The sequence below is a fragment of the Urtica dioica genome, chromosome 2 (assembly GCF_054948205.1).
Source record: "Urtica dioica subsp. dioica isolate 48M chromosome 2, U.dioica_male_clone48M_v1_H2, whole genome shotgun sequence".
NCBI classification, from domain to species: Eukaryota; Viridiplantae; Streptophyta; class Magnoliopsida; order Rosales; family Urticaceae; genus Urtica; species Urtica dioica.
The window spans coordinates 19793998-19865608 of record NC_142757.1 but is presented as its reverse complement, the minus strand read 5'-3'; positions in this window follow the sequence as shown (position 1 = coordinate 19865608).

Genomic DNA, 71611 nt, shown 5'->3' with positions numbered 1-71611 from the left:
CAAGGAGTGAACTCAACTGGAGGAGAAACGTAGGGTCGGCACGAGGAGTAGCTTGTCGACTCGTGGGCTCGGTACTCGACTCGGGGAGTGAACTCAACTCGAGGAGAAACGTAGAATCGGCACGAGGAGTAGCTTGTCGACTCGTGGGCTCGGTACTCGACTCGGGGAGTGAACTCAACCAGAGGAGAAACATAGAGTCGGCAAGAGGAGTTGCTTGTTGACTCGTGGACTCGGTACTCGACTCGAGGAGTGAACTCAACTCGAGGAGAAACGTAGAGTCGGCACGAGGAGTAGCTTGTCGACTCGTGGACTCGGTTCTCGACTCGAGGAGTGAACTCAACTCGAGGAGAAACGTAGAGTCGGCTAGAGGAGTAGCTTGTCGACTCGTGGGCTCGGTACTCGACTCGAGGAGTGAGCTCAACTCGAGGAGAAATGTAGAGTCGGCACGAGGAGTAGCTTGTCGAATCGTGGACTCGGTACTCGACTCGAGGAGTGAACTCAACTCGAGGAGAAACGTAGAGTCGGCACGAGGAGTAGCTTGTCGACTCGTGGACTCGATACTCGACTCGAGGAGTGAACTCCACTCGAGGAGAAACGGAGAGTCGGCACGAGGAGTAGCTTATCGACTCGTGGACTCGGTTCTTGACTCGAGGAGTGAACTCAACTCGAGGAGAAACGTAGAGTCGGCACGAGGAGTAGCTTGTTGACTCGTGGGCTCGTTACTCGACTCGAGGAGTGAACTCAACTCGAGGAGAAACGTAGAGTCGGCGCGAGGAGTAGCTTATCGACTCGTGGACTCGGTTCTCGACTCGAGGAGTGAACTCAACTCGAGGAGAAACGTAGAGTCGGCACGAGGCGTTGCTTGTTGACTCGTGGACTCGGTACTCGACTCGAGGAGTGAACTCCACTCGAGGAGAAACGTAGAGTCGGCACGAGTAGTAGCTTTTTGACTCGTGGACTCGGTACTCGACTCGAGGAGTGAACTCAACTCGAGGAGAAACGTAGAGTCGGCACGAGGAGTAGCTTATCGACCCGTGGACTCGGTACTCGACTCAAGGAGTGAACTCAACTGGAGGAGAAACGTAGGGTCGGCACGAGAAGTAGCTTGTTGACTCGTGGGCTCGGTACTCGACTCGGGGAGTGAACTCAACTCGAGGAGAAACGTAGAGTCCGCACGAGGAGTAGCTTGTCGACTCGTGGACTCGGTACTCGACTCGAGGAGTGAACTGAACTCGAGGAGAAACGTAGAGTCGGCACGAGGAGTAGCTTATCGACCAGTGGCCTCGGTACTCGACTCGAGGAGTGAACTCAACTTGAGGAGAAATGTAGGGTCGGCAGGAGGAGTAGCTTGTCGACTTGTGGGCTCGGTACTCGACTCGAGGAGTGAACTCAACTCGAGGAGAAACGTAGAGTCGGCACGATGAGTTGCTTATGGACTCGTGGACTCGGTACTCGACTCGAGGAGTGAACTACACTCGAGGAGAAACGTAGAGTCGGCACGAGGAGTAGCTTCTCGACTCGTGGACTCGGTTCTCGACTCGAGGAGTGAACTCAACTCGAGGAGAAACGTAGAGTCGGCACGAGGAGTAGCTTGTTGACTCGTGGGCTCGTTACTCGACTCGAGGAGTGAACTCAACTCGAGGAGAAACGTAGAGTCGGCGCGAGGAGTAGCTTATCGACTCGTGGACTCGGTTCTCGACTCGAGGAGTGAACTCAACTCGAGGAGAAACGTAGAGTCGGCACGAGGCGTTGCTTGTTGACTCGTGGACTCAGTACTCGACTCGAGGAGTGAACTCCACTCGAGGAGAAACGTAGAGTCGGCACGAGTAGTAGCTTGTTGACTCGTGGACTCGGTACTCGACTCGAGGAGTGAACTCAAGTCGAGGAGAAACGTAGAGTCGGCACGAGGAGTAGCTTATCAACCCGTGGACTCGGTACTCGACTCAAGGAGTGAACTCAACTGGAGGAGAAACGTAGGGTCGGCACGAGGAGTAGCTTGTCGACTCGTGGGCTCGGTACTCGACTCGGGGAGTGAACTCAACTCGAGGAGAAACGTAGAGTCCCCACGAGGAGTAGCTTGTCGACTCGTGGACTCGGTACTCGACTCGAGGAGTGAACTCAACTCGAGGAGAAACGTAGAGTCGGCACGAGGAGTAGCTTATCGACCAGTGGCCTCGGTACTCGACTCGAGGAGTGAACTCAACTCGAGGAGAAATGTAGGGTCGGCAGGAGGAGTAGCTTGTCGACTTGTGGGCTCGGTACTCGACTCGAGGAGTGAACTCAACTCGAGGAGAAACGTAGAGTCGGCACGAGGAGTTGCTTATGGACTCGTGGACTCGGTACTCGACTCGAGGAGTGAACTACACTCGAGGAGAAACGTAGAGTCGGCACGAGGAGTAGCTTCTCGACTCGTGGACTCGGTTCTCGACTCGAGGAGTGAACTCAACTCGAGGAGAAACGTAGAGTCGGCACGAGGAGTAGCTTGTTGACTCGTGGGCTCGTTACTCGACTCGAGGAGTGAACTCAACTCGAGGAGAAACGTAGAGTCGGCACGAGGAGTAGCTTGTCGACTCGTGGACTCGGTTCTCGACTCGAGGAGTGAACTCAACTCGAGGAGAAACGTAGAGTCGGCTAGAGGAGTAGCTTGTCGACTCGTGGGCTGGTTACTCGACTCGAGGAGTGAGCTCAACTCGAGGAGAAATGTAGAGTCGGCACGAAGAGTAGCTTGTCGAATCGTGGACTTGGTACTCGACTCGAGGAGTGAACTCAACTCGAGGAGAAACGTAGAGTCGGCACGAGGAGTAGCTTGTCGACTCGTGGACTAGGTACTCGACTCGAGGAGTGAACTCCACTCGAGGAGAAACGGAGAGTCGGCACGAGGAGTAGCTTATCGACTCGTGCACTCGGTTCTCGACTCGAGGAGTGAACTCAACTCGAGGAGAAACGTAGAGTCGGCACGAGGAGTAGCTTGTTGACTCGTGGGCTCGTTACTCGACTCGAGGAGTGAACTCAACTCGAGGAGAAACGTAGAGTCGGCGCGAGGAGTAGCTTATCGACTCGTGCACTCGGTTCTCGACTCGAGGAGTGAACTCAACTCGAGGAGAAACGTAGAGTCGGCACGAGGAGTAGCTTGTTGACTCGTGGGCTCGTTACTCGACTCGAGGAGTGAACTCAACTCGAGGAGAAACGTAGAGTCGGCACGAGGAGTTGCTTGTTGACTCGTGGACTCGGTACTCGACTCGAGGAGTGAACTCCACTCGAGGAGAAACGTAGAGTCGGCACGAGTAGTAGCTTATCGACCCGTGGCCTCGGTACTCGACTCGAGGAGTGAACTCAACTCGAGGAGAAATGTAGGGTCGGCAGGAGGAGTAGCTTGTTGACTCGTGGGCTCGTTACTCGACTCGAGAAGTGAACTCAACTCGAGGAGAAACGTAGAGTCGGCACGAGGAGTAGCTTGTCGACTCGTGGACTTGGTTCTCGACTCGAGGAGTGAACTCAACTCGAGGAGAAACGTAGAGTCGGCACGAGGAGTTGCTTATGGACTCGTGGACTCGGTACTCGACTCGAGGAGTGAACTACACTCGAGGAGAAACGTAGAGTCGGCACGAGGAGTTGCTTGTTGACTCGTGGACTCGGTACTCGACTCGAGGAGTGAACTCCACTCGAGGAGAAACGTAGAGTCGGCACGAGTAGTAGCTTGTCGATTCGTGGACTCGGTACTCGACTCGAGGAGTGAACTCAACTCGAGGAGAAACGTAGAGTCGGCACGAGGAGTAGCTTAACGACCCGTGGACTCGGTACTCGACTCGAGGAGTGAACTCAACTCGAGGAGAAACATAGGGTCGGCACGAGGAGTAGCTTGTCGACTCGTGGGCTCGGTACTCGACTCGAGGAGTGAACTCAACTCGAGGAGAAACGTAGAGTCCGCACGAGGAGTAGCTTGTCGACTCGTGGACTCGGTACTCGACTCGAGGAGTGAACTCAACTCGAGGAGAAACGTAGAGTCGGCACGAGGAGTAGCTTATCGACCAGTGGACTCGGTACTCGACTCGAGGAGTGAACTCAACTCGAGGAGAAATGTAGGGTCGGCAGGAGGAGTAGCTTGTCGACTTGTGGGCTCGGTACTCGACTCGAGGAGTGAACTCAACTCGAGGAGAAACGTAGAGTCGGCACAAGGAGTTGCTTATGGACTCGTGGACTCGGTACTCGACTCGAGGAGTTAACTACACTCGAGGAGAAACGTAGAGTCGGCACGAGGAGTAGCTTCTCGACTCGTGGACTCGGTCCTCGACTCGAGGAGTGAACTCAACACGAGGAGAAACGTAGAGTCGGCACGAGGAGTAGCTTGTTGACTCGTGGGCTCGTTACTCGACTCGAGGAGTGAACTCAACTCGAATAGAAACGTAGAGTCGGCACGAGGAGTAGCTTGTCGACTCGTGGACTCGGTTCTCGACTCGAGGAGTGAACTCAACTCGAGGAGAAACGTAGAGTCGGCTAGAGGAGTAGCTTGTCGACTCGTGGGCTCGGTACTCGACTCGAGGAGTGAGCTCAACTCGAGGAGAAATGTAGAGTCGGCACGAAGAGTAGCTTGTCGAATCGTGGACTTGGTACTCGACTCGAGGAGTGAACTCAACTCGAGGAGAAACGTAGAGTAGGCACGAGGAGTAGCTTATCGACTCGTGGACTAGGTACTCGACTCGAGGAGTGAACTCCACTCGAGGAGAAACGGAGAGTCGGCACGAGGAGTAGCTTATCGACTCGTGGACTCGGTTCTCGACTCGAGGAGTGAACTCAACTCGAGGAGAAACGTAGAGTCGGCACGAGGAGTAGCTTGTTGACTCGTGGGCTCGTTACTCAACTCGAGGAGTGAACTCAACTCGAGGAGAAACGTAGAGTCGGCACGAGGAGTTGCTTATGGACTCGTGGACTCGGTACTCGACTCGAGGAGTGAACTACACTCGAGGAGAAACGTAGAGTCGGCACGAGGAGTTGCTTATGGACTCGTGGACTCGGTACTCGACTCGAGGAGTGAACTACACTCGAGGAGAAATGTAGAGTCGGCACGAGGAGTTGCTTGTTGACTCGTGGACTCGGTACTCGACTCGAGGAGTGAACTCCACTCGAGGAGAAACGTAGAGTCGGCACGAGTAGTAGCTTGTCGATTCGTGGACTCGGTACTCGACTCGAGGAGTGAACTCAACTCGAGGAGAAACGTAGAGTCGGCACGAGGAGTAGCTTAACGACCCGTGGACTCGGTACTCGACTCGAGGAGTGAACTCAACTCGAGGAGAAACATAGGGTCGGCACGAGGAGTAGCTTGTCGACTCGTGGGCTCGGTACTCGACTCGAGGAGTGAACTCAACTCGAGGAGAAACGTAGAGTCCGCACGAGGAGTAGCTTGTCGACTCGTGGACTCGGTACTCGACTCGAGGAGTGAACTCAACTCGAGGAGAAACGTAGAGTCGGCACGAGGAGTAGCTTATCGACCAGTGGACTCGGTACTCGACTCGAGGAGTGAACTCAACTCGAGGAGAAATGTAGGGTCGGCAGGAGGAGTAGCTTGTCGACTTGTGGGCTCGGTACTCGACTCGAGGAGTGAACTCAACTCGAGGAGAAACGTAGAGTCGGCACAAGGAGTTGCTTATGGACTCGTGGACTCGGTACTCGACTCGAGGAGTGAACTACACTCGAGGAGAAACGTAGAGTCGGCACGAGGAGTAGCTTCTCGACTCGTGGACTCGGTCCTCGACTCGAGGAGTGAACTCAACACGAGGAGAAACGTAGAGTCGGCACGAGGAGTAGCTTGTTGACTCGTGGGCTCGTTACTCGACTCGAGGAGTGAACTCAACTCGAATAGAAACGTAGAGTCGGCACGAGGAGTAGCTTGTCGACTCGTGGACTCGGTTCTCGACTCGAGGAGTGAACTCAACTCGAGGAGAAACGTAGAGTCGGCTAGAGGAGTAGCTTGTCGACTCGTGGGCTCGGTACTCGACTCGAGGAGTGAGCTCAACTCGAGGAGAAATGTAGAGTCGGCACGAAGAGTAGCTTGTCGAATCGTGGACTTGGTACTCGACTCGAGGAGTGAACTCAACTCGAGGAGAAACGTAGAGTAGGCACGAGGAGTAGCTTATCGACTCGTGGACTAGGTACTCGACTCGAGGAGTGAACTCCACTCGAGGAGAAACGGAGAGTCGGCACGAGGAGTAGCTTATCGACTCGTGGACTCGGTTCTCGACTCGAGGAGTGAACTCAACTCGAGGAGAAACGTAGAGTCGGCACGAGGAGTAGCTTGTTGACTCGTGGGCTCGTTACTCAACTCGAGGAGTGAACTCAACTCGAGGAGAAACGTAGAGTCGGCACGAGGAGTTGCTTATGGACTCGTGGACTCGGTACTCGACTCGAGGAGTGAACTACACTCGAGGAGAAACGTAGAGTCGGCACGAGGAATTGCTTGTTGACTCGTGGACTCGGTACTCGACTCGAGGAGTGAACTCCAATCGAGGAGAAACGTAGGGTCGGCAGGAGGAGTAGCTTGTCGACTTGTGGGCTCGGTACTCGACTCGAGGAGTGAACTCAACTCGAGGAGAAACGTAGAGTCGGCACGAGGAGTTGCTTGTTGACTCGTGGACTCGGTACTCGACTCGAGGAGTGAACTCCACTCGAGGAGAAACGTAGAGTTGGCACGAGTAGTAGCTTATCGACCCGTGGCCTCGGTACTCGACTCGAGGAGTGAACTCAACTCGAGGAGAAATGTAGGGTCGGCAGGAGGAGTAGCTTGTCGACTTGTGGGCTCGGTACTCGACTCGAGGAGTGAACTCAACTCGAGGAGAAACGTAGAGTCGGCACGAGGAGTTGCTTATGGACTCGTGGACTCGGTACTCGACTCGAGGAGTGAACTACACTCGAGGAGAAACGTAGAGTCGGCACGAGGAGTTGCTTGTTGACTCGTGGACTCGGTACTCGACTCGAGGAGTGAACTCCACTCGAGGAGAAACGTAGAGTCGGCACGAGTATTAGCTTGTCGACTCGTGGACTCGGTACTCGACTCGAGGAGTGAACTCAACTCGAGGAGAAACGTAGAGTCGGCACGAGGAGTAGCTTAACGACCCGTGGACTCGGTACTCGACTCGAGGAGAGAACTCAACTCGAGGAGAAACGTAGGGTCGGCACGAGGAGTAGCTTGTCGACTCGTGGGCTCGGTACTCGACTCGGGGAGTGAACTCAACTCGAGGAGAAACGTAGAGTCCGCACGAGGAGTAGCTTGTCGACTCATGGACTCGGTACTCGACTCGAGGAGTGAACTCAACTCGAGGAGAAACGTAGAGTCGGCACGAGGAGTAGCTTATCGACTAGTGGCCTCGGTACTCGACTCGAGGAGTGAACTCAACTCGAGGAGAAATGTAGGGTCGGCAGGAGGAGTAGCTTGTCGACTTGTGGGCTCGGTACTCGACTCGAGGAGTGAACTCAACTCGAGGAGAAACGTAGAGTCGGCACGAGGAGTTGCTTATGGACTCGTGGACTCGGTACTCGACTTGAGGAGTGAACTACACTCGAGGAGAAACGTAGAGTCGGCACGAGGAGTAGCTTCTCGACTCGTGGACTCGGTTCTCGACTCGAGGAGTGAACTCAACACGAGGAGAAACGTAGAGTCGGCACGAGGAGTAGCTTGTTGACTCGTGGGCTCGTTACTCGACTCGAGGAGTGAACTCAACTCGAGGAGAAACGTAGAGTCGGCACGAGGAGTAGCTTGTCGACTCGTGGACTTGGTTCTCGACTCGAGGAGTGAACTCAACTCGAGGAGAAACGTAGAGTCGGCTAGAGGAGTAGCTTGTCGACTCGTGGGCTCGGTACTCGACTCGAGGAGTGAGCTCAACTCGAGGAGAAATGTAGAGTCGGCACGAGGAGTAGCTTGTCGAATCGTGGACTTGGTACTCGACTCGAGGAGTGAACTCAACTCGAGGAGAAACGTTGAGTCGGCACGAGGAGTAGCTTGTCGACTCGTGGACTAGGTACTCGACTCGAGGAGTGAACTCCACTCGAGGAGAAACGGAGAGTCGGCACGAGGAGTAGCTTATCGACTCGTGGACTCGGTTCTCGACTCGAGGAGTGAACTCAACTCGAGGAGAAACGTAGAGTCGGCACGAGGAGTAGCTTGTTGACTCGTGGGCTCGTTACTCAACTCGAGGAGTGAACTCAACTCGAGGAGAAACGTAGAGTCGGCTCGAGGAGTAGCTTATCGACTCGTGGACTCGGTTCTCGACTCGAGGAGTGAACTCAACTCGAGGAGAAACGTAGAGTCGGCACGAGGAGTTGCTTGTGGACTCGTGGACTCGGTACTCGACTCGAGGAGAAACGTAGAGTCGGCACGAGGAGTAGCTTGTCGACTCGTGGACTCGGTACTCGACTCGAGGAGTGAACTCAACTCGAGGAGAAACGTAGAGTCGGCACGAGGAGTTGCTTATGGACTCGTGGACTCAGTACTCGACTCGAGGAGTGAACTCCACTCGAGGAGAAACGTAGAGTCGGCACGAGGAGTAGCTTCTCGACTCGTGGACTCGGTTCTCGACTCGAGGAGTGAACTCAACTCGAGGAGAAACGTAGAGTCGGCACGAGGAGTAGCTTGTTGACTCGTGGGCTCGTTACTCGACTCGAGGAGTGAACTCAACTAGAGGAGAAACGTAGAGTCGGCACGAGGAGTAGCTTGTCGACTCGTGGACTCGGTTCTCGACTCGAGGAGTGAACTCAACTCGAGGAGAAACGTAGAGTCGGCACGAGGAGTAGCTTGTTGACTCGTGGGCTCGTTACTCGACTCGAGGAGTGAACTCAACTCGAGGAGAAACGTAGAGTCGGCGCGAGGAGTAGCTTATCGACTCGTGGACTCGGTTCTCGACTCAAGGAGTGAACTCAACTCGAGGAGAAACGTAGAGTCGGCACGAGGAGGTGCTTGTTGACTCGTGGACTCGGTACTCGACTCGAGGAGTGAACTCCACTCGAGGAGAAACGTAGAGTCGGCACGAGGAGTAGCTTGTCGACTCGTGGACTCGGTTCTCGACTCAAGGAGTGAACTCAACTCGAGGAGAAACGTAGAGTCGGCTAGAGGAGTAGCTTGTCGACTCGTGGGCTCGGTACTCGACTCGAGGAGTGAGCTCAACTCGAGGAGAAATGTAGAGTCGGCACGAAGAGTAGCTTGTCGAATCGTGGACTTGGTACTCGACTCGAGGAGTGAACTCAACTCGAGGAGAACCGTAGAGTCGGCACGAGGAGTAGCTTGTCGACTCGTGGACAAGGTACTCGACTCGAGGAGTGAACTCCACTCGAGGAGAAACGGAGAGTCGGCACGAGGAGTAGCTTATCGACTCGTGCACTCGGTTCTCGACTCGAGGAGTGAACTCAACTCGAGGAGAAACGTAGAGTCGGCACGAGGAGTAGCTTGTTGACTCGTGGGCTCGTTACTCGACTCGAGGAGTGAACTCAACTCGAGGAGAAACGTAGAGTCGGCGCGAGGAGTAGCTTATCGACTCGTGCACTCGGTTCTCGACTCGAGGAGTGAACTCAACTCGAGGAGAAACGTAGAGTCGGCACGAGGAGTAGCTTGTTGACTCGTGGGCTCGTTACTCGACTCGAGGAGTGAACTCAACTCGAGGAGAAACGTAGAGTCGGCACGAGGAGTTGCTTGTTGACTCGTGGACTCGGTACTCGACTCGAGGAGTGAACTCCACTCGAGGAGAAACGTAGAGTCGGCACGAGTAGTAGCTTATCGACCCGTGGCCTCGGTACTCGACTCGAGGAGTGAACTCAACTCGAGGAGAAATGTAGGGTCGGCAGGAGGAGTAGCTTGTCGACTTGTGGGCTCGGTACTCTACTCGAGGAGTGAACTCAACTCGAGGAGAAACGTAGAGTCGGCACGAGGAGTTGCTTATGGACTCGTGGACTCGGTACTCGACTCGAGGAGTGAACTACACTCGAGGAGAAACGTAGAGTCGGCACGAGGAGTTGCTTGTTGACTCGTGGACTCGGTACTCGACTCGAGGAGTGAACTCCACTCGAGGAGAAACGTAGAGTCGGCACGAGTAGTAGCTTGTCGACTCGTGGACTCGGTACTCGACTCGAGGAGTGAACTCAACTCGAGGAGAAACGTAGAGTCGGCACGAGGAGTAGCTTAACGACCCGTGGACTCGGTACTCGACTCGAGGAGTGAACTCAACTCGAGGAGAAACGTAGGGTCGGCACGAGGAGTAGCTTGTCGACTCGTGGGCTCGGTACTCGACTCGGGGAGTGAACTCAACTCGAGGAGAAACGTAGAGTCCGCACGAGGAGTAGCTTGTCGACTCGTGGACTCGGTACTCGACTCGAGGAGTGAACTCAACTCGAGGAGAAACGTAGAGTCGGCACGAGGAGTAGCTTATCGAGCAGTGGCCTCGGTACTCGACTCGAGGAGTGAACTCAACTCGAGGAGAAATGTAGGGTCGGCAGGAGGAGTAGCTTGTCGACTTGTGGGCTCGGTACTCGACTCGAGGAGTGAACTCAACTCGAGGAGAAACGTAGAGTCGGCACGAGGAGTTGCTTATGGACTCGTGGACTCGGTACTCGACTCGAGGAGTGAACTACACTCGAGGAGAAACGTAGAGTCGGCACGAGGAGTAGCTTCTCGACTCGAGGAGTGAACTCAACACGAGGAGAAACGTAGAGTCGGCACGAGGAGTAGCTTGTTGACTCGTGGGCTCGTTACTCGACTCGAGGAGTGAACTCAACTCGAGGAGAAACGTAGAGTCGGCACGAGGAGTAGCTTGTCGACTCGTGGACTCGGTTCTCGACTCGAGGAGTGAACTCAACTCGAGGAGAAACGTAGAGTCGGCTAGAGGAGTAGCTTGTCGACTCGTGGGCTCGGTACTCGACTCGAGGAGTGAGCTCAACTCGAGGAGAAATGTAGAGTCGGCACGAGGAGTAGCTTGTCGAATCGTGGACTTGGTACTCGACTCGAGGAGTGAACTCAACTCGAGGAGAAACGTAGAGTCGGCACGAGGAGTAGCTTGTCGACTCGTGGACTAGGTACTCGACTCGAGGAGTGAACTCCACTCGAGGAGAAACGGAGAATCGGCACGAGGAGTAGCTTATCGACTCGTGGACTCGGTTCTCGACTCGAGGAGTGAACTCAACTCGAGGAGAAACGTAGAGTCGGCACGAGGAGTAGCTTGTTGACTCGTGGGCTCGTTACTCAACTCGAGGAGTGAACTCACTCGAGGAGAAACGTAGAGTCGGCGCGAGGAGTAGCTTATCGACTCGTGGACTCGGTTCTCGACTCGAGGAGTGAACTCAACTCGAGGAGAAACGTAGAGTCGGCACGAGGAGTTGCTTGTTGACTCGTGGACTCGGTACTCGACTCGAGGAGTGAACTCCACTCGAGGAGAAACGTAGAGTCGGCACGAGTAGTAGCTTATCGACCCGTGGGCTCGGTACTCGACTCGAGGAGTGAACTCAACTCGAGGAGAAATGTAGGGTCGGCAGGAGGAGTAGCTTGTCGACTTGTGGGCTCGGTACTCGACTCGAGGAGTGAACTCAACTCGAGGAGAAACGTAGAGTCGGCACGAGGAGTTGCTTATGGACTCGTGGACTCGGTACTCGACTCGAGGAGTGAACTACACTCGAGGAGAAACGTAGAGTCAACACGAGGAGTAGCTTCTCGACTCGTGGACTCGGTTCTCGACTCGAGGAGTGAACTCAACTCGTGGAGAAACGTAGAGTCGGCACGAGGAGTAGCTTGTTGACTCGTGGGCTCGTTACTCGACTCGAGGAGTGAACTCAACTCGAGGAGAAACGTAGAGTCGGCACGAGGAGTAGCTTGTCGACTCGTGGACTCGGTTCTCGACTCGAGGAGTGAACTCAACTCGAGGAGAAACGTAGAGTCGGCACGAGGAGTAGCTTGTTGACTCGTGGGCTCGTTACTCGACTCGAGGAGTGAACTCAACTCGAGGAGAAACGTAGAGTCGGCGCGAGGAGTAGCTTATCGACTCGTGGACTCGGTTCTCGACTCGAGGAGTGAACTGAACTCGAGGAGAAACGTAGAGTCGGCACGAGGAGTTGCTTGTTGACTCGTGGACTCGGTACTCGACTCGAGGAGTGAACTACACTCGAGGAGAAACGTAGAGTCGGCACGAGTAGTAGCTTCTCGACTCGTGGACTCGGTTCTCGACTCGAGGAGTGAACTCAACTCGAGGAGAAACGTAGAGTCGGCACGAGGAGTAGCTTGTTGACTCGTGGGCTCGTTACTCGACTCGAGGAGTGAACTCCACTCGAGGAGAAACGTAGAGTCGGCATGAGGAGTTGCTTATGGATTCGTGGACTCGGTACTCGACTCGACGAGTGAACTACACTCGAGGAGAAACGTAGAGTCGGCACGAGGATTAGCTTCTCGACTCGTGGACTCGGTTCTCGACTCGAGGAGTGAACTCAACTCGAGGAGAAACGTAGAGTCGGCACGAGGAGTAGCTTGTTGACTCGTGGGCTCGTTACTCGACTCGAGGAGTGAACTCAACTTGAGGAGAAACGTAGAGTCGGCACGAGGAGTTGCTTATGGACTCGTGGACTCGGTACTCGACTCGAGGAGTGAACTACACTCGAGGAGAAACGTAGAGTCGGCACGAGGAGTAGCTTCTCGACTCGTGGACTCGGTTCTCGACTCGAGGAGTGAACTCAACTCGAGGAGAAACGTAGAGTTGGCACGAGGAGTAGCTTGTTGACTCGTGGGCTCGTTACTCGACTCGAGGAGTGAACTCAACTCGAGGAGAAACGTAGAGTCGGCACGAGGAGTAGCTTGTCGACTCGTGGACTCGGTTCTCGACTCGAGGAGTGAACTCAACTCGAGGAGAAACGTAGAGTCGGCACGAGGAGTAGCTTGTTGACTCGTGGGCTCGTTACTCGACTCGAGGAGTGAACTCAAGTCGAGGAGAAACGTAGAGTCGGCGCGAGGAGTAGCTTATCGACTCGTGGACTCGGTTCTCGACTCGAGGAGTGAACTCAACTCGAGGAGAAATGTAGAGTCGGCACGAGGAGTTGCTTGTTGACTCGTGGACTCGGTACTCGACTCGAGGACTGAACTACACTCGAGGAGAAACGTAGAGTCGGCACGAGTAGTAGCTTCTCGACTCGTGGACTCGGTTCTCGACTCGAGGAGTGAACTCAACTCGAGGAGAAACGTAGAGTCGGCACGAGGAGTAGCTTGTTGACTCGTGGGCTCGTTACTCGACTCGAGGAGTGAACTCAACTCGAGGAGAAACGTAGAGTCGGCGCGAGGAGTAGCTTATCGACTCGTGGACTCGGTTCTCGACTCGAGGAGTGAACTCAACTCGAGGAGAAACGTAGAGTCGGCACGAGGAGTTGCTTGTTGACTCGTGGACTCGGTACTCGACTCGAGGAGTGAACTCCACTCGAGGAGAAACGTAGAGTCGGCACGAGTAGTAGCTTATCGACCCGTGGCCTCGGTACTCGACTCGAGGAGTGAACTCAACTCGAGGAGAAATGTAGGGTCGGCAGGAGGAGTAGCTTGTCGACTTGTGGGCTCGGTACTCGACTCGAGGAGTGAACTCAACTCGAGGAGAAATGTAGAGTCGGCACGAGGAGTTGCTTATGGACTCGTGGACTCGGTACTCGACTCGAGGAGTGAACTACACTCGAGGAGAAACGTAGAGTCGGCACGAGGATTAGCTTCTCGACTCGTGGACTCGGTTCTCGACTCGAGGAGTGAACTCAACTCGAGGAGAAACGTAGAGTCGGCACGAGGAGTAGCTTGTTGACTCGTGGGCTCGTTACTCGACTCGAGGAGTGAACTCAACTCGAGGAGAAACGTAGAGTCGGCGCGAGGAGTAGCTTATCGACTCGTGGACTCGGTTCTCGACTCGAGGAGTGAACTGAACTCGAGGAGAAACGTAGAGTCGGCACGAGGAGTTGCTTGTTGACTCGTGGACTCGGTACTCGACTCGAGGAGTGAACTACACTCGAGGAGAAACGTAGAGTCGGCACGAGTAGTAGCTTCTCGACTCGTGGACTCGGTTCTCGACTCGAGGAGTCAACTCAACTCGAGGAGAAACGTAGAGTCGGCACGAGGAGTAGCTTGTTGACTCGTGGGCTCGTTACTCGACTCGAGGAGTGAACTCAACTCGAGGAGAAACGTAGAGTCGGCGCGAGGAGTAGCTTATCGACTCGTGGACTCGGTTCTCGACTCGAGGAGTGAACTCAACTCGAGGAGAAACGTAGAGTCGGCACGAGGAGTTGCTTGTTGACTCGTGGACTCGGTACTCGACTCGAGGAGTGAACTCCACTCGAGGAGAAACGTAGAGTCGGCATGAGGAGTTGCTTATGGATTCGTGGACTCGGTACTCGACTCGACGAGTGAACTACACTTGAGGAGAAACGTAGAGTCGGCACGAGGATTAGCTTCTCGACTCGTGGACTCGGTTCTCGACTCGAGGAGTGAACTCAACTCGAGGAGAAACGTAGAGTCGGCACGAGGAGTAGCTTGTTGACTCGTGGGCTCGTTACTCGACTCGAGGAGTGAACTCAACTTGAGGAGAAACGTAGAGTCGGCACGAGGAGTTGCTTATGGACTCGTGGACTCGGTACTCGACTCGAGGAGTGAACTACACTCGAGGAGAAACGTAGAGTCGGCACGAGGAGTAGCTTCTCGACTCGTGGACTCGGTTCTCGACTCGAGGAGTGAACTCAACTCGAGGAGAAACGTAGAGTCGGCACGAGGAGTAGCTTGTTGACTCGTGGGCTCGTTACTCGACTCGAGGAGTGAACTCAACTCGAGGAGAAACGTAGAGTCGGCACGAGGAGTAGCTTGTCGACTCGTGGACTCGGTTCTCGACTCGAGGAGTGAACTCAACTCGAGGAGAAACGTAGAGTCGGCACGAGGAGTAGCTTGTTGACTCGTGGGCTCGTTACTCGACTCGAGGAGTGAACTCAACTCGAGGAGAAACGTAGAGTCGGCGCGAGGAGTAGCTTATCGACTCGTGGACTCGGTTCTCGACTCGAGGAGTGAACTCAACTCGAGGAGAAATGTAGAGTCGGCACGAGGAGTTGCTTGTTGACTCGTGGACTCGGTACTCGACTCGAGGACTGAACTACACTCGAGGAGAAACGTAGAGTCGGCACGAGTAGTAGCTTCTCGACTCGTGGACTCGGTTCTCGACTCGAGGAGTGAACTCAACTCGAGGAGAAACGTAGAGTCGGCACGAGGAGTAGCTTGTTGACTCGTGGGCTCGTTACTCGACTCGAGGAGTGAACTCAACTCGAGGAGAAACGTAGAGTCGGCGCGAGGAGTAGCTTATCGACTCGTGGACTCGGTTCTCGACTCGAGGAGTGAACTCAACTCGAGGAGAAACGTAGAGTCGGCACGAGGAGTTGCTTGTTGACTCGTGGACTCGGTACTCGACTCGAGGAGTGAACTCCACTCGAGGAGAAACGTAGAGTCGGCACGAGTAGTAGCTTATCGACCCGTGGCCTCGGTACTCGACTCGAGGAGTGAACTCAACTCGAGGAGAAATGTAGGGTCGGCAGGAGGAGTAGCTTGTCGACTTGTGGGCTCGGTACTCGACTCGAGGAGTGAACTCAACTCGAGGAGAAATGTAGAGTCGGCACGAGGAGTTGCTTATGGACTCGTGGACTCGGTACTCGACTCGAGGAGTGAACTACACTCGAGGAGAAACGTAGAGTCGGCACGAGGATTAGCTTCTCGACTCGTGGACTCGGTTCTCGACTCGAGGAGTGAACTCAACTCGAGGAGAAACGTAGAGTCGGCACGAGGAGTAGCTTGTTGACTCGTGGGCTCGTTACTCGACTCGAGGAGTGAACTCAACTCGAGGAGAAACGTAGAGTCGGCACGAGGAGTAGCTTGTCGACTCGTGGACTCGGTTCTCGACTCGAGGAGTGAACTCAACTCGAGGAGAAACGTAGAGTCGGCTAGAGGAGTAGCTTGTCGACTCGTGGGCTCGGTACTCGACTCGAGGAGTGAGCTCAACTCGAGGAGAAATGTAGAGTCGGCACGAGTAGTAGCTTGTCGAATCGTGGACTTGGTACTCGACTCGAGGAGTGAACTCAACTCGAGGAGAAACGTAGAGTCGCCACGAGGAGTAGCTTATCGACTCGTGGACTCGGTACTCGACTCGAGGAGTGAACTCCACTCGAGGAGAAACGGAGAGTCGGCACGAGGAGTAGCTTCTCGACTCGTGGACTCGGTTCTCGACTCGAGGAGTGAACTCAACTCGAGGAGAAACGTAGAGTCGGCACGAGGAGTAGCTTGTTGACTCGTGGGCTCGTTACTCGACTCGAGGAGTGAACTCAACTCGAGGAGAAACGTAGAGTCGGCACGAGTAGTAGCTTATCGACTCGTGGACTCGGTACTCGACTCGAGGAGTGAACTCCACTCGAGGAGAAACGTAGAGTCGGCACGAGTAGTAGCTTATCGACCCGTGGCCTCGGTACTCGACTCGAGGAGTGAACTCAACTCGAGGAGAAATGTAGGGTCGGCAGGAGGAGTAGCTTGTCGACTTGTGGGCTCGGTACTCGACTCGAGGAGTGAACTCAACTCGAGGAGAAACGTAGAGTCGGCATGAGGAGTTGCTTATGGATTCGTGGACTCGGTACTCGACTCGACGAGTGAACTACACTCGAGGAGAAACGTAGAGTCGGCACGAGGATTAGCTTCTCGACTCGTGGACTCGGTTCTCGACTCGAGGAGTGAACTCAACTCGAGGAGAAACGTAGAGTCGGCACGAGGAGTAGCTTGTTGACTCGTGGGCTCGTTACTCGACTCGAGGAGTGAACTCAACTTGAGGAGAAACGTAGAGTCGGCACGAGGAGTTGCTTATGGACTCCTGGACTCGGTACTCGACTCGAGGAGTGAACTACACTCGAGGAGAAACGTAGAGTCGGCACGAGGAGTAGCTTCTCGACTCGTGGACTCGGTTCTCGACTCGAGGAGTGAACTCAACTCGAGGAGAAACGTAGAGTCGGCACGAGGAGTAGCTTGTTGACTCGTGGGCTCGTTACTCGACTCGAGGAGTGAACTCAACTCGAGAAGAAACGTAGAGTCGGCACGAGGAGTAGCTTGTCGACTCGTGGACTCGGTTCTCGACTCGAGGAGTGAACTCAACTCGAGGAGAAACGTAGAGTCGGCACGAGGAGTAGCTTGTTGACTCGTGGGCTCGTTACTCGACTCGAGGAGTGAACTCAACTCGAGGAGAAACGTAGAGTCGGCGCGAGGAGTAGCTTGTTGACTCGTGGACTCGGTACTCGACTCGAGGAGTGAACTCCACTCGAGGAGAAACGTAGAGTCGGCACGAGTAGTAGCTTATCGACCCGTGGCCTCGGTACTCGACTCGAGGAGTGAACTCAACTCGAGGAGAAATGTAGGGTCGGCAGGAGGAGTAGCTTGTCGACTTGTGGGCTCGGTACTCGACTCGAGGAGTGAACTCAACTCGAGGAGAAATGTAGAGTCGGCACGAGGAGTTGCTTATGGACTCGTGGACTCGGTACTCGACTCGAGGAGTGAACTACACTCGAGGAGAAACGTAGAGTCGGCACGAGGATTAGCTTCTCGACTCGTGGACTCGGTTCTCGACTCGAGGAGTGAACTCAACTCGAGGAGAAACGTAGAGTCGGCACGAGGAGTAGCTTGTTGACTCGTGGGCTCGTTACTCGACTCGAGGAGTGAACTCAACTCGAGGAGAAACGTAGAGTCGGCACGAGGAGTAGCTTGTCGACTCGTGGACTCGGTTCTCGACTCGAGGAGTGAACTCAACTCGAGGAGAAACGTAGAGTCGGCTAGAGGAGTAGCTTGTCGACTCGTGGGCTCGGTACTCGACTCGAGGAGTGAGCTCAACTCGAGGAGAAATGTAGAGTCGGCACGAGTAGTAGCTTGTCGAATCGTGGACTTGGTACTCGACTCGAGGAGTGAACTCAACTCGAGGAGAAACGTAGAGTCGCCACGAGGAGTAGCTTATCGACTCGTGGACTCGGTACTCGACTCGAGGAGTGAACTCCACTCGAGGAGAAACGGAGAGTCGGCACGAGGAGTAGCTTCTCGACTCGTGGACTCGGTTCTCGACTCGAGGAGTGAACTCAACTCGAGGAGAAACGTAGAGTCGGCACGAGGAGTAGCTTGTTGACTCGTGGGCTCGTTACTCGACTCGAGGAGTGAACTCAACTCGAGGAGAAACGTAGAGTCGGCACGAGGAGTAGCTTATCGACTCGTGGACTCGGTACTCGACTCGAGGAGTGAACTCCACTCGAGGAGAAACGTAGAGTCGGCACGAGTAGTAGCTTATCGACCCGTGGCCTCGGTACTCGACTCGAGGAGTGAACTCAACTCGAGGAGAAATGTAGGGTCGGCAGGAGGAGTAGCTTGTCGACTTGTGGGCTCGGTACTCGACTCGAGGAGTGAACTCAACTCGAGGAGAAACGTAGAGTCGGCATGAGGAGTTGCTTATGGATTCGTGGACTCGGTACTCGACTCGACGAGTGAACTACACTCGAGGAGAAACGTAGAGTCGGCACGAGGATTAGCTTCTCGACTCGTGGACTCGGTTCTCGACTCGAGGAGTGAACTCAACTCGAGGAGAAACGTAGAGTCGGCACGAGGAGTAGCTTGTTGACTCGTGGGCTCGTTACTCGACTCGAGGAGTGAACTCAACTTGAGGAGAAACGTAGAGTCGGCACGAGGAGTTGCTTATGGACTCCTGGACTCGGTACTCGACTCGAGGAGTGAACTACACTCGAGGAGAAACGTAGAGTCGGCACGAGGAGTAGCTTGTCGACTCGTGGACTCGGTTCTCGACTCGAGGAGTGAACTCAACTCGAGGAGAAACGTAGAGTCGGCACGAGGAGTAGCTTGTTGACTCGTGGGCTCGTTACTCGACTCGAGGAGTGAACTCAACTCGAGAAGAAACGTAGAGTCGGCACGAGGAGTAGCTTGTCGACTCGTGGACTCGGTTCTCGACTCGAGGAGTGAACTCAACTCGAGGAGAAACGTAGAGTCGGCACGAGGAGTAGCTTGTTGACTCGTGGGCTCGTTACTCGACTCGAGGAGTGAACTCAACTCGAGGAGAAACGTAGAGTCGGCGCGAGGAGTAGCTTATCGACTCGTGGACTCGGTTCTCGACTCGAGGAGTGAACTCAACTCGAGGAGAAATGTAGAGTCGGCACGAGGAGTTGCTTGTTGACTCGTGGACTCGGTACTCGACTCGAGGAGTGAACTACACTCGAGGAGAAACGTAGAGTCGGCACGAGTAGTAGCTTCTCGACTCGTGGACTCGGTTCTCGACTCGAGGAGTGAACTCAACTCGAGGAGAAACGTAGAGTCGGCACGAGGAGTAGCTTGTTGACTCGTGGGCTCGTTACTCGACTCGAGGAGTGAACTCAACTCGAGGAGAAACGTAGAGTCGGCGCGAGGAGTAGCTTATCGACTCGTGGACTCGGTTCTCGACTCGAGGAGTGAACTCAACTCGAGGAGAAACGTAGAGTCGGCACGAGGAGTTGCTTGTTGACTCGTGGACTCGGTACTCGACTCGAGGAGTGAACTCCACTCGAGGAGAAACGTAGAGTCGGCATGAGTAGTAGCTTATCGACCCGTGGCCTCGGTACTCGACTCGAGGAGTGAACTCAACTCGAGGAGAAATGTAGGGTCGGCAGGAGGAGTAGCTTGTCGACTTGTGGGCTCGGTACTCGACTCGAGGAGTGAACTCAACTCGAGGAGAAACGTAGAGTCGGCACGAGGAGTTGCTTATGGACTCGTGGACTCGGTACTCGACTCGAGGAGTGAACTACACTCGAGGAGAAACGTAGAGTCGGCACGAGGATTAGCTTCTCGACTCGTGGACTCGGTTCTCGACTCGAGGAGTGAACTCAACTCGAGGAGAAACGTAGAGTCGGCACGAGGAGTAGCTTGTTGACTCGTGGGCTCGTTACTCGACTCGAGGAGTGAACTCAACTCGAGGAGAAACGTAGAGTCGGCACGAGGAGTAGCTTGTCGACTCGTGGACTCGGTTCTCGACTCGAGGAGTGAACTCAACTCGAGGAGAAACGTAGAGTCGGCACAAGGAGTAGCTTGTCGACTCGTGGGCTCGGTACTCGACTCGAGGAGTGAGCTCAACTCGAGGAGAAATGTAGAGTCGGCACGAGTAGTAGCTTGTCGAATCGTGGACTTGGTACTCGACTCGAGGAGTGAACTCAACTCGAGGAGAAACGTAGAGTCGCCACGAGGAGTAGCTTATCGACTCGTGGACTCGGTACTCGACTCGAGGAGTGAACTCCACTCGAGGAGAAACGGAGAGTCGGCACGAGGAGTAGCTTCTCGACTCGTGGACTCGGTTCTCGACTCGAGGAGTGAACTCAACTCGAGGAGAAACGTAGAGTCGGCACGAGGAGTAGCTTGTTGACTCGTGGGCTCGTTACTCGACTCGAGGAGTGAACTCAACTCGAGGAGAAACGTAGAGTCGGCACGAGGAGTAGCTTATCGACTCGTGGACTCGGTACTCGACTCGAGGAGTGAACTCCACTCGAGGAGAAACGTAGAGTCGGCACGAGTAGTAGCTTATCGACCCGTGGCCTCGGTACTCGACTCGAGGAGTGAACTCAACTCGAGGAGAAATGTAGGGTCGGCAGGAGGAGTAGCTTGTCGACTTGTGGGCTCGGTACTCGACTCGAGGAGTGAACTCAACTCGAGGAGAAACGTAGAGTCGGCATGAGGAGTTGCTTATGGATTCGTGGACTCGGTACTCGACTCGACGAGTGAACTACACTCGAGGAGAAACGTAGAGTCGGCACGAGGATTAGCTTCTCGACTCGTGGACTCGGTTCTCGACTCGAGGAGTGAACTCAACTCGAGGAGAAACGTAGAGTCGGCACGAGGAGTAGCTTGTTGACTCGTGGGCTCGTTACTCGACTCGAGGAGTGAACTCAACTTGAGGAGAAACGTAGAGTCGGCACGAGGAGTTGCTTATGGACTCGTGGACTCGGTACTCGACTCGAGGAGTGAACTACACTCGAGGAGAAACGTAGAGTCGGCACGAGGAGTAGCTTCTCGACTCGTGGACTCGGTTCTCGACTCGAGGAGTGAACTCAACTCGAGGAGAAACGTAGAGTCGGCACGAGGAGTAGCTTGTTGACTCGTGGGCTCGTTACTCGACTCGAGGAGTGAACTCAACTCGAGGAGAAACGTAGAGTCGGCACGAGGAGTAGCTTGTCGACTCGTGGACTCGGTTCTCGACTCGAGGAGTGAACTCAACTCGAGGAGAAACGTAGAGTCGGCACAAGGAGTAGCTTGTTGACTCGTGGGCTCGTTACTCGACTCGAGGAGTGAACTCAACTCGAGGAGAAACGTAGAGTCGGCGCGAGGAGTAGCTTATCGACTCGTGGACTCGGTTCTCGACTCGAGGAGTGAACTCAACTCGAGGAGAAATGTAGAGTCGGCACGAGGAGTTGCTTGTTGACTCGTGGACTCGGTACTCGACTCGAGGAGTGAACTACACTCGAGGAGAAACGTAGAGTCGGCACGAGTAGTAGCTTCTCGACTCGTGGACTCGGTTCTCGACTCGAGGAGTGAACTCAACTCGAGGAGAAACGTAGAGTCGGCACGAGGAGTAGCTTGTTGACTCGTGGGCTCGTTACTCGACTCGAGGAGTGAACTCAACTCGAGGAGAAACGTAGAGTCGGCGCGAGGAGTAGCTTATCGACTCGTGGACTCGGTTCTCGACTCGAGGAGTGAACTCAACTCGAGGAGAAACGTAGAGTCGGCACGAGGAGTTGCTTGTTGACTCGTGGACTCGGTACTCGACTCGAGGAGTGAACTCCACTCGAGGAGAAATGTAGAGTCGGCACGAGTAGTAGCTTATCGACCCGTGGCCTCGGTACTCGACTCGAGGAGTGAACTCAACTCGAGGAGAAATGTAGGGTCGGCAGGAGGAGTAGCTTGTCGACTTGTGGGCTCGGTACTCGACTCGAGGAGTGAACTCAACTCGAGGAGAAACGTAGAGTCGGCACGAGGAGTTGCTTATGGACTCGTGGACTCGGTACTCGACTCGAGGAGTGAACTACACTCGAGGAGAAACGTAGAGTCGGCACGAGGATTAGCTTCTCGACTCGTGGACTCGGTTCTCGACTCGAGGAGTGAACTCAACTCGAGGAGAAACGTAGAGTCGGCACGAGGAGTAGCTTGTTGACTCGTGGGCTCGTTACTCGACTCGAGGAGTGAACTCAACTCGAGGAGAAACGTAGAGTCGGCACGAGGAGTAGCTTGTCGACTCGTGGACTCGGTTCTCGACTCGAGGAGTGAACTCAACTCGAGGAGAAACGTAGAGTCGGCTAGAGGAGTAGCTTGTCGACTCGTGGGCTCGGTACTCGACTCGAGGAGTGAGCTCAACTCGAGGAGAAATGTAGAGTCGGCACGAGTAGTAGCTTGTCGAATCGTGGACTTGGTACTCGACTCGAGGAGTGAACTCAACTCGAGGAGAAACGTAGAGTCGCCACGAGGAGTAGCTTATCGACTCGTGGACTCGGTACTCGACTCGAGGAGTGAACTCCACTCGAGGAGAAACGGAGAGTCGGCACGAGGAGTAGCTTCTCGACTCGTGGACTCGGTTCTCGACTCGAGGAGTGAACTCAACTCGAGGAGAAACGTAGAGTCGGCTAGAGGAGTATCTTGTCGACTCGTGGGCTCGGTACTCGACTCGAGGAGTGAGCTCAACTCGAGGAGAAATGTAGAGTCGGCACGAGTAGTAGCTTGTCGAATCGTGGACTTGGTACTCGACTCGAGGAGTGAACTCAACTCGAGGAGAAACGTAGAGTCGCCACGAGGAGTAGCTTATCGACTCGTGGACTCGGTACTCGACTCGAGGAGTGAACTCCACTCGAGGAGAAACGGAGAGTCGGCACGAGGAGTAGCTTCTCGACTCGTGGACTCGGTTCTCGACTCGAGGAGTGAACTCAACTCGAGGAGAAACGTAGAGTCGGCACGAGGAGTAGCTTGTTGACTCGTGGGCTCGTTACTCGACTCGAGGAGTGAACTCAACTCGAGGAGAAACGTAGAGTCGGCACGAGGAGTAGCTTATCGACTCGTGGACTCGGTACTCGACTCGAGGAGTGAACTCCACTCGAGGAGAAACGTAGAGTCGGCACGAGTAGTAGCTTATCGACCCGTGGCCTCGGTACTCGACTCGAGGAGTGAACTCAACTCGAGGAGAAATGTAGGGTCGGCAGGAGGAGTAGCTTGTCGACTTGTGGGCTCGGTACTCGACTCGAGGAGTGAACTCAACTCGAGGAGAAACGTAGAGTCGGCATGAGGAGTTGCTTATGGATTCGTGGACTCGGTACTCGACTCGACGAGTGAACTACACTCGAGGAGAAACGTAGAGTCGGCACGAGGAGTAGCTTGTCGACTCGTGGACTCGGTTCTCGACTCGAGGAGTGAACTCAACTCGAGGAGAAACGTAGAGTCGGCACGAGGAGTAGCTTGTTGACTCGTGGGCTCGTTACTCGACTCGAGGAGTGAACTCAACTCGAGGAGAAACGTAGAGTCGGCACGAGGAGTAGCTTGTCGACTCGTGGACTCGGTTCTCGACTCGAGGAGTGAACTCAACTCGAGGAGAAACGTAGAGTCGGCACGAGGAGTAGCTTGTTGACTCGTGGGCTCGTTACTCGACTCGAGGAGTGAACTCAACTCGAGGAGAAACGTAGAGTCGGCGCGAGGAGTAGCTTATCGACTCGTGGACTCGGTTCTCGACTCGAGGAGTGAACTCAACTCGAGGAGAAATGTAGAGTCGGCACGAGGAGTTGCTTGTTGACTCGTGGACTCGGTACTCGACTCGAGGAGTGAACTACACTCGAGGAGAAACGTAGAGTCGGCACGAGTAGTAGCTTCTCGACTCGTGGACTCGGTTCTCGACTCGAGGAGTGAACTCAACTCGAGGAGAAACGTAGAGTCGGCACGAGGAGTAGCTTGTTGACTCGTGGGCTCGTTACTCGACTCGAGGAGTGAACTCAACTCGAGGAGAAACGTAGAGTCGGCGCGAGGAGTAGCTTATCGACTCGTGGACTCGGTTCTCGACTCGAGGAGTGAACTCAACTCGAGGAGAAACGTAGAGTCGGCACGAGGAGTTGCTTGTTGACTCGTGGACTCGGTACTCGACTCGAGGAGTGAACTCCACTCGAGGAGAAACGTAGAGTCGGCACGAGAAGTAGCTTATCGACCCGTGGCCTCGGTACTCGACTCGAGGAGTGAACTCAACTCGAGGAGAAATGTAGGGTCGGCAGGAGGAGTAGCTTGTCGACTTGTGGGCTCGGTACTCGACTCGAGGAGTGAACTCAACTCGAGGAGAAACGTAGAGTCGGCATGAGGAGTTGCTTATGGATTCGTGGACTCGGTACTCGACTCGACGAGTGAACTACACTCGAGGAGAAACGTAGAGTCGGCACGAGGATTAGCTTCTCGACTCGTGGACTCGGTTCTCGACTCGAGGAGTGAACTCAACTCGAGGAGAAACGTAGAGTCGGCACGAGGAGTAGCTTGTTGACTCGTGGGCTCGTTACTCGACTCGAGGAGTGAACTCAACTCGAGGAGAAACGTAGAGTCGGCACGAGGAGTAGCTTGTCGACTCGTGGACTCGGTTCTCGACTCGAGGAGTGAACTCAACTCGAGGAGAAACGTAGAGTCGGCACGAGGAGTAGCTTGTTGACTCGTGGGCTCGTTACTCGACTCGAGGAGTGAACTCAACTCGAGGAGAAACGTAGAGTCGGCGCGAGGAGTAGCTTATCGACTCGTGGACTCGGTTCTCGACTCGAGGAGTGAACTCAACTCGAGGAGAAATGTAGAGTCGGCACGAGGAGTTGCTTGTTGACTCGTGGACTCGGTACTCGACTCGAGGAGTGAACTACACTCGAGGAGAAACGTAGAGTCGGCACGAGTAGTAGCTTCTCGACTCGTGGACTCGGTTCTCGACTCGAGGAGTGAACTCAACTCGAGGAGAAACGTAGAGTCGGCACGAGGAGTAGCTTGTTGACTCGTGGGCTCGTTACTCGACTCGAGGAGTGAACTCAACTCGAGGAGAAACGTAGAGTCGGCGCGAGGAGTAGCTTATCGACTCGTGGACTCGGTTCTCGACTCGAGGAGTGAACTCAACTCGATGAGAAACGTAGAGTCGGCACGAGGAGTTGCTTGTTGACTCGTGGACTCGGTACTCGACTCGAGGAGTGAACTCCACTCGAGGAGAAACGTAGAGTCGGCACGAGAAGTAGCTTATCGACCCGTGGCCTCGGTACTCGACTCGAGGAGTGAACTCAACTCGAGGAGAAATGTAGGGTCGGCAGGAGGAGTAGCTTGTCGACTTGTGGGCTCGGTACTCGACTCGAGGAGTGAACTCAACTCGAAGAGAAACGTAGAGTCGGCACGAGGAGTTGCTTATGGACTCGTGGACTCGGTACTCGACTCGAGGAGTGAACTACACTCGAGGAGAAACGTAGAGTCGGCACGAGGATTAGCTTCTCGACTCGTGGACTCGGTTCTCGACTCGAGGAGTGAACTCAACTCGAGGAGAAACGTAGAGTCGGCACGAGGAGTAGCTTGTTGACTCGTGGGCTCGTTACTCGACTCGAGGAGTGAACTCAACTCGAGGAGAAACGTAGAGTCGGCACGAGGAGTAGCTTGTTGACTCGTGGGCTCGTTACTCGACTCGAGGAGTGAACTCAACTCGAGGAGAAACGTAGAGTCGGCACGAGGAGTAGCTTGTCGACTCGTGGACTCGGTTCTCGACTCGAGGAGTGAACTCAACTCGAGGAGAAACGTAGAGTCGGCTAGAGGAGTAGCTTGTCGACTCGTGGGCTCGGTACTCGACTCGAGGAGTGAGCTCAACTCGAGGAGAAATGTAGAGTCGGCACGAGTAGTAGCTTGTCGAATCGTGGACTTGGTACTCGACTCGAGGAGTGAACTCAACTCGAGGAGAAACGTAGAGTCGCCACGAGGAGTAGCTTATCGACTCGTGGACTCGGTACTCGACTCGAGGAGTGAACTCCACTCGAGGAGAAACGGAGAGTCGGCACGAGGAGTAGCTTCTCGACTCGTGGACTCGGTTCTCGACTCGAGGAGTGAACTCAACTCGAGGAGAAACGTAGAGTCGGCTAGAGGAGTATCTTGTCGACTCGTGGGCTCGGTACTCGACTCGAGGAGTGAGCTCAACTCGAGGAGAAATGTAGAGTCGGCACGAGTAGTAGCTTGTCGAATCGTGGACTTGGTACTCGACTCGAGGAGTGAACTCAACTCGAGGAGAAACGTAGAGTCGCCACGAGGAGTAGCTTATCGACTCGTGGACTCGGTACTCGACTCGAGGAGTGAACTCCACTCGAGGAGAAACGGAGAGTCGGCACGAGGAGTAGCTTCTCGACTCGTGGACTCGGTTCTCGACTCGAGGAGTGAACTCAACTCGAGGAGAAACGTAGAGTCGGCACGAGGAGTAGCTTGTTGACTCGTGGGCTCGTTACTCGACTCGAGGAGTGAACTCAACTCGAGGAGAAACGTAGAGTCGGCACGAGGAGTAGCTTATCGACTCGTGGACTCGGTACTCGACTCGAGGAGTGAACTCCACTCGAGGAGAAACGTAGAGTCGGCACGAGTAGTAGCTTATCGACCCGTGGCCTCGGTACTCGACTCGAGGAGTGAACTCAACTCGAGGAGAAATGTAGGGTCGGCAGGAGGAGTAGCTTGTCGACTTGTGGGCTCGGTACTCGACTCGAGGAGTGAACTCAACTCGAGGAGAAACGTAGAGTCGGCATGAGGAGTTGCTTATGGATTCGTGGACTCGGTACTCGACTCGACGAGTGAACTACACTCGAGGAGAAACGTAGAGTCGGCACGAGGAGTAGCTTGTCGACTCGTGGACTCGGTTCTCGACTCGAGGAGTGAACTCAACTCGAGGAGAAACGTAGAGTCGGCACGAGGAGTAGCTTGTTGACTCGTGGGCTCGTTACTCGACTCGAGGAGTGAACTCAACTCGAGGAGAAACGTAGAGTCGGCACGAGGAGTAGCTTGTCGACTCGTGGACTCGGTTCTCGACTCGAGGAGTGAACTCAACTCGAGGAGAAACGTAGAGTCGGCACGAGGAGTAGCTTGTTGACTCGTGGGCTCGTTACTCGACTCGAGGAGTGAACTCAACTCGAGGAGAAACGTAGAGTCGGCGCGAGGAGTAGCTTATCGACTCGTGGACTCGGTTCTCGACTCGAGGAGTGAACTCAACTCGAGGAGAAATGTAGAGTCGGCACGAGGAGTTGCTTGTTGACTCGTGGACTCGGTACTCGACTCGAGGAGTGAACTACACTCGAGGAGAAACGTAGAGTCGGCACGAGTAGTAGCTTCTCGACTCGTGGACTCGGTTCTCGACTCGAGGAGTGAACTCAACTCGAGGAGAAACGTAGAGTCGGCACGAGGAGTAGCTTGTTGACTCGTGGGCTCGTTACTCGACTCGAGGAGTGAACTCAACTCGAGGAGAAACGTAGAGTCGGCGCGAGGAGTAGCTTATCGACTCGTGGACTCGGTTCTCGACTCGAGGAGTGAACTCAACTCGAGGAGAAACGTAGAGTCGGCACGAGGAGTTGCTTGTTGACTCGTGGACTCGGTACTCGACTCGAGGAGTGAACTCCACTCGAGGAGAAACGTAGAGTCGGCACGAGAAGTAGCTTATCGACCCGTGGCCTCGGTACTCGACTCGAGGAGTGAACTCAACTCGAGGAGAAATGTAGGGTCGGCAGGAGGAGTAGCTTGTCGACTTGTGGGCTCGGTACTCGACTCGAGGAGTGAACTCAACTCGAGGAGAAACGTAGAGTCGGCATGAGGAGTTGCTTATGGATTCGTGGACTCGGTACTCGACTCGACGAGTGAACTACACTCGAGGAGAAACGTAGAGTCGGCACGAGGATTAGCTTCTCGACTCGTGGACTCGGTTCTCGACTCGAGGAGTGAACTCAACTCGAGGAGAAACGTAGAGTCGGCACGAGGAGTAGCTTGTTGACTCGTGGGCTCGTTACTCGACTCGAGGAGTGAACTCAACTCGAGGAGAAACGTAGAGTCGGCACGAGGAGTAGCTTGTCGACTCGTGGACTCGGTTCTCGACTCGAGGAGTGAACTCAACTCGAGGAGAAACGTAGAGTCGGCACGAGGAGTAGCTTGTTGACTCGTGGGCTCGTTACTCGACTCGAGGAGTGAACTCAACTCGAGGAGAAACGTAGAGTCGGCGCGAGGAGTAGCTTATCGACTCGTGGACTCGGTTCTCGACTCGAGGAGTGAACTCAACTCGAGGAGAAATGTAGAGTCGGCACGAGGAGTTGCTTGTTGACTCGTGGACTCGGTACTCGACTCGAGGAGTGAACTACACTCGAGGAGAAACGTAGAGTCGGCACGAGTAGTAGCTTCTCGACTCGTGGACTCGGTTCTCGACTCGAGGAGTGAACTCAACTCGAGGAGAAACGTAGAGTCGGCACGAGGAGTAGCTTGTTGACTCGTGGGCTCGTTACTCGACTCGAGGAGTGAACTCAACTCGAGGAGAAACGTAGAGTCGGCGCGAGGAGTAGCTTATCGACTCGTGGACTCGGTTCTCGACTCGAGGAGTGAACTCAACTCGAGGAGAAACGTAGAGTCGGCACGAGGAGTTGCTTGTTGACTCGTGGACTCGGTACTCGACTCGAGGAGTGAACTCCACTCGAGGAGAAACGTAGAGTCGGCACGAGAAGTAGCTTATCGACCCGTGGCCTCGGTACTCGACTCGAGGAGTGAACTCAACTCGAGGAGAAATGTAGGGTCGGCAGGAGGAGTAGCTTGTCGACTTGTGGGCTCGGTACTCGACTCGAGGAGTGAACTCAACTCGAAGAGAAACGTAGAGTCGGCACGAGGAGTTGCTTATGGACTCGTGGACTCGGTACTCGACTCGAGGAGTGAACTACACTCGAGGAGAAACGTAGAGTCGGCACGAGGATTAGCTTCTCGACTCGTGGACTCGGTTCTCGACTCGAGGAGTGAACTCAACTCGAGGAGAAACGTAGAGTCGGCACGAGGAGTAGCTTGTTGACTCGTGGGCTCGTTACTCGACTCGAGGAGTGAACTCAACTCGAGGAGAAACGTAGAGTCGGCACGAGGAGTAGCTTGTCGACTCGTGGACTCGGTTCTCGACTCGAGGAGTGAACTCAACTCGAGGAGAAACGTAGAGTCGGCTAGAGGAGTAGCTTGTCGACTCGTGGGCTCGGTACTCGACTCGAGGAGTGAGCTCAACTCGAGGAGAAATGTAGAGTCGACACGAGTAGTAGCTTGTCGAATCGTGGACTTGGTACTCGACTCGAGGAGTGAACTCAACTCGAGGAGAAACGTAGAGTCGCCACGAGGAGTAGCTTATCGACTCGTGGACTCGGTACTCGACTCGAGGAGTGAACTCCACTCGAGGAGAAACGGAGAGTCGGCACGAGGAGTAGCTTCTCGACTCGTGGACTCGGTTCTCAACTCGAGGAGTGAACTCAACTCGAGGAGAAACGTAGAGTCGGCACGAGGAGTAGCTTGTTGACTCGTGGGCTCGTTACTCGACTCGAGGAGTGAACTCAACTCGAGGAGAAACGTAGAGTCGGCACGAGGAGTAGCTTATCGACTCGTGGACTCGGTTCTCGACTCGAGGAGTGAACTCAACTCGAGGAGAAACGTAGAGTCGGCACGAGGAGTTGCTTGTTGACTCGTGGACTCGGTACTCGACTCGAGGAGTGAACTCCACTCGAGGAGAAACGTAGAGTCGGCACGAGTAGTAGCTTGTCGACTCGTGGACTCGGTACTCGACTCGAGGAGTGAACTCAACTCGAGGAGAAACGTAGAGTCGGCACGAGGAGTAGCTTATCGACCCGTGGACTCGGTACTCGACTCGAGGAGTGAACTCAACTCGAGGAGAAACGTAGGGTCGGCACGAGGAGTAGCTTGTCGACTCGTGGGCTCGGTACTCGACTCGGGGAGTGAACTCAACTCGAGGAGAAACGTAGAGTCCGCACGAGGAGTAGCTTGTCGACTCGTGGACTCGGTACTCGACTCGAGGAGTGAACTCAACTCGAGGAGAAACGTAGAGTCGGCACGAGGAGTAGCTTATCGACCCGTGGCCTCGGTACTCGACTCGAGGAGTGAACTCAACTCGAGGAGAAATGTAGGGTCGACATGAGGAGTAGCTTGTCGACTTGTGGGCTCGGTACTCGACTCGAGGAGTGAACTCAATCCGAGGAGAAACGTAGAGTCGGCACGAGGAGTTGCTTATGGACTCGTGGACTCGGTACTCGACTCGAGGAGTGAACTACACTCGAGGAGAAACGTAGAGTCGGCACGAGGAGTAGCTTCTCGACTCGTGGACTCGGTTCTCGACTCGAGGAGTGAACTCAACTCGAGGAGAAACGTAGAGTCGGCACGAGAAGTAGCTTGTTGACTCGTGGGCTCGTTACTCGACTCGAGGAGTGAACTCAACTCGAGGAGAAACGTAGAGTCGGCTAGAGGAGTAGCTTGTCGACTCGTGGGCTCGGCACTCGACTCGAGGAGTGAGCTCAACTCGAGGAGAAATGTAGAGTCGGCACGAGGAGTAGCTTGTCGAATCGTGGACTTGGTACTCGACTCGAGGAGTGAACTCAACTCGAGGAGAAACGTAGAGTCGCCACGAGGAGTAGCTTGTCGACTCATGGACTCGGTACTCAACTCGAGGATTGAACTCCACTCGAGGAGAAACGGAGAGTCGGCACGAGGAGTAGCTTATCGACTCGTGGACTCGGTTCTTGACTCGAGGACTGAACTAAACTCGAGGAGAAACGTAGAGTCGGCACGAGGAGTAGCTTGTTGACTCGTGGGCTCGTTACTCGACTCGAGGAGTGAACTCAACTCGAGGAGAAACGTAGAGTCAGGACGAGGAGTAGCTTGTCGACTCATGGACTCGGTACTCGACTCGAGGAGTGAACTCAACTCGAGGAGAAACGTAGAGTTGGCACGAGGAGTAGCTTATCGACCCGTGGCCTCGGTACTCGACTCGAGGAGTGAACTCAACTCGAGGAGAAACGTAGGGTCGGCATGAGGAGTAGCTTGTCGACTCGTGGGCTCGGTACTCGACTCGGGGAGTGAACTCAACTCGAGGAGAAACGTAGAGTCGGCACGACGAGTTGCTTGTTGACTCGTGGACTCGGTACTCGACTCGAGGAGTGAACTCCACTCGAGGAGAAACGTAGAGTCGCCACGAGGAGTAGCTTGTCAACTCGTGGACTCGGTTCTCGACTCGAGGAGTGAACTCAACTCGAGGAGAAACGTAGAGTCGGCACGAGGAGTTGCTTCTTGACTCGTGGACTCGGTACTCGACTCGAGGAGTGAACTCCACTCGAGGAGAAACGTAGAGTTGGCACGAGTAGTAGCTTGTCGACTCGTGGACTCGGTACTCGACTCGAGGAGTGAACTCAACTCGAGGAGAAACGTAGAGTCGGCACGAGGAGTAGCTTATCGACCCGTGGACTCGGAACTCGACTCGAGGAGTGAACTCAACTCGAGGAGAAACACAGTCGGCACGAGGAGTAGCTTGTCGACTCGTGGGCTCTGTACTCGACTCGGGGAGTGAACTCAACTCGAGGAGAAACGTAGAGTCGGCACGAGGAGTAGCTTGTCGACTCGTGGACTCGGTACTCGACTCGAGGATTGAACTCAACTCGAGGAGAAACGTAGAGTCGGCACGAGGAGTAGCTTATCGACCTGTGGACTCGGTACTCGACTCGAGGAGTGAACTCAACTCGAGGAGAAACGTAGGGTCGGCAGGAGGAGTAGCTTGTCGACTCGTGGGCTCGGTACTCCACTCGAGGAGTGAACTCAACTCGAGGAGAAACGTAGAGTCGGCACGAGGAGTAGCTTGTTGACTCGTGGGCTCGTTACTCGACTCGAGGAGTGAACTCAACTCGAGGAGAAACGTAGAGTCGGCACGATGAGTAGCTTGTCAACTCGTGGACTCGGTACTCGACTCGAAGAGTGAACTCCACTCGAGGAGAAACGGAGAGTCGGCACGAGGAGTAGCTTATCGACTCGTGGACTCGGTTCTCGACTCGAGGAGTGAACTTAACTCGAGGAGAAACGTAGACTCGGCACGAGGAGTAGCTTGTCGACTCGTGGGCTCGTTACTCGACTCGAGGAGCGAACTCAACTCGAGGAGAAACGTAGAGTCGGCACGAGGAGTAGCTTGTCGACTCGTGGACTCGGTACTCGACTCGAGGAGTGAACTCAACTCGAGGAGAAACGTAGAGTCGGCACGAGGAGTAGCTTATCGAATCGTGGACTCGGTTCTCGACTCGAGGAGAAACGTAGAGTCGGCATGAGGAGTAGCTTGTCGACTCGTGGGCTCGTTACTCGACTCGAGGAGTGAACTCAACTCGAGGAGAAACGTAGAGTCGGCACGAGGAGTAGCTTGTCGACTCGTGGACTCGGTTCTCGACTCGAGGAGTGAACTCAATGTTGGAATCGATCTAGGGTTTGAAAAAATAATTAACGCTTCGGTAGCGGCGGAATTTTAAAAATTTTCTTTTACAAGTAAAACAGTTTTTACTAACCTAGACAAGTGCAAGTACATGTAATTAAAAACCAATATGAGCTAGAAGTTTACTAACCTTTCTTGAAGCTTGAACTTTGAAGAAGCTTGTGGATAGTTTGCAACGCTCGTCTCCCTTCGCAGTACGTCTCTCTTTCTTTCCTCGGCACCTCGAGCAACCACGAAAGTTTCTATTACTAAATCACTCGAAAAGAAGGAATCAGTGAGTGGGCACTTTTAAACGCTACGACTTAAGAACGAGTCTTGAAGTCACAGAGTTAAACTCTAGGTCAAATGAGGACCTAGGTGCCAAAACAAAATCGAAAAGAAACTAGAGAGAGAGAGAGAGGATTTTCGGCCAAGTTCTAGAGAGAGAGTCTCTCGAATCTCTTAAATTTGGATGAATGAAATGTGAGGAATGAGGCTCCTATTTATAGGAGGAGGATTACCTTCAAAAGGTAGTTTCCTCTTTTCCTATTGCCTTGCACGTCCAACATGCCTCATGAAGGCTTAGGATTTGTTTCCTCATTTGATTTCCTCTTAGTTGGCCGAAAATGCACTTTCCTTCTTAAGGAAATTTGTTTCCTCTTTTTCTTTTGGCAAGTATCTTCATACATCAATGCACAAAATAAACTCTCTTTCTCACTATGGCATGAACGAAATTCAGCCTTATTTTCCTTGGGTTGGACGAAATTTGAGCTTCTAGAAGGAGCTTCTAGATGTTTCTTCATTTGTTCATGACAACATAAGAAAAGCCCATTAAGAATTTTCAAGTAAAATTCTATGAAATGAAATTAATCCTCAAGGCCCAATAAACTATTAATGGCTGAGTGTTTTAAGTTTCATTTGTCATCAAATGACCTTGTCAAAAAATTTATTGACATTCATTTCATCCTTTGTCTCAAAAGACAAAAAATACCCTTTTAACTATTTTCGTTCTTGTTTTGACTTAGCTTCCAGTTTAACTATTCCTATCGATGTGATTCGTGACAGTGACCTCATGGACCCAAATGAACAAAGCTTGAGCTAAACACTTGGACTCAAAAGTTCACAAACCTTTTCCAAGTTTAGCTTAATGCCAACTTACTCCACTAAAGAGCTGACACTGAAAATCTCTCGGTTCAAATGAATTTATTTTCTACTCAAGAATTCGACCTAATTATGATGAGCGGATCCACTGAATATTATCTATGTTTACCCTTCATGAATGTCATCAGCTAGTCGGGATTTACTAAATTACCATTTTACCCTTCTAGCTGTTATTTCCTCAACTCCTGTGTCGCTTGTGAATAAGTTAGAAACAATGTATTGACGAGGAGCTAACAAGTCACATTGTTTCATCCAAAAAAGTCAGGACTCAATTTGGACACTGGCCAGTTCATTTATTCACACTCCAAGGAACAAAGCATGAGGTGACATACATTGCATTTCAGCAATCTTGTACATGAATTCCATATCTATGAGAACTTCACAAAGTTACTCATGACATACTCACAACTTAGTACTTCACCAATAGGCCTTGTTCGGAATCACATAGTGAGTCCGAACTTTGACTTTCTCAAATGAGAATACTAAGGTGTGAAATGGCATGTCTCATTTCAGGATTAAGGTAAGCATGATGCAATTCATACATAGTGACTTCGAGACATAAGAGGTTAAATGGTTTGTTCTTATATTGTCTCTAGAAATGCACTGGTCAATTCAGTACCTTCGAAAGATACCTAGAAGAACTATAGAGTCCCCAACTCTCAATGCCTCATAACCAGACATCATAGATTCTTCTAACAATCATACTAAGGTCAATAGTCCTTTGACCCTAAGATTGCGAATATATCGTTTTAAGCAAACTACGAAGAGTTTGTTCATGCAAATCTACATTTGTCTCTTCGTAAGTTGTTTAGTTTGTTTATGGACTAAAAGACTAAGGTTTTATCATAAAGCTTCAAACAAAGAAAGAATGAATGAACGTTTCAACTTTATTAATGAATAAGCAATTACAAGCAAGAGTCTTCGTAAGACTATATGACATCAAATGTACATAAATAGACACTACTACTCTTCTTGTGGGCACCATTGACAACAAACTCCCACTTGACTCAAAGAAGATGTGAGTAGTCCAACATGCCTAATCCCTCTCGAAGTTGGTCGAAGACCATGTTCGCTAGGGCCTTGGTGAATAGATCTGCCAGAGATCTACTTCACCTCCACGTCTCCGTGCTGCGCGATCTCTCGAATCAAATGGTATTTCCTCTCAATATGCTTAGAGTGCTTATGGCTTCGAGGTTCCTTTGAGTTAGCGACAGCCCCACTATTATCACAATAAAGGGTCATGGGCTCGTCGACGTTTGGAACAACTTCCAAATACTTAAGGAATTTTCTAAGCCATACAACCTCTTTGGATGCTTCACAAGCAGCCACATATTCTGCTTCCATTGTGGAGTCAGCAATGCAAGATTCCTTAATACTTTCTCCACACAACAGCTCCACCATTAAGGATGAACACAGATCCTGAAGTGGATTTCCTGGAATCCTTATCCGCTTGAAAATCGGAGTCGGTATATCCCGTCATAGTCAGGTCAGTACCTGAGTATGTAAGCATCAAGTTCCTAGTTCTTCGAAGATACTTAAGAACATGCTTAACAGCAATCCAGTGCTCGGGTCCAGGGTTGGATTGGAAACGACTAACTACGCCAACGGCGAAACAGATGTCAGGTCTAGTGCAAAGCATAGCATATATGAGGCTTCCTACGGCCGAGGTGTAAGGAATCTTCCTCATGTCTTCAATCTCTTGTGCAGTCTTGGGAGACTGGTCCTTAAAGAGTGAAACTCCATGCCTAAAAGGTGTTTGACCCCTCTTGCAGTCTTGCATCGAGAAGCGATCCATCACCTTATCAATATAAGATGCTTGAGAGAGCGACAGGGTCCGGTTTTTCCTATCTCGAAAGATTTGGATCCCCAGAATGTACGCGGCTTCTCCTAGATCCTTCATATCGAATTGCTTTGCTAGCCAGACCTTAACCTCAGATAACTTACCCACGTTATTACCAATGAGAAGTATATCATCGACATATAGTACCAGAAACACAACTTTACCTTCGTGTATTAACTTGTAAACACAAGGCTCATCTATTAACTGTTCAAAGCCAAAGTTCTTTACAGTTTCATCGAATCTATTATTCCATGACCTAGATGCTTGCTTTAGTCCATAAATGGATTTAAGCAACTCACAAGCCTTGGTCTCTTGAACTTTATCCACGAAACCGTCTGGTTGAGCCATGTAAATACGCTCGTCAAGATTGCCATTCAGAAAGGCTGTCTTGACATCCATTTGCCGGATCTCATAGTCGAGAGCTGCAGCTATGGATAGGAGTATGCGGATGGATTTAAGCATCGCGACTGGCGAGAAGGTTTCTTCATAGTCAATCCCTTCTTGTTGGGTATAACCCTTCGCCACAAGTCGTGCTTTGAACGTCTCAACATTCCCATCAGGACCCCTTTTCTTCTTGTATATCCACTTACACCCTACGGGTTTAATCCCTTCAGGAAGGTCTACAAGTTTCCAGACTTTGTTGACATACATCATGTGCATTTCAACTTTCATGGCGTCAAGCCAAAGGTTTGATTCAGAACAAGCCATCGCTTGGCTATAGGAAACAGGGTCATCCATGTCGGAGACGGCTACAAGAGAGTCTCCATAAGACATGTACCTGTCAGGCTGTTGAACAGCCCTCCCACTACGTCGAAGTACTACTTGACGAGATTCTGATGAGTTAGGTTGTGTTTCAGTTGGGGTAAGAACAGTTCTTACAGATGAGGTAGAAGCTTCCTCACCCAACTTTTCTTCAAGCACAATTTTGCTTCTAGGTTTTGCATCCTTCACAAAGTCCTCCTCAAGGAAACGAGCATTCGTGCTAACGAAAGTCTTATCGTCCTCGGGACTATAGAAAGTAAAACCTTTGGTTTCCTTTGGATATCCCACAAACAGGCACAATTCTGACCTACTAGCCAACTTGCTAGTCTTTTGCCTCAGCACGTGTGCAGGGCAACCCCAAATTCGGATGCGGCCAAGATTCACTTTACGGCCAGTCCATCGTTCATAAGGAGTACCAGGAACCGTTTTGGACGGAACTTGGTTCAGAATATAGGCGGCTGTTTCAAGGGCATATCCCCAAAAGGAAAGCGGGAGTGATGAGTAACTCATCATTGATCCAACCATCTCCATAAGAGTTCGGTTTCTTCTCTCTGACACTCCGTTTTGTTGAGGTGTGCCAGGTGCGGTAAGCTGAGAAGCGATACCTTCTTCTTTAAGAAATTCATCGAACTCTCCAGACATATACTCACCACCTCGATCAGATCGAAGGGTTTTGATCACTTTGCCAGTTTGCTTTTCCACTAAACCCTAAAGACCTTAAATACGTTAAAGGTCTCGGATTTGTGTTTAAGCAAATAGACAAACCCATATCTTGAGTAATCATCAGTGAAGGTAACGAAGTATTCGTATCCTCCACGTGCCTGTTGGTTGAGCGGACCACATACATCAGAATGTATTAGTTCCAGCAACACAGTGGCTCTTCGACCCTTATCGGAGAAAGGTCGCTTAGTCATTTTTCCTTCTATGCAGGATTCACAAGTAGGTAGTGAACCTATTGCAGAGGCTTGGAGTGGACCATCCCTCACAAGTCTCTGAATCCTATCTAGACTGATATGACCAAGTCTTAAGTGCCAGAGGTATGTTGATTTTGTTAGATCGGAGGATTCAGAAAGTTTGATCCTCTTTGGCTCCCTAATTAGATCGTTATCTATTTCGGTGTCTAAAAGAGAAGGTTGAGTGGGATAGATGTAAAAAAGACCATTCTTCATACATGCCTCAGTGACAAAAGAATTAGAAAAAGAAATACGAATTCCATTCCTTATAAACTTTAAACAATAATCTTGCTCAAGAAGTCGAGCAACGGATATTAAGTTCTTCCCAAAGGTAGGAACAAACTAAACATTATTCAAGTTTAAAGTGCGGTCTTCAAAAGACAGCGTCACGGATCCCACAGCCTTCGCAGACACCAGGCTCCCATCACCCCATTTGAAACAGAACTCGCCTTCCTCTAAGCTTTTGGTTTTCTTGAAACCATTCAAGGAACAACAAATATGGTTAGTAGCAGCGGAGTCAAGAATCCACGTTGATACATTATCAGCTACTAAGCATGCTTCGGTAACTAGTACAATACTATGTTCCTTTGCTTTGAGATAGGCAGGACAGTTCTTTTTATCGGCTTTGTAAGGTCTGTTCTTAGTTCCAGAGGCGGAGGCCTTTTGCTTAGTAGCATGTGCCTCTCCTTGATTCCTCTTTCTCTTAGTGAGACCTACAGCAGTGTGAAGTTCCTCCATAAGCTTGGTAACAGTATACTCTAGCTTGATAATAGAGAAGTTCATCTTGGAGGTATCGAGAGATGCGGGGAGAGTTTCTAAGATCACATCTATGACATTCTTCCCATCAATCTCAGATCCTATGATTTCCATTTTATTTAGATAACTAATGATCAGTATGATAAAGTCTCTAACAGGAGTCCTAGCCTGCATATGACAGTTCATAAACTGTCGGACTGCTTGTAGCCTTGTTTGACGCCTTTGCCCTCCAAACATCTCAAGGAGATTGTAGAGCATGTCAGCGGCAGTCTCGAAGTCATGATGTTGCTCTTTCAGCATATTGTTCATAGATGCCAAGATATAGCACCTCACAATCTCATCGGATCGAAGCTAGGCCGCTAAGGCGTCATTGTCCTCTTGAGTTGAATCATCATTCGTCAGAGGAGGACATGGGTAGTGAGTACCCATTTGTGCTTGTTAACGGTAGGTATTATGTCGAGGTTACGTTTTGAGTCTATGTAGTTTTCGTTTTCGAGTTTGTTCGAGTAAAGAATGAAAGAGAGAGAGTTGGGAGACACATTGCCTATAAAAGTTGAAACAAGTTTATGATTAGTCTTTGGTTTAGGATTTAAGTTTTATTAAGACTTTTATCAAATCAAAAGGTGTTATAAACCAAACGATAATTTACTCCCTCAAGAGAAGGCCGCAAAAAATCTCCTTTTATAAGTAAATGACACATCATTAATGCTAAGCCAAGATGTCAATACATCTATTTTGACTAGCCACCTTGTAAATTGGTTTGATCACTCACATCCTTTCGCAGGGCCTCGAGGAGGATTACTAGGGATTGAGCCTAAGTGTGCAACCAACCACTTGGTCCAAAAGATCAACTTTGAAAAACAATCCCCCAAGGGGAGGCCTTGTCATCATCGTCTCACTCTCGGACGTAGCTCATTGAGCAATGATCAGAGCAAAGCGCCCTTGAGTACTCTCATTTAAGAGAGGGCCACGAGGGTGACTCTTAGTCCGGCGACACTTGCACTTTTCATTAGTGTTGGGGATCGTGGGTTACAAACAACAAGTATAACCCTCCCACTTAGTTTTTGGAGTTGGTTCATCGACTCTTATAAGTTCGGAAACAAATTTCCTAGTTAGAGAGCGATAGAGCGGACAACTAGAAGAGAATCCTAGATCGACATGTTCAGAGTAGTATTAGTGCATAAAGGCACAAGGTACATACTCGATCTTTTCCTATTTTCTATTTCGGGAAAGTGCGTGAGGGAAGTGTGAACTTCAACTCACTCGAACACTTGAAAGTTTGAGATTACACATCTTTTTATTTTTCGGCTTGTCTACAAAGAGACCTCCCACTCAAATTTTCAAGAGCATATAGATTTTGAACATATGTGATATAGATATAGTTTTGAAAACTTATTTGATTTGGATGACAAAATATTTTCAAGTTTGAAAGTGAAAACAGTTTTTCAAAATTCAAACAAGTTTTGTAAAAATTCAATTTCAATTAATCTTTCAAAAATCAAAAATTTTAATCTTACACATCATGTTTATAATCATATGAAAAACATTTTTTCTCCAGAAAATTTTCTCATTAGAGTTCTATAACTCATGGTAGTGGGGTTTGAAAATCCGGATTTCTAAAAAACTGGAGTTTCAGACAGCCGCGCACCTCGGAGTAAAATCGCCATATCTGGCGGCTCCGATGTCCTTTTGAGCCGAAACCGGTGGCATTGGACAGAGGACAAACAGAGCTTTAATTTGATTCAAGAATCATTAAATTTAGATTTCTGAACAGAGAGTTATGTCACTTTTAATGCGGGTTTACTCCAGCTCGAAGAAAAAGAAATAAATTAAAGTTTGGTCCTTTTTAGGTGCGAAAAAGAATCGAGTGCAACGGAACGTTTTAAGATGTTGTTTAAAGCTTTTATTTGTGTTTTATTAGCAGGGTAATAACATAGAATAAAAGAAATAACAACATGCATAAAATGATTCAAGTAAATGAACGAAACTAGCAAGACAATATAACTAGTCACAAAATTTTACTCGAAATTTCTCAAACCTTTAAAACACGTTTTTCAATATAAAAAATTAAAAACTTTTAGAACTGATTCTAATGTGTTTTAAAAACATCCCAAACTCATAGAAAATCAACATGCTTTTTAATTTAAAGACAAGAGCATTAAATTTTCAAAAAATCTAAGATTACAATTCTAACTTGTCACAAAATTAGTAAACTTTCGAAAACGATTTTCAAGCTCATAATTTTAAAAAACATGTACATGCTAATCTTTGACCATAGCTCTGATACCATTTGTTGGAATCGATCTAGGGTTTGAGAAAATAATTAACGCTTCGGTAAGCGGCGGAATTTTAAAAATTTTCTTTTACAAGTAAAACAGTTTTTACTAACCTAGACAAGTGCAAGTACATGTAATTAAAAACCAATATGAGCTAGAAGTTTACTAACCTTTCTTGAAGCTTGAACTTTGAAGAAGCTTGTGGAAAGTTTGCAACGCTCGTCTCCCTTCGCAGTACGTCTCTCTTTCTTTCCTCGGCACCTCGAGCAACCACGAAAGTTTCTATCACTAAATCACTCGAAAAGAAGGAATCAGTGAGTGGGCACTTTTAAACGCTACGACTTAAGAACGAGTCTTGAAGTCACAGAGCTAAACTCTAGGTCAAATAAGGACCTAGGTGCCAAAACAAAATCGAAAAGAAACTAGAGAGAGAGAGAGAGGATTTTCGGCCAAGTTCTAGAGAGAGAGTCTCTCAAATCTCTTAAATCTGGATGAATGAAATGTGAGGAATGAGGCTCCTATTTATAGGAGGAGGATTACCTTCAAAAGGTAGTTTCCTCTTTTCCTATTGCCTTGCACGTCCAACATGCCTCATGAAGGCTTAGGATTTGTTTCCTCATTTGATTTCCTCTTAGTTGGCCGAAAATGCACTTTCCTTCTTAAGGAAATTTGTTTCCTCTTTTTCTTTTGGCAAGTATCTTCATACATCAATGCACAAAATAAACTCTCTTTCTCACTATGGCATGAACGAAATTCAGCCTTATTTTCCTTGGGTTGGACGAAATTTGAGCTTCTAGAAGGAGCTTCTAGATGTTTCTTCATTTGTTCATGACAACATAAGAAAAGCCCATTAAGAATTTTCAAGTAAAATTCTATGAAATGAAATTAATCCTCAAGGCCCAATAAACTATTAATGGCTGAGTGTTTTAAGTTTCATTCGTCATCAAATGACCTTGTCAAAAAATTTATTGACATTCATTTCATCCTTTGTCTCAAAAGACAAAAATACCCTTTTAACTATTTTCGTTCTTGTTTTGACTTAGCTTCCAGTTTAACTATTCCTATCGATGTGATTTGTGACAGTGACCTCATGGACCCAAATGAACAAAGCTTGAGCTAAACACTTGGACTCAAAAGTTCACAAACCTTTTCCAAGTTTAGCTTAATGCCAACTTACTCCACTAAAGAGCTGACACTGAAAATCTCTCGGTTCAAATGAATTTATTTTCTACTCAAGAATTCGACCTAATTATGATGAGCGGATCCACTAAATATTATCTATGTTTACCCTTCATGAATGTCATCAGCTAGTCGGGATTTACTAAATTACCATTTTACCCTTCTAGCTGTTATTTCCTCAACTCCTGTGTCGCTTGTGAATAAGTTAGAAACAATGTATTGACGAGGAGCTAACAAGTCACATTGTTTCATCCAAAAAAGTCAGGACTCAATTTGGACACTGGCCAGTTCATTTATTCACACTCCAAGGAACAAAGCATGAGGTGACATACATTGCATTTCAGCAATCTTGTACATGAATTCCATATCTATGAGAACTTCACAAAGTTACTCATGACATACTCACAACTTAGTACTTCACCAATAGGCCTTGTTCGGAATCACATAGTGAGTCCGAACTTTGACTTTCTCAAATGAGAATACTAAGGTGTGAAATGGCATGTCTCATTTCAGGATTAAGGTAAGCATGATGCAATTCATACATAGTGACTTCGAGACATAAGAGGTTAAATGGTTTGTTCTTATATTGTCTCTAGAAATGCACTGGTCAATTCAGTACCTTCGAAAGATACCTAGAAGAACTATAGAGTCCCCAACTCTCAATGCCTCATAACCAGACATCATAGATTCTTCTAACAATCATACTAAGGTCAATAGTCCTTTGACCCTAAGATTGCGAATATATCGTTTTAAGCAAACTACGAAGAGTTTGTTCATGCAAATCTACATTTGTCTCTTCGTAAGTTGTTTAGTTTGTTTATGGACTAAAAGACTAAGGTTTTATCATAAAGCTTCAAACAAAGAAAGAATGAATGAACGTTTCAACTTTATTAATGAATAAGCAATTACAAGCAAGAGTCTTCGTAAGACTATATGACATCAAATGTACATAAATAGACACTACTACTCTTCTTGTTGACTCGTGGACTCGGTACTCGACTCGAGGAGTGAACTCCACTCGAGGAGAAACGTAGAGTCGGCACGAGTAGTAGCTTGTCGACTCGTGGACTCGGTACTCGACTCGAGAAGTGAACTCAACTCGAGGAGAAACGTAGAGTCGGCACGAGGAGTAGCTTATAGACCCGTGGACTCAATACTCGACTCGAGGAGTGAACTCAACTTGAGGAGAAACATAGAGTCGGCACGAGGAGTAGCTTATCGACCCGTGGCCTCGGTACTCGACTCGAGGAGTGAACTCAACTCGAGGAGAAACGTAGAGTCGGCACGAGTAGTAGCTTGTCGACTCGTGGACTCGGTACTCGACTCGAGGAGAAACATAGAGTCGGCACAAGGAGTAGCTTATCGACCCGTGGCCTCGGTACTCGACTCGAGGAGTGAACTCAACTCGAGGAGAAACGTAGGGTCGGCAGGAGGAGTAGCTTGTCGACTCGTGGGCTCGGTACTCGACTCGAGGAGTGAACTCAACTCAAGGAGAAACGTAGAGTCGGCATGAGGAGTTGCTTGTTGACTCGTGGACTCGGTACTCGACTCGAGGAGTGAACTACACTCGAGGAGAAACATAGAGTCGGCACGAGGAGTAGCTTCTCGACTCGTGGACTCGGTTCTCGACTCGAGGAGTGAACTCAACTCGAGGAAAAACGTAGAGTCGGCTAGAGGAGTAGCTTGTCGACTCATGGGCTCGGTACTCGACTCGAGGAGTGAGCTCAACTCGAGGAGAAATGTAGAGTCGGCACGAGGAGTAGCTTGTCGAATCGTGGATTCGGTACTCGATTCGAGGAGTAAACTCAACTCGAGGAGAAACGTAGAGTCGGCACGAGGAGTAGCTTGTCAACTCGTGGACTCGGTACTCGACTCGAAGAGTGAACTCCACTCGAGGAGAAACGGAGAGTCGGCACGAGGAGTAGCTTATCGACTCGTGGACTCGGTTATAGACTCGAGAAGTGAACTCAACTCGAGGAGAAACGTAGACTCGGCAAGAGGAATAGCTTGTCGATTCGTGGGCTCGTTACTCGACTCGAGGAGCGAACTCAACTCGAGGAGAAACGTAGAGTCGGCACGAGGAGTAGCTTGTCGACTCGTGGACTCAGTAGTCGACTCGAGGAGTGAACTCAACTCGAGGAGAAACGTAGAGTCGGCACTAGGAGTAGCTTATCGACTCGTGAACTCGGTTCTCGACTCGAAGATTGAACTCAACTTGAGGAGAAACGTAGAGTCGGCACGAGGAGTAGCTTGTCGACTCGTGGGCTCGTTACACGACTCGAGGAGTGAACTCAACTCGAGGAGAAACGTAGAGTCGGCACGAGGAGTAGCTTGTCGACTCGTGGACTCGGTTCTCGACTCGAGGAGTGAACTCAACTCGAGGAGAAACGTAGGGTCGGCACGAGGAGTTGCTTGTGGACTCGTGGACTCGGTACTCGACTCGAGGAGTGAACTCCACTCGAGGAGAAATGTAGAGTCGGCACGAGTAGTAGCTTGTCGACTCGTGGGCTCGGTACTCGACTCGAGGAGTGAACTCAACTCGAGGAGAAACGTAGAGTCGGCACGAGGAGTAACTTGTCGACTCGTGGACTCGGTACTCGACTCGAGGAGTGAACTCAACTCGAGGAGAAACGTAGAGTCGGCGCGAGGAGTAGCTTATCGACCCGTGGCCTCGGTACTCGACTCGAGGAGTGAACTCAACTCGAGGAGAAACGTAGGGTCGGCACGAGGAGTAGCTTGTCGACTCGTGGGCTCGTTACTCGACTCGAGGAGTGAACTCAAGTCGAGGAGAAACGTAGAGTCGGCACGAGGAGTTGCTTGTTGACTCATGGACTCGGTACTCGACTCAAGGAGTGAACTCCACTCGAGGAGAAACGTAGAGTCGGCACGAGGAGTAGCTTGTCAACTCGTGGACTCGGTTCTCGACTCGAGGAGTGAACTCAACTCGAGGAGAAACGTAGAGTCGGCACGAGGAGTAGCTTGTCGACTCGTGGACTCGGTACTCGACTCGAGGAGAAACGTAGGGTCGGCACGAGTAGTAGCTTGTCGAGTCGTGGACTCGGTACTCAACTCGGGGAGTGAACTCAACTCGAGGAGAAATGTAGAGTCGGCATGAGGAGTTGCTTGTTGACTCGTGGACTCGGTACTCGACTCGAGGAGTGAACTCCACTCGAGGAGAAACGTAGAGTCGGCACGAGGAGTAGCTTGTCGACTCGTGGACTCGGTTCTCGACTCGAGGAGTGAACTCAACTCGAGGAGAAACGTAGAGTCGGCACGAGGAGTTGCTTGTTGACTCGTGGACTCGGTACTTGACTCGAGGAGTGAACTCCACTCGAGGAGAAACGTAGAGTCGGCACGAGGAGTAGCTTATCGACCCGTGGCCTCGGTACTCGACTCGAGGAGTGTACTCAACTCGAGGAGAAACGTAGAGTCGGCACGAGGAGTAGCTTGTCGACTCGTGGGCTCGGTACTCGACTCGGGGAGTGAACTCAACCAGAGGAGAAACATAGAGTCGGCAAGAGGAGTTGCTTGTTGACTCGTGGACTCGGTACTCGACTCGAGGAGTGAACTCCACTCGAAGAGAAACGTAGAGTCGGCACGAGGAGTAGCTTGTCGAGTCGTGGACTCGGTTCTCGACTCGAGGAGTGAACTCAACTCGAGGAGAAACGTAGAGTCGGCACGAGGAGTAGCTTATTGACCCCTGGACTCGGTACTCGACTCGAGGAGTGAACTCAACTAGAGAAGAAACGTAGGGTCGGCACGAGGAGTAGCTTGTCGACCCGTGGACTCGGTACTCGACTCGAGGAGTGAACTCAACTCGAGGAGAAACGTAGGGTCGGCACGAGGAGTAGCTTGTCGACTCGTGGGCTCGGTACTCGACTCGGGGAGTGAACTCAACTCGAGGAGAAACGTAGAGTCGGCACGAGGAGTAGCTTGTCGACTCGTAGACTCGGTACTCGACTCGAGGAGTGAACTCAACTCGAGGAGAAACATAGAGTCGGCACTAGGAGTAGCTTATCGACTCGTGGACTCGGTTCTCGACTCGAAGATTGAACTCAACTCGAGGAGAAACGTAGAGTCGGCACGAGGAGTAGCTTGTCGACTCGTGGGCACGTTACACGACTCGAGGAGTGAACTCAACTCGAGGAGAAACGTAGAGTCGGCACGAGGAGTAGCTTGTCGACTCGTGGACTCGGTTCTCGACTCGAGGAGTGAACTCAACTCGAGGAGAAACGTAGGGTCGGCACGAGGAGTTGCTTGTTGACTCGTGGACTCGGTACTCGACTCGAGGAGTGAACTCCACTCGAGGAGAAATGTAGAGTCGGCACGAGTAGTAGCTTGTCGACTCGTGGACTCGGTACTCGACTCGAGGAGTGAACTCAACTCGAGGAGAAACGTAGAGTCGGCACGAGGAGTAGCTTGTCGACTCGTGGGCTCGGTACTCGACTCGGGGAGTGAACTCAACCAGAGGAGAAACATAGAGTCGGCAAGAGGAGTTGCTTGTTGACTCGTGGACTCGGTACTCGACTCGAGGAGTGAACTCCACTCGAAGAGAAACGTAGAGTCGGCACGAGGAGTAGCTTGTCGAGTCGTGGACTCGGTTCTCGACTCGAGGAGTGAACTCAACTCGAGGAGAAACGTAGAGTCGGCACGAGGAGTAGCTTGTCGACTCGTGGGCTCGGTACTCGACTCGGGGAGTGAACTCAACCAGAGGAGAAACATAGAGTCGGCAAGAGGAGTTGCTTGTTGACTCGTGGACTCGGTACTCGACTCGAGGAGTGAACTCCACTCGAAGAGAAACGTAGAGTCGACACGAGGAGTAGCTTGTCGACTCGTGGACTCGGTTCTCGACTCGAGGAGTGAACTCAACTCGAGGAGAAACGTAGGGTCGGCACGAGGAGTTGCTTGTTGACTCGTGGACTCGGTACTCGACTCGAGGAGTGAACTCCACTCGAGGAGAAATGTAGAGTCGGCACGAGTAGTAGCTTGTCGACTCGTGGACTCGGTACTCGACTCGAGGAGTGAACTCAACTCGAGGAGAAACGTAGAGTCGGCACGAGGAGTAGCTTGTCGACTCGTGGGCTCGGTACTCGACTCGGGGAGTGAACTCAACCAGAGGAGAAACATAGAGTCGGCAAGAGGAGTTGCTTGTTGACTCGTGGACTCGGTACTCGACTCGAGGAGTGAACTCCACTCGAAGAGAAACGTAGAGTCGGCACGAGGAGTAGCTTGTCGAGTCGTGGACTCGGTTCTCGACTCGAGGAGTGAACTCAACTCGAGGAGAAACGTAGAGTCGGCACGAGGAGTAGCTTGTCGACTCGTGGGCTCGGTACTCGACTCGGGGAGTGAACTCAACCAGAGGAGAAACATAGAGTCGGCAAGAGGAGTTGCTTGTTGACTCGTGGACTCGGTACTCGACTCGAGGAGTGAACTCCACTCGAAGAGAAACGTAGAGTCGGCACGAGGAGTAGCTTGTCGAGTCGTGGACTCGGTTCTCGACTCGAGGAGTGAACTCAACTCGAGGAGAAACGTAGAGTCGGCACGAGGAGTAGCTTATTGACCCCTGGACTCGGTACTCGACTCGAGGAGTGAACTCAACTAGAGAAGAAACGTAGGGTCGGCACGAGGAGTAGCTTGTCGACCCGTGGACTCGGTACTCGACTCGAGGAGTGAACTCAACTCGAGGAGAAACGTAGGGTCGGCACGAGGAGTAGCTTGTCGACTCGTGGGCTCGGTACTCGACTCGGGGAGTGAACTCAACTCGAGGAGAAACGTAGAGTCGGCACGAGGAGTAGCTTGTCGACTCGTAGACTCGGTACTCGACTCGAGGAGTGAACTCAACTCGAGGAGAAACATAGAGTCGGCACTAGGAGTAGCTTATCGACTCGTGGACTCGGTTCTCGACTCGAAGATTGAACTCAACTCGAGGAGAAACGTAGAGTCGGCACGAGGAGTAGCTTGTCGACTCGTGGGCACGTTACACGACTCGAGGAGTGAACTCAACTCGAGGAGAAACGTAGAGTCGGCACGAGGAGTAGCTTGTCGACTCGTGGACTCGGTTCTCGACTCGAGGAGTGAACTCAACTCGAGGAGAAACGTAGGGTCGGCACGAGGAGTTGCTTGTTGACTCGTGGACTCGGTACTCGACTCGAGGAGTGAACTCCACTCGAGGAGAAATGTAGAGTCGGCACGAGTAGTAGCTTGTCGACTCGTGGACTCGGTACTCGACTCGAGGAGTGAACTCAACTCGAGGAGAAACGTAGAGTCGGCACGAGGAGTAGCTTGTCGACTCGTGGGCTCGGTACTCGACTCGGGGAGTGAACTCAACCAGAGGAGAAACATAGAGTCGGCAAGAGGAGTTGCTTGTTGACTCGTGGACTCGGTACTCGACTCGAGGAGTGAACTCCACTCGAAGAGAAACGTAGAGTCGGCACGAGGAGTAGCTTGTCGAGTCGTGGACTCGGTTCTCGACTCGAGGAGTGAACTCAACTCGAGGAGAAACGTAGAGTCGGCACGAGGAGTAGCTTGTCGACTCGTGGGCTCGGTACTCGACTCGGGGAGTGAACTCAACCAGAGGAGAAACATAGAGTCGGCAAGAGGAGTTGCTTGTTGACTCGTGGACTCGGTACTCGACTCGAGGAGTGAACTCCACTCGAAGAGAAACGTAGAGTCGGCACGAGGAGTAGCTTGTCGAGTCGTGGACTCGGTTCTCGACTCGAGGAGTGAACTCAACTCGAGGAGAAACGTAGAGTCGGCACGAGGAGTAGCTTATTGACCCGTGGACTCGGTACTCGACTCGAGGAGTGAACTCAACTAGAGAAGAAACGTAGGGTCGGCACGAGGAGTAGCTTGTCGACCCGTGGACTCGGTACTCGACTCGAGGAGTGAACTCAACTCGAGGAGAAACGTAGGGTCGGCACGAGGAGTAGCTTGTCGACTCGTGGGCTCGGTACTCGACTCGGGGAGTGAACTCAACTCGAGGAGAAACGTAGAGTTGGCACGAGGAGTAGCTTGTCGACTCGTGGACTCGGTACTCGACTCGAGGAGTGAACTCAACTCGAGGAGAAACATAGAGTCGGCACTAGGAGTAGCTTATCGACTCGTGGACTCGGTTCTCAACTCGAAGATTGAACTCAACTCGAGGAGAAACGTAGAGTCGGCACGAGGAGTAGCTTGTCGACTCGTGGGCACGTTACACGACTCGAGGAGTGAACTCAACTCGAGGAGAAACGTAGAGTCGGCACGAGGAGTAGCTTGTCGACTCGTGGACTCGGTTCTCGACTCGAGGAGTGAACTCAACTCGAGGAGAAACGTAGGGTCGGCACGAGGATTTGCTTGTTGACTCGTGGACTCGGTACTCGACTCGAGGAGTGAACTCCACTCGAGGAGAAATGTAGAGTCGGCACGAGTAGTAGCTTGTCGACTCGTGGACTCGGTACTCGACTCGAGGAGTGAACTCAACTCGAGGAGAAACGTAGAGTCGGCACGAGGAGTAGCTTATCGACCCGTGGACTCGGTACTCGACTCGAGCAGTGAACTCAACTCGAGGAGAAAAGTAGGGTCGGCACGAGGAGTAGCTTGTCGACTCGTGGGCTCGGTACTCGACTCGAGGAGTGAACTCAACTCGAGGAGAAACGTAGAGTCGGCACGAGGAGTAACTTGTCGACTCGTGGACTCGGTACTCGACTCGAGGAGTGAACTCAACTCGAGGAGAAACGTAGAGTCGGCACGAGGAGTAGCTTATCGACCCGTGGCCTCGGTACTCGACTCGAGGAGTGAACTCAACTCGAGGAGAAACGTAGGGTCGGCACGAGGAGTAGCTTGTCGACTCGTGGGCTCGTTACTCGACTCGAGGAGTGAACTCAAGTCGAGGAGAAACGTAGAGTCGGCACGAGGAGTTGCTTGTTGACTCATGGACTCGGTACTCGACTCAAGGAGTGAACTCCACTCGAGGAGAAACGTAGAGTCGGCACGAGGAGTAGCTTGTCAACTCGTGGACTCGGTTCTCGACTCGAGGAGTGAACTCAACTCGAGGAGAAACGTAGAGTCGGCACGAGGAGTAGCTTGTTGACTCGTGGACTCGGTACTCGACTCGAGGAGTGAACTCAACTCGAGGAGAAACGTAGGGTCGGCACGAGTAGTAGCTTGTCGAGTCGTGGACTCGGTACTCGACTCGGGGAGTGAACTCAACTCGAGGAGAAACGTAGAGTCGGCATGAGGAGTTGCTTGTTGACTCGTGGACTCGGTACTCGACTCGAGGAGTGAACTCCACTCGAGGAGAAATGTAGAGTCGGCACGAGGAGTAGCTTGTCGACTCGTGGACTCGGTTCTCGATTCGAGGAGTGAACTCAACTCGAGGAGAAACGTAGAGTCGGCACGAGGAGTTGCTTGTTGACTCGTGGACTCGGTACTCGACTCGAGGAGTGAACTCCACTCGAGGAGAAACGTAGAGTCGGCACGAGGAGTAGCTTATCGACCCGTGGCCTCGGTACTCGACTCGAGGAGTGTACTCAACTCGAGGAGAAACGTAGAATCGGCACGAGGAGTAGCTTGTCGACTCGTGGGCTCGGTACTCGACTCGGGGAGTGAACTCAACCAGAGGAGAAACATAGAGTCGGCAAGAGGAGTTGCTTGTTGACTCGTGGACTCGGTACTCGACTCGAGGAGTGAACTCCACTCGAGGAGAAACGTAGAGTCGGCACGAGGAGTAGCTTGTCGAGTCGTGGACTCGGTTCTCGACTCGAGGAGTGAACTCAACTCGAGGAGAAACGTAGAGTCGGCACGAGGAGTAGCTTATAGACCCGTGGACTCGGTACTCGACTCGAGGAGTGAACTCAACTAGAGTAGAAACGTAGGGTCGGCACGAGGAGTAGCTTGTCGACTCGTGGACTCGGTTCTCGACTCGAGGAGTGAACTCAACTCGAGGAGAAACGTACAGTCGGCACGAGGAGTTGCTTGTTGACTCATGGACTCGGTACTCGACTCGAGGAGTGAACTCCACTCGAGGAGAAACGTAGAGTTGGCACGAGTAGTAGCTTGTCGACTCGTGGACTCGGTACTTGACTCGAGGAGTGAACTCAACTCGAGGAGAAACGTAGAGTCGGCACGAGGAGTAGCTTATCGACCCGTGGCCTCGGTACTCGACTCGAGGAGTGAACTCAACTCGAGGAGAAACGTAGGGTCGGCAGGAGGAGTAGCTTGTCGACTCGTGGGCTCGGTACTCGACTCGAGGAGTGAACTCAACTCGAGGAGAAACGTAGAGTCGGCACGAGGAGTTGCTTGTTGACTCGTGGACTCGGTACTCGACTCGAGGAGTGAACTACACTCGAGGAGAAACGTAGAGTCGGCACGAGGAGTAGCTTCTCGACTCGTGGACTCGGTTCTCGACTCGAGGAGTGAACTCAACTCGAGGAAAAACGTAGAGTCGGCTAGAGGAGTAGCTTGTCGACTCGTGGGCTCGGTACTCGACTCGAGGAGTGAGCTCAACTCGAGGAGAACTGTAGAGTCGGCAGGAGGATTAGCTTGTCGAATCGTGGATTCGGTACTCGATTCGAGGAGTAAACTCAACTCGAGGAGAAACGTAGAGTCGGAACGAGGAGTAGCTTGTCAACTCGTGGACTCGGTACTCGACTCGAAGAGTGAACTCCACTCGAGGAGAAACGGAGATTCGGCACGAGGAGTAGCTTATCGACTCGTGGACTCGGTTCTCGACTCGAGAAGTGAACTCAACTCGAGGAGAAACGTAGACTCGGCACGAGGAATAGCTTGTCGATTCGTGGGCTCGTTACTCGACTCGAGGAGCGAACTCAACTCGAGGAGAAACGTAGAGTCGGCACGAGGAGTAGCTTGTCAACTCATGGACTCGGTACTCGACTCGAGGAATGAACTCAACTCGAGGAGAAACGTAGAGTCGGCACGAGGAGTAGCTTATCGACTCGTGGACTCGGTTCTCGACTCGAGGAGTGAACTCAACTCGAGGAGAAACGTAGAGTCGGCACGAGGAGTAGCTTGTCGACTCGTGGGCTCGTTACTCGACTCGAGGAGTGAACTCAACTCGAGGAGAAACGTAGAGTCGGAACGAGGAGTAGCTTGTTGACTCGTGGACTCGGTTCTCGACTCGAGGAGTGAACTCAACTCGAGGAGAAACGTAGAGTCGGCCCGAGGAGTTGCTTGTTGACTCGTGGACTCGGTACTCGACTCGAGGAGTGAACTCCACTCGAGGAGAAACGTAGAGTCGGCACGAGTAGTAGCTTGTCGACTCGTGGACTCGGTACTCGACTCGAGGAGTGAACTCAACTCGAGGAGAAACGTAGAGTCGGCACGAGGAGTAGCTTATCGACCCGTGGACTCGGTACTCGACTCGAGTAGTGAACTCAACTCGAGGAGAAAAGTAGGGTCGACACGAGGAGTAACTTGTCGACTCGTGGGCTCGGTACTCGACTCGAGGAGTGAATTCAACTCGAGGAGAAACGTAGAGTCGGCACAAGGAGTAACTTGTCGACTCGTGGACTCGGTACTCGACTCGAGGAGTGAACTCAACTCGAGGAGAAACGTAGAGTCGGCACGAGGAGTAGCTTATCGACCCGTGGCCTCGGTACTCGACTCGAGGAGTGAACTCAACTCGAGGAGAAACGTAGGGTCGGCACGAGGAGTAGCTTGTCGACTCGTGGGCTCGTTACTCGACTCGAGGAGTGAACTCAACTCGAGGAGAAACGTAGAGTCGGCACGAGGAGTTGCTTGTTGACTCATGGACTCGGTACTCGACTCAAGGAGTGAACTCCACTCGAGGAGAAACATAGAGTCGGCACGAGGAGTAGCTTGTCAACTCGTGGACTCGGTTCTCGACTCGAGGAGTGAACTCAACTCGAGGAGAAACGTAGAGTCGGCACGAGGAGTAGCTTGTCGACTCGTGGGCTCGTTACTCGACTCGAGGAGTGAACTCAACTCGAGGAGAAACGTAGAGTCGGCACGAGGAGTAGCTTGTCGACTCGTGGACTCGGTACTCGACTCGAGGAGTAAACTCAACTCGAGGAGAAACGTAGAGTCGGCACGAGGAGTAGCTTATCGACCCGTGGCCTCGGTACTCGACTCGAGGAGTGAACTCAACTCGAGGAGAAATGTAGGGTCGGCACGAGGATTAGCTTGTCGAGTCGTGGACTCGGTACTCGACTCGGGGAGTGAACTCACCTCGAGGAGAAACATAGAGTCGGCACGAGGAGTTGCTTGTTGACTCGTGGACTCGGTACTCGACTCGAGGAGTGAACTCCACTCGAGGAGAAACGTAGAGTTGGCACGAGGAGTAGCGTGTCGACTCGTGGACTCGGTTCTCGACTCGAGGAGTGAACTCAACTCGAGGAGAAACGTAGAGTCGGCACGAGGAGTTGCTTGTTGACTCGTGGACTCGGTACTCGACTCGAGGAGTGAACTCCACTCGAGGAGAAACGTAGAGTCGGCACGAGGAGTAGCTTATCGACCCGTGGCCTCGGTTCTCGACTCGAGGAGTGAACTCAACTCGAGGAGAAACGTAGAGTCGGCACGAGGAGTAGCTTGTCGACTCGTGGACTCGGTACTCGACTCGAGGAGTGAACTCAACTCGAGGAGAAACGTAGAGTCGGCACGAGGAGTAGCTTATCGACCCGTGGCCTCGGTACTCGACTCGAGGAGTGAACTCAACTCGAGGAGAAACGTAGAGTCGGCACGAGGAGTAGCTTGTCGACTCGTGGGCTCGTTACTCGACTCGAGGAGTGAACTCAACTCGAGGAGAAACGTAGAGTCGGCACGAGGAGTAGCTTGTCGACTCGTGGACTCGGTTCTCGACTCGAGGAGTGAACTCAATTCGAGGAGAAACGTAGAGTCGGCACGAGGAGTAGCTTGTCGACTCGTGGACTCGGTACTCGACTCGAGGAGTGAACTCAACTCGAGGAGAAACGTAGGGTCGGCACGAGGAGTAGCTTGTCGAGTCGTGGACTCGGTACTCGACTCGGGGAGTGAACTCAACTCGAGGAGAAACGTAGAGTCGGCACGAGGAGTTGCTTGTTGACTCGTGGACTCGGTACTCGACTCGAGGAGTGAACTCCACTCGAGCAGAAACGTAGAGTCGGCACGAGGAGTAGCTTGTCGACTCGTGGACTCGGTACTCGACTCGAGGAGTGAACTCAACTCGAGGAGAAACGTAGGGTCGGCACGAGGAGTAGCTTGTCGAGTCGTGGACTCGGTACTCGACTCGGGGAGTGAACTCAACTCGAGGAGAAACGTAGAGTCGGCACGAGGAGTTGCTTGTTGACTCGTGGACTCGGTACTCGACTCGAGGAGTGAACTCCAGTCGAGGAGAAACGTAGAGTCGGCACGAGGAGTAGCTTATCGACCCGTGGCCTCAGTACTCGACTCGAGGAGTGAACTCAACTCGAGGAGAAACGTAGAGTCGGCACGAGGAGTAGCTTATCGACCCGTGGCCTCGGTACTCGACTCGAGGAGTGAACTCAACTCGAGGAGAAACGTAGGGTCGGCACGAGGAGTAGCTTGTCGACTCGTGGGGTCGTTACTCGACTCGAGGAGTGAACTCAACTCGAGGAGAAACGTAGAGTCGGCACGAGGAGTTGCTTGTTGACTCATGGACTCGGTACTCGACTCAAGGAGTGAACTCCACTCGAGGAGAAACATAGAGTCGGCACGAGGAGTAGCTTGTCAACTCGTGGACTCGGTTCTCGACTCGAGGAGTGAACTCAACTCGAGGAGAAACGTAGAGTCGGCACGAGGAGTAGCTTGTCGACTCGTGGGCTCGTTACTCGACTCCAGGAGTGAACTCAACTCGAGGAGAAACGTAGAGTCGGCACGAGGAGTAGCTTGTCGACTCGTGGACTCGGTACTCGACTCGAGGAGTGAACTCAACTCGAGGAGAAACGTAGAGTCGGCACGAGGAGTAGCTTATCGACCCGTGGCCTCGGTACTCGACTCGAGGAGTGAACTCAACTCGAGGAGAAACGTAGAGTCGGCACGAGGAGTAGCTTGTCGACTCGTGGGCTCGTTACTCGACTCGAGGAGTGAACTCAACTCGAGGAGAAACGTAGAGTCGGCACGAGGAGTAGCTTGTCGACTCGTGGACTCGGTTCTCGACTCGAGGAGTGGACTCAATTCGAGGAGAAACGTAGAGTCGGCACGAGGAGTAGCTTGTCGACTCGTGGACTCGGTACTCGACTCGAGGAGTGAACTCAACTCGAGGAGAAACGTAGAGTCGGCACGAGGAGTAGCTTATCGACCCGTGGCCTCGGTACTCGACTCGAGGAGTGAACTCAACTCGAGGAGAAACGTAGGGTCGGCACGAGGAGTAGCTTGTCGACTCGTGGGCTCGTTACTCGACTCGAGGAGTGAACTCAACTCGAGGAGAAACGTAGAGTCGGCACGAGGAGTTGCTTGTTGACTCATGGACTCGGTACTCGACTCAAGGAGTGAACTCCACTCGAGGAGAAACATAGAGTCGGCACGAGGAGTAGCTTGTCAACTCGTGGACTCGGTTCTCGACTCGAGGAGTGAACTCAACTCGAGGAGAAACGTAGAGTCGGCACGAGGTGTAGCTTGTCGACTCGTGGGCTCGTTACTCGACTCGAGGAGTGAACTCAACTCGAGGAGAAACGTAGAGTCGGCACGAGGAGTAGCTTGTCGACTCGTGGACTCGGTACTCGACTCGAGGAGTAAACTCAACTCGAGGAGAAACGTAGAGTCGGCACGAGGAGTAGCTTATCGACCCGTGGCCTCGGTACTCGACTCGAGGAGTGAACTCAACTCGAGGAGAAATGTAGGGTCGGCACGAGGATTAGCTTGTCGAGTCGTGGACTCGGTACTCGACTCGGGGAGTGAACTCACCTCGAGGAGAAACATAGAGTCGGCACGAGGAGTTGCTTGTTGACTCGTGGACTCGGTACTCGACTCGAGGAGTGAACTCCACTCGAGGAGAAACGTAGAGTTGGCACGAGGAGTAGCGTGTCGACTCGTGGACTCGGTTCTCGACTCGAGGAGTGAACTCAACTCGAGGAGAAACGTAGAGTCGGCACGAGGAGTTGCTTGTTGACTCGTGGACTCGGTACTCGACTCGAGGAGTGAACTCCACTCGAGGAGAAACGTAGAGTCGGCACGAGGAGTAGCTTATCGACCCGTGGCCTCGGTTCTCGACTCGAGGAGTGAACTCAACTCGAGGAGAAACGTAGAGTCGGCACGAGGAGTAGCTTGTCGACTCGTGGACTCGGTACTCGACTCGAGGAGTGAACTCAACTCGAGGAGAAACGTAGAGTCGGCACGAGGAGTAGCTTATCGACCCGTGGCCTCGGTACTCGACTCGAGGAGTGAACTCAACTCGAGGAGAAACGTAGAGTCGGCACGAGGAGTAGCTTGTCGACTCGTGGGCTCGTTACTCGACTCGAGGAGTGAACTCAACTCGAGGAGAAACGTAGAGTCGGCACGAGGAGTAGCTTGTCGACTCGTGGACTCGGTTCTCGACTCGAGGAGTGAACTCAATTCGAGGAGAAACGTAGAGTCGGCACGAGGAGTAGCTTGTCGACTCGTGGACTCGGTACTCGACTCGAGGAGTGAACTCAACTCGAGGAGAAACGTAGGGTCGGCACGAGGAGTAGCTTGTCGAGTCGTGGACTCGGTACTCGACTCGGGGAGTGAACTCAACTCGAGGAGAAACGTAGAGTCGGCACGAGGAGTTGCTTGTTGACTCGTGGACTCGGTACTCGACTCGAGGAGTGATCTCCACTCGAGGAGAAACGTAGAGTCGGCACGAGGAGTAGCTTGTCGACTCGTGGACTCGGTACTCGACTCGAGGAGTGAACTCAACTCGAGGAGAAACGTAGGGTCGGCACGAGGAGTAGCTTGTCGAGTCGTGGACTCGGTACTCGACTCGGGGAGTGAACTCAACTCGAGGAGAAACGTAGAGTCGGCACGAGGAGTTGCTTGTTGACTCGTGGACTCGGTACTCGACTCGAGGAGTGAACTCCAGTCGAGGAGAAACGTAGAGTCGGCACGAGGAGTAGCTTATCGACCCGTGGCCTCAGTACTCGACTCGAGGAGTGAACTCAACTCGAGGAGAAACGTAGAGTCGGCACGAGGAGTAGCTTATCGACCCGTGGCCTCGGTACTCGACTCGAGGAGTGAACTCAACTCGAGGAGAAACGTAGGGTCGGCACGAGGAGTAGCTTGTCGACTCGTGGGGTCGTTACTCGACTCGAGGAGTGAACTCAACTCGAGGAGAAACGTAGAGTCGGCACGAGGAGTTGCTTGTTGACTCATGGACTCGGTACTCGACTCAAGGAGTGAACTCCACTCGAGGAGAAACATAGAGTCGGCACGAGGAGTAGCTTGTCAACTCGTGGACTCGGTTCTCGACTCGAGGAGTGAACTCAACTCGAGGAGAAACGTAGAGTCGGCACGAGGAGTAGCTTGTCGACTCGTGGGCTCGTTACTCGACTCGAGGAGTGAACTCAACTCGAGGAGAAACGTAGAGTCGGCACGAGGAGTAGCTTGTCGACTCGTGGACTCGGTACTCGACTCGAGGAGTGAACTCAACTCGAGGAGAAACGTAGAGTCGGCACGAGGAGTAGCTTATCGACCCGTGGCCTCGGTACTCGACTCGAGGAGTGAACTCAACTCGAGGAGAAACGTAGAGTCGGCACGAGGAGTAGCTTGTCGACTCGTGGGCTCGTTACTCGACTCGAGGAGTGAACTCAACTCGAGGAGAAACGTAGAGTCGGCACGAGGAGTAGCTTGTCGACTCGTGGACTCGGTTCTCGACTCGAGGAGTGAACTCAATTCGAGGAGAAACGTAGAGTCGGCACGAGGAGTAGCTTGTCGACTCGTGGACTCGGTACTCGACTCGAGGAGTGAACTCAACTCGAGGAGAAACGTAGGGTCGGCACGAGGAGTAGCTTGTCGAGTCGTGGACTCGGTACTCGACTCGGGGAGTGAACTCAACTCGAGGAGAAACGTAGAGTCGGCACGAGGAGTTGCTTGTTGACTCGTGGACTCGGTACTCGACTCGAGGAGTGAACTCCACTCGAGGAGAAACGTAGAGTCGGCACGAGGAGTAGCTTGTCGACTCGTGGACTCGGTACTCGACTCGAGGAGTGAACTCAACTCGAGGAGAAACGTAGGGTCGGCACGAGGAGTAGCTTGTCGAGTCGTGGACTCGGTACTCGACTCGGGGAGTGAACTCAACTCGAGGAGAAACGTAGAGTCGGCACGAGGAGTTGCTTGTTGACTCGTGGACTCGGTACTCGACTCGAGGAGTGAACTCCAGTCGAGGAGAAACGTAGAGTCGGCACGAGGAGTAGCTTATCGACCCGTGGCCTCAGTACTCGACTCGAGGAGTGAACTCAACTCGAGGAGAAACGTAGAGTCGGCACGAGGAGTAGCTTATCGACCCGTGGCCTCGGTACTCGACTCGAGGAGTGAACTCAACTCGAGGAGAAACGTAGGGTCGGCACGAGGAGTAGCTTGTCGACTCGTGGGGTCGTTAGTCGACTCGAGGAGTGAACTCAACTCGAGGAGAAACGTAGAGTCGGCACGAGGAGTTGCTTGTTGACTCATGGACTCGGTACTCGACTCAAGGAGTGAACTCCACTCGAGGAGAAACATAGAGTCGGCACGAGGAGTAGCTTGTCAACTCGTGGACTCGGTTCTCGACTCGAGGAGAAACGTAGAGTCGGCACGAGGAGTAGCTTGTCGACTCGTGGGCTCGTTACTCGACTCGAGGAGTGAACTCAACTCGAGGAGAAACGTAGAGTCGGCACGAGGAGTAGCTTGTCGACTCGTGGACTCGGTACTCGACTCGAGGAGTGAACTCAACTCGAGGAGAAACGTAGATTCGGCACGAGGAGTAGCTTATCGACCCGTGGCCTCGGTACTCGACTCGAGGAGTGAACTCAACTCGAGGAGAAACGTAGAGTCGGCACGAGGAGTAGCTTGTCGACTCGTGGGCTCGTTACTCGACTCGAGGAGTGAACTCAACTCGAGGAGAAACGTAGAGTCGGCACGAGGAGTAGCTTGTCGACTCGTGGACTCGGTTCTCGACTCGAGGAGTGAACTCAATTCGAGGAGAAACGTAGAGTCGGCACGAGGAGTAGCTTGTCGACTCGTGGACTCGGTACTCGACTCGAGGAGTGAACTCAACTCGAGGAGAAACGTAGGGTCGGCACGAGGAGTAGCTTGTCGAGTCGTGGACTCGGTACTCGACTCGGGGAGTGAACTCAACTCGAGGAGAAACGTAGAGTCGGCACGAGGAGTTGCTTGTTGACTCGTGGACTCGGTACTCGACTCGAGGAGTGAACTCCACTCGAGGAGAAACATAGAGTCGGCACGAGGAGTAGCTTGTCGACTCGTGGACTCGGTACTCGACTCGAGGAGTGAACTCAACTCGAGGAGAAACGTAGGGTCGGCACGAGGAGTAGCTTGTCGAGTCGTGGACTCGGTACTCGACTCGGGGAGTGAACTCAACTCGAGGAGAAACGTAGAGTCGGCACGAGGAGTTGCTTGTTGACTCGTGGACTCGGTACTCGACTCGAGGAGTGAACTCCAGTCGAGGAGAAACGTAGAGTCGGCACGAGGAGTAGCTTATCGACCCGTGGCCTCAGTACTCGACTCGAGGAGTGAACTCAACTCGAGGAGAAACGTAGACTCGGCACGAGGAATAGCTTGTCGAGTCGTGGACTCGGTACTCGACTCGGGGAGTGAACTCAACTCGAGGAGAAACGTAGAGTCGGCACGAGGAGTGGCTTGTTGACTCGTGGACTCGGTACTCGACTCGAGGAGTGAACTCCACTCGAGGAGAAACGTAGAGTCGGCACTAGGAGTAGCGTGTCGACTCGTGGACTCGGTTCTCGACTCGAGGAGTGAACTCAACTCGAGGAGAAACGTAGAGTCGGCACGAGGAGTTGCTTGTTGACTCGTGGACTCGGTACTCGACTCGAGGAGTGAACTCAACTCGAGGAGAAACGTAGAGTCGGCACGAGGAGTAGCTTGTCGACTCGTGGGCTCGTTACTCGACTCGAGGAGTGAACTCAACTCGAGGAGAAACGTAGAGTCGGCACGAGGAGTAGCTTGTCGACTCGTGGACTCGGTTCTCGACTCGAGGAGTGAACTCAATTCGAGGAGAAACGTAGAGTCGGCACGAGGAGTAGCTTGTCGACTCGTGGACTCGGTACTCGACTCGAGGAGTGAACTCAACTCGAGGAGAAACCTAGGGTCGGCACGAGGAGTAGCTTGTCGAGTCGTGGACTCGGTACTCGACTCGGGGAGTGAACTCAACTCGAGGAGAAACGTAGAGTCGGCACGAAGAGTTGCTTGTTGACTCGTGGACTCGGTACTCGACTCGAGGAGTGAACTCCACTCGAGGAGAAACGTAGAGTCGGCACGAGGAGTAGCTTGTCGACTCGTGGACTCGGTTCTCGACTCGAGGAGTGAACTCAACTCGAGGAGAAACGTAGAGTCGGCACGAGGAGTTGCTTGTTGACTCGTGGACTCGGTACTCGACTCGAGGAGTGAACTCCACATGAGGAGAAACGTAGAGTCGGCACGAGGAGTAGCTTATCGACCCGTGGCCTCGGTACTCGACTCGAGGAGTGAACTCAACTCGAGGAGAAACGTAGAGTCGGCACGAGGAGTAGCTTGTCGACTAGTGGGCTCGGTACTCGACTCGGGGAGTGAACTCAACCAGAGGAGAAACATAGAGTCGGCAAGAGGAGTTGCTTGTTGACTCGTGGACTCGGTACTCGATTCGAGGAGTGAACTCCACTCGAGGAGAAACGTAGAGTCGGCACGAGGAGTAGCTTGTCGAGTCGTGGACTCGGTTCTCAACTCGAGGAGTGAACTCAACTCGAGGAGAAACGTAGAGTTGGCATGAGGAGTAGCTTATAGACCCGTGGACTCGGTACTCGACTCAAGGAGTGAACTCAACTCGAGGAGAAACATAGGGTCAGCACGAGGAGTAGCTTGTTGACCCGTGGACTCGGTACTCGACTCGAGGAGTGAACTCAATTCGAGGAGAAACGTAGGGTCGGCACGAGGCGTAGCTTGTCGACTCGTGGGCTCGGTACTCGACTCGGGGAGTGAACTCAACTCGAGGAGAAACGTAGAGTCGGCACGAGGAGTAGCTTGTCGACTCGTGGACTCGGTACTCGACTCGAGGAGTGAACTCAACTCGAGGAGAAACGTAGAGTCGGCACGAGGAGTAGCTTATCCACCCGTGGCCTCGGTACTCGACTCGAGGAGTGAACTCAACTCGAGGAGAAACGTAGGGTCGGCAGGAGGAGTAGCTTGTCGACTCGTGGGCTCGGTACTCGACTCGAGGAGTGAACTCAACTCGAGGAGAAACGTAGAGTCGGCAAGAGGAGTTGCTTGTTGACTCGTGGACTCGGTATTCGACTCGAGGAGTGAACTAGACTCGAGGAGAAACGTAGAGTCGGCACGAGGAGTAGCTTCTCAACTCGTGGACTCGGTTCTCGACTCGAGGAGTGAACTCAACTCGAGGAAAAACGTAGACTCGGCACGAGGAATAGCTTGTCGATTCGAGGGCTCGTTACTCGACTCGAGGAGCGAACTCAACTCGAGGAAAAATGTAAACTCGGCACGAGGAGTAGCTTGTCGACTCGTGGACTCGGTTCTCGACTCGAGGAGTGAACTCAACTCGAGGAGAAACGTAGAGTCGGCACGAGGAGTTGCTTGTTGACTCGTGGACTCGGTACTCGACTCGAGGAGTGAACTCCACTCGAGGAGAAACGTAGAGTCGGCACGAGTAGTAGCTTGTCGACTCGTGGACTCGGTACTCGACTCGTGGAGTGAGCTCAACTCGAGGAGAAATGTAAACTCGGCACGAGGAGTAGCTTGTCGAATCGTGGATTCGGTACTCGATTCGAGGAGTAAACTCAACTCGAGGAGAAACGTAGAGTCGGCACGAGGAGTAGCTTGTCAACTCGTGGACTTGGTACTCGACTCGAAGAGTGAACTCCACTCGAGGAGAAACGGAGAGTCGGCACGAGGAGTAGCTTATCGACTCGTGGACTCGGTTCTCGACTCGAGAAGTGAACTCAACTCGAGGAGAAACGTAGACTCGGCACGAGGAATAGCTTGTCGATTCGAGGGCTCATTACTCGACTCGAGGAGCGAACTCAACTCGAGGAGAAACGTAGAGTCGGCACGAGGAGTAGCTTGTCGACTCATGGACTCGGTACTCGACTCGAGGAGTGAACTCAACTCGAGGAGAAACGTAGAGTCGGCACGAGGAGTAGCTTATCGACTCGTGGACTCGGTTCTCGACTCGAGGAGTGAACTCAACTCGAGGAGAAACGTAGAGTCGGCACGAGGAGTAGCTTGTCGACTCGTGGGCTCGTTACTCGACTCGAGGAGTGAACTCAACTCGAGGAGAAACGTAGAGTCGGCACGAGGAGTAGCTTGTTGACTCGTGGACTCGGTTCTCGACTCGAGGAGTGAACTCAACTCGAGGAGAAACGTAGAGTCGGCACGAGGAGTTGCTTGTTGACTCGTGGACTCGGTACTCGACTCGAGGAGTGAACTCCACTCGAGGAGAAACGTAGAGTCGGCACGAGTAGTAGCTTGTCGACTCGTGGACTCGGTACTCGACTCGAGGAGCGAACTGAACTCGAGGAGAAACGTAGAGTCGGCACGAGGAGTAGCTTATCGACCCGTGGACTCGGTACTCGACTCGAGGAGTGAACTCAACTCGAGGAGAAACGTAGAGTCGGCACGAGGAGTAGCTTATCGACTCGTGGACTCGGTTCTCGACTCGAGGAGTGAACTCAACTCGAATAGAAACGTAGAGTCGGCACGAGGAGTAGCTTGTCGACTCGTGGGCTCGTTACTCGACTCGAGGAGTGAACTCAACTCGAGGAGAAACGTAGAGTCGGCACGAGGAGTAGCTTGTCGACTCGTGGACTCGGTTCTCGACTCGAGGAGTGAACTCAACTCGAGGAGAAACGTAGAGTCGGCACGAGGAGTTGCTTGTTGACTCGTGGACTCGGTACTCGACTCGAGGAGTGAACTCCACTCGAGGAGAAACGTAGAGTCGGCACGAGTAGTAGCTTGTCGACTCGTGGACTCGGTACTCGACTCGAGGAGCGAACTGAACTCGAGGAGAAACGTAGAGTCGGCACGAGGAGTAGCTTATCAACCCGTGGACTCGGTACTCGACTCAAGTAGTGAACTCAACTTGAGGAGAAAAGTAGGGTCGGCACGAGGAGTAGCTTGTCGACTCGTGGGCTCGGTACTCGACTCGAGGAGTGAACTCAACTCGAGGAGAAACGTAGAGTCGGCACTAGGAGTAACTTGTCGACTCGTGGACTCTGTACTCGACTCGAGGAGTGAAGTCAACTCGAGGAGAAACGTAGAGTCGGCACGAGGAGTAGCTTATCGACCCCTGGCCTCGGTACTCGACTCGAGGAGTGAACTCAACTCGAGGAGAAACGTAGGGTCGGCACGAGGAGTAGCTTGTCGACTCGTGGGCTCGTTACTCGACTCGAGGAGTGAACTCAACTCGAGGAGAAACGTAGAGTCAGCACGAGGAGTTGCTTGTTGACTCATGGACTCGGTACTCGACTCGAGGAGTGAACTCAACTCGAGGAGAAACGTAGAGTCGGCACGAGGAGTAGCTTGTCGACTCGTGAGCTCGTTACTCGACTCGAGGAGTGAACTCAACTCGAGGAGAAACGTAGAGTCGGCATGAGGAGTAGCTTGTCGACTCGTGGACTCGGTACTCGACTCGAGGAGTGAACTCAACTCGAGGAGAAACGTAGAGTCGGCACGAGGAGTAGCTTATCGACCCGTGGCCTCGGTACTCGACTCGAGGAGTGAACTCAACTCGAGGAGAAATGTAAGGTCGGCACGAGGATTAGCTTGTCGAGTCGTGGACTCGGTACTCGACTCGGGGAGTGAACGCAACTCGAGGAGAAGCGTAGAGTCGGCACGAGGAGTTGCTTGTTGACTCGTGGACTCGGTACTCGACTCGAGGAGTGAACTCCACTGGAGGAGAAACGTAGAGTCGGCACGAGGAGTAGCTTGTCGACTCGTGGACTCGGTTCTCGATTTGAGGAGTGAACTCAACTCGAGGAGAAACATAGAGTCGGCACGAGGAGTTGCTTGTTGACTCGTGGACTCGGTACTCGACTCGAGGAGTGAACTCCACTCGAGGAGAAACGTAGAGTCGGCACGAGGAGTAGCTTATCGACCCGTGGCCTCGGTACTCGACTCGAGGAGTGAACTCAACTCGAGGAGAAACGTAGAGTCGGCACGAGGAGTAGCTTGTCGACTCGTGGGCTCGTTACTCGACTCGAGGAGTGAACTCAACTCGAGGAGAAACGTAAGGTCGGCACGAGGATTAGCTTGTCGAGTCGTGGACTCGGTACTCGACTCGGGGAGTGAACGCAACTCGAGGAGAAACGTAGAGTCGGCACGAGGAGTTGCTTGTTGACTCGTGGACTCGGTACTCGACTCGAGGAGTGAACTCCACTGGAGGAGAAACGTAGAGTCGGCACGAGGAGTACCTTGTCGACTCGTGGACTCGGTTCTCGACTTGAGGAGTGAACTCAACTCGAGGAGAAACGTAGAGTCGGCACGAGGAGTTGCTTGTTGACTCGTGGACTCGGTACTCGACTCGAGGAGTGAACTCCACTCGAGGAGAAACGTAGAGTCGGCACGAGGAGTAGCTTATCGACCCGTGGCCTCGGTACTCGACTCGAGGAGTGAACTCAACTCGAGGAGAAACGTAGAGTCGGCACGAGGAGTAGCTTGTCGACTCGTGGACTCGGTTCTCGACTCGAGGAGTGAACTCAACTCGAGGAGAAACGTAGAGTCGGCACGAGGAGTAGCTTATCGACCCGTAGACTCGGTACTCGACTCGAGTAGTGAACTAAACTCGAGGAGAAAAGTAGGGTCGGCACGAGGAGTAGCTTGTCGACTCGTGGGCTCGGTACTCGACTCGAGGAGTGAACTCAACTCGAGGAGAAACGTAGAGTCGGCACGAGGAGTAACTTGTCGACTCGTGGACTCGGTACTCGACTCGAGGAGTGAACTCAACTCGAGGAGAAACGTAGAGTCGGCACGAGGAGTAGCTTATCGACCCGTGGCCTCGGTACTCGACTCGAGGAGTGAACTCAACTCGAGGAGAAACGTAGGGTAGGCACGAGGAGTAGCTTGTTGACTCGTGGGCTCGTTACTCGACTCGAGGAGTGAACTCAACTCGAGGAGAAACGTAGAGTCGGCACGAGGAGTTGCTTGTTGACTCATGGACTCGGTACTCGACTCAAGGAGTGAACTCCACTCGAGGAGAAACGTAGAGTCGGCACGAGGAGTAGCTTGTCAACTCGTGGACTCGGTTCTCGACTCGAGGAGTGAACTCAACTCGAGGAGAAACGTAGAGTCGGCACGAGGAGTAGCTTGTCGACTCGTGGGCTCGTTACTCGACTCGAGGAGTGAACTCAACTCGAGGAGAAACGTAGAGTCGGCACGAGGAGTAGCTTGTCGACTCGTGGGCTCGTTACTCGACTCGAGGAGTGAACTCAACTCGAGGAGAAACGTAGAGTCGGCACGAGGAGTTGCTTGTTGACTCATGGACTCGGTACTCGACTCCAGGAGTGAACTCCACTCGAGGAGAAACGTAGAGTCGGCACGAGGAGTAGCTTGTCAACTCGTGGACTCGGTTCTCCACTCGAGGAGTGAACTCAACTCGAGGAGAAACGTAGAGTCGGCACGAGGAGTAGCTTGTCGACTCGTGGACTCGGTTCTCGACTCGAGGAGTGAACTCAACTCGAGGAGAAACGTAGAGTCGGCACGAGGAGTTGCTTGTTGACTCGTGGACTCGGTACTCGACTCGAGTAGTGAACTCCACTCGAGGAGAAACGTAGAGTCGGCGCGAGTAGTAGCTTGTCGACTCGTGGACTCGGTACTCGACTCGTGGAGTGAGCTCAACTCGAGGAGAAACGTAGAGTCAGCACGAGGAGTTGCTTGTTGACTCATGGACTCGGTACTCGACTCGAGGAGTGAACTCAACTTGAGGAGAAACGTAGAGTCGGCACGAGGAGTAGCTTGTCGACTCGTGAGCTCGTTACTCGACTCGAGGAGTGAACTCAACTCGAGGAGAAACGTAGAGTCGGCACGAGGAGTAGCTTGTCGACTCGTGGACTCGGTACTCGACTCGAGGAGTGAACTCAACTCGAGGAGAAACGTAGAGTCGGCACGAGGAGTAGCTTATCGACCCGTGGCCTCGGTACTCGACTCGAGGAGTGAACTCAACTCGAGGAGAAATGTAAGGTCGGCACGAGGATTAGCTTGTCGAGTCGTGGACTCGGTACTCGACTCGGGGAGTGAACGCAACTCGAGGAGAAACGTAGAGTCGGCACGAGGAGTTGCTTGTTGACTCATGGACTCGGTACTCGACTCGAGGAGTGAACTCAACTTGAGGAGAAACGTAGAGTCGGCACGAGGAGTAGCTTGTCGACTCGTGAGCTCGTTACTCGACTCGAGGAGTGAACTCAACTCGAGGAGAAACGTAGAGTCGGCACGAGGAGTAGCTTGTCGACTCGTGGACTCGGTACTCGACTCGAGGAGTGAACTCAACTCGAGGAGAAACGTAGAGTCGGCACGAGGAGTAGCTTATCGACCCGTGGCCTCGGTACTCGACTCGAGGAGTGAACTCAACTCGAGGAGAAATGTAAGGTCGGCACGAGGATTAGCTTGTCGAGTCGTGGACTCGGTACTCGACTCGGGGAGTGAACGCAACTCGAGGAGAAACGTAGAGTCGGCACGAGGAGTTGCTTGTTGACTCGTGGACTCGGTACTCGACTCGAGGAGTGAACTCCACTGGAGGAGAAACGTAGAGTCGGCACGAGGAGTAGCTTGTCGACTCGTGGACTCGGTTCTCGATTTGAGGAGTGAACTCAACTCGAGGAGAAACGTAGAGTCGGCACGAGGAGTTGCTTGTTGACTCGTGGACTCGGTACTCGACTCGAGGAGTGAACTCCACTCGAGGAGAAACGTAGAGTCGGCACGAGGAGTAGCTTATCGACCCGTGGCCTCGGTACTCGACTCGAGGAGTGAACTCAACTCGAGGAGAAACGTAGAGTCGGCACGAGGAGTAGCTTGTCGACTCGTGGGCTCGTTACTCGACTCGAGGAGTGAACTCAACTCGAGGAGAAACGTAAGGTCGGCACGAGGATTAGCTTGTCGAGTCGTGGACTCGGTACTCGACTCGGGGAGTGAACGCAACTCGAGGAGAAACGTAGAGTCGGCACGAGGAGTTGCTTGTTGACTCGTGGACTCGGTACTCGACTCGAGGAGTGAACTCCACTGGAGGAGAAACGTAGAGTCGGCACGAGGAGTAGCTTGTCGACTCGTGGACTCGGTTCTCGATTTGAGGAGTGAACTCAACTCGAGGAGAAACGTAGAGTCGGCACGAGGAGTTGCTTGTTGACTCGTGGACTCGGTACTCGACTCGAGGAGTGAACTCCACTCGAGGAGAAACGTAGAGTCGGCACGAGGAGTAGCTTCTCGACCCGTGGCCTCGGTACTCGACTCGAGGAGTGAACTCAACTCGAGGAGAAACGTAGAGTCGGCACGAGGAGTAGCTTGTCGACTCGTGGGCTCGTTACTCGACTCGAGGAGTGAACTCAACTCGAGGAGAAACGTAAGGTCGGCACGAGGATTAGCTTGTCGAGTCGTGGACTCGGTACTCGACTCGGGGAGTGAACGCAACTCGAGGAGAAACGTAGAGTCGGCACGAGGAGTTGCTTGTTGACTCGTGGACTCGGTACTCGACTCGAGGAGTGAACTCCACTGGAGGAGAAACGTAGAGTCGGCACGAGGAGTAGCTTGTCGACTCGTGGACTCGGTTCTCGATTTGAGGAGTGAACTCAACTCGAGGAGAAACGTAGAGTCGGCACGAGGAGTTGCTTGTTGACTCGTGGACTCGGTACTCGACTCGAGGAGTGAACTCCACTCGAGGAGAAACGTAGAGTCGGCACGAGGAGTAGCTTATCGACCCGTGGCCTCGGTACTCGACTCGAGGAGTGAACTCAACTCGAGGAGAAACGTAGAGTCGGCACGAGGAGTAGCTTGTCGACTCGTGGGCTCGTTACTCGACTCGAGGAGTGAACTCAACTCGAGGAGAAACGTAAGGTCGGCACGAGGATTAGCTTGTCGAGTCGTGGACTCGGTACTCGACTCGGGGAGTGAACGCAACTCGAGGAGAAACGTAGAGTCGGCACGAGGAGTTGCTTGTTGACTCGTGGACTCGGTACTCGACTCGAGGAGTGAACTCCACTGGAGGAGAAACGTAGAGTCGGCACGAGGAGTAGCTTGTCGACTCGTGGACTCGGTTCTCGACTTGAGGAGTGAACTCAACTCGAGGAGAAACGTAGAGTCGGCACGAGGAGTTGCTTGTTGACTCGTGGACTCGGTACTCGACTCGAGGAGTGAACTCCACTCGAGGAGAAACGTAGAGTCGGCACGAGGAGTAGCTTATCGACCCGTGGCCTCGGTACTCGACTCGAGGAGTGAACTCAACTCGAGGAGAAACGTAGAGTCGGCACGAGGAGTAGCTTGTCGACTCGTGGACTCGGTTCTCGACTCGAGGAGTGAACTCAACTCGAGGAGAAACGTAGAGTCGGCACGAGGAGTAGCTTATCGACCCGTAGACTCGGTACTCGACTCGAGTAGTGAACTAAACTCGAGGAGAAAAGTAGGGTCGGCACGAGGAGTAGCTTGTCGACTCGTGGGCTCGGTACTCGACTCGAGGAGTGAACTCAACTCGAGGAGAAACGTAGAGTCGGCACGAGGAGTAACTTGTCGACTCGTGGACTCGGTACTCGACTCGAGGAGTGAACTCAACTCGAGGAGAAACGTAGAGTCGGCACGAGGAGTAGCTTATCGACCCGTGGCCTCGGTACTCGACTCGAGGAGTGAACTCAACTCGAGGAGAAACGTAGGGTAGGCACGAGGAGTAGCTTGTTGACTCGTGGGCTCGTTACTCGACTCGAGGAGTGAACTCAACTCGAGGAGAAACGTAGAGTCGGCACGAGGAGTTGCTTGTTGACTCATGGACTCGGTACTCGACTCAAGGAGTGAACTCCACTCGAGGAGAAACGTAGAGTCGGCACGAGGAGTAGCTTGTCAACTCGTGGACTCGGTTCTCGACTCGAGGAGTGAACTCAACTCGAGGAGAAACGTAGAGTCGGCACGAGGAGTAGCTTGTCGACTCGTGGGCTCGTTACTCGACTCGAGGAGTGAACTCAACTCGAGGAGAAACGTAGAGTCGGCACGAGGAGTAGCTTGTCGACTCGTGGGCTCGTTACTCGACTCGAGGAGTGAACTCAACTCGAGGAGAAACGTAGAGTCGGCACGAGGAGTTGCTTGTTGACTCATGGACTCGGTACTCGACTCCAGGAGTGAACTCCACTCGAGGAGAAACGTAGAGTCGGCACGAGGAGTAGCTTGTCAACTCGTGGACTCGGTTCTCCACTCGAGGAGTGAACTCAACTCGAGGAAAAACGTAGAGTCGGCACGAGGAGTAGCTTGTCGACTCGTGGACTCGGTTCTCGACTCGAGTAGTGAACTCCACTCGAGGAGAAACGTAGAGTCGGCACGAGTAGTAGCTTGTCGACTCGTGGACTCGGTACTCGACTCGTGGAGTGAGCTCAACTCGAGGAGAAACGTAGAGTCAGCACGAGGAGTTGCTTGTTGACTCATGGACTCGGTACTCGACTCGAGGAGTGAACTCAACTTGAGGAGAAACGTAGAGTCGGCACGAGGAGTAGCTTGTCGACTCGTGAGCTCGTTACTCGACTCGAGGAGTGAACTCAACTCGAGGAGAAACGTAGAGTCGGCACGAGGAGTAGCTTGTCGACTCGTGGACTCGGTACTCGACTCGAGGAGTGAACTCAACTCGAGGAGAAACGTAGAGTCGGCACGAGGAGTAGCTTATCGACCCGTGGCCTCGGTACTCGACTCGAGGAGTGAACTCAACTCGAGGAGAAATGTAAGGTCGGCACGAGGATTAGCTTGTCGAGTCGTGGACTCGGTACTCGACTCGGGGAGTGAACGCAACTCGAGGAGAAACGTAGAGTCGGCACGAGGAGTTGCTTGTTGACTCGTGGACTCGGTACTCGACTCGAGGAGTGAACTCCACTGGAGGAGAAACGTAGAGTCGGCACGAGGAGTAGCTTGTCGACTCGTGGACTCGGTTCTCGATTTGAGGAGTGAACTCAACTCGAGGAGAAACGTAGAGTCGGCACGAGGAGTTGCTTGTTGACTCGTGGACTCGGTACTCGACTCGAGGAGTGAACTCCACTCGAGGAGAAACGTAGAGTCGGCACGAGGAGTAGCTTATCGACCCGTGGCCTCGGTACTCGACTCGAGGAGTGAACTCAACTCGAGGAGAAACGTAGAGTCGGCACGAGGAGTAGCTTGTCGACTCGTGGGCTCGTTACTCGACTCGAGGAGTGAACTCAACTCGAGGAGAAACGTAAGGTCGGCACGAGGATTAGCTTGTCGAGTCGTGGACTCGGTACTCGACTCGGGGAGTGAACGCAACTCGAGGAGAAACGTAGAGTCGGCACGAGGAGTTGCTTGTTGACTCGTGGACTCGGTACTCGACTCGAGGAGTGAACTCCACTGGAGGAGAAACGTAGAGTCGGCACGAGGAGTAGCTTGTCGACTCGTGGACTCGGTTCTCGACTTGAGGAGTGAACTCAACTCGAGGAGAAACGTAGAGTCGGCACGAGGAGTTGCTTGTTGACTCGTGGACTCGGTACTCGACTCGAGGAGTGAACTCCACTCGAGGAGAAACGTAGAGTCGGCACGAGGAGTAGCTTATCGACCCGTGGCCTCGGTACTCGACTCGAGGAGTGAACTCAACTCGAGGAGAAACGTAGAGTCGGCACGAGGAGTAGCTTGTCGACTCGTGGACTCGGTTCTCAACTCGAGGAGTGAACTCAACTCGAGTAGAAACGTAGAGTCGGCACGAGGAGTAGCTTATCGACCCGTAGACTCGGTACTCGACTCGAGTAGTGAACTAAACTCGAGGAGAAAAGTAGGGTCGGCACGAGGAGTAGCTTGTAGACTCGTGGGCTCGGTACTCGACTCGAGGAGTGAACTCAACTCGAGGAGAAACGTAGAGTCGGCACGAGGAGTAACTTGTCGACTCCTGGACTCGGTACTCGACTCGAGGGGTGAACTCAACTCGAGGAGAAACGTAGAGTCGGCACGAGGAGTAGCTTATCCACCCGTGGCCTCGGTACTCGACTCGAGGAGTGAACTCAACTCGAGGAGAAACGTAGGGTAGGCACGAGGAGTAGCTTGTCGACTCGTGGGCTCGTTACTCGACTCGAGGAGTGAACTCAACTCGAGGAGAAACGTAGAGTCGGCACGAGGAGTTGCTTGTTGACTCATGGACTCGGTACTCGACTCAAGGAGTGAACTCCACTCGAGGAGAAACGTAGAGTCGGCACGAGGAGTAGCTTATCGACCCGTGGCCTCGGTACTCGACTCGAGGAGTGAACTCAACTCGAGGAGAAACGTAGAGTCGGCACGAAGAGTAGCTTGTCGACTCGTGGGCTCGTTACTCGACTCGAGGAGTGAACTCAACTCGAGGAGAAACGTAAGGTCGGCACGAGGATTAGCTTGTCGAGTCGTGGACTCGGTACTCGACTCGGGGAGTGAACGCAACTCGAGGAGAAACGTAGAGTCGGCACGAGGAGTTGCTTGTTGACTCATGGACTCGGTACTCGACTCGAGGAGTGAACTCAACTTGAGGAGAAACGTAGAGTCGGCACGAGGAGTAGCTTGTCGACTCGTGGACTCGGTTCTCGACTCGAGGAGTGAACTCAACTCGAGGAGAAACGTAGAGTCGGCACGAGGAGTTGCTTGTTGACTCGTGGACTCGGTACTCGACTCGAGTAGTGAACTCCACTCGAGGAGAAACGTAGAGTCGGCACGAGTAGTAGCTTGTCGACTCGTGGACTCGGTACTCGACTCGTGGAGTGAGCTCAACTCGAGGAGAAACGTAGAGTCAGCACGAGGAGTTGCTTGTTGACTCATGGACTCGGTACTCGACTCGAGGAGTGAACTCAACTTGAGGAGAAACGTAGAGTCGGCACGAGGAGTAGCTTG